We start from the raw sequence: 52,397 nt of genomic DNA on the forward strand, positions 1-52,397 counted from the left end.
AGATGCTTGCACCATCTACCGGAGCTGCGGCAACACACGCGAATTGGGCACAGCTTTAATTGTGATGAGCAAAATGCGGAAGCGCGCGATTGGATGGTGACCAATCGACAACAGTATGAGAGAGTTGAGGATCAGCGGCCGTATCTTCAACGTTAGCATCATTAACGTGCACAGCTCTCACCTACAAAGTAACGATGACGATAAGGACGCCTTTTACGCGCAGCTGGAGCGCGCATACGATAGCTGCTCAAAACATAGCATCAAAATCGTAATCGGAGATCTTGACGCTCAGGTTGCCCAGGAGGAGAAATTCAGATTATTGGAAAGTTCAGCGCACATCGGCTCACGAACAAAAACGGCCGTCGACACATTGACTGCGCAACCTCCAAGAACATGGCCATACGCAGTACCTACTTCCAGCAGAGCCTCCCATATCGATGCACCTGGAGATCAGCGCAATAGACTGAAACACAAATCGATCCGGACCTATCGGGGCGCAAACGTCGATTCTGACCACTATCTCCGGATGGTCAAAATGCACCGAAGACATTTGACCGCGATATGATCTGGAGCGACCTAAACTCTCCGAAGTCGCTACTAAGTACGCGCAAAGCCTTGAGGCAGCGTTGCTGGATAAGGGAGTACTTACCGAAGCCCCTCTGGAGGACTGCTGGAGCACTGCGAAAGCAGCCGACGTAACGGCTGGTTCGACGAAGAGTGTCAAGCGATTCTAGACGAGAAGAGTGCTGCGCGGATATTGATACTGTAGCGAATGATTTTTCATAACCTGAGCCGATACGAATAGAATTGAAAACAGCAGACTCACCTTCCGCGAACAAAAAGCTCCGCCTGGAAGCTACAGCTCTTGACGAAATAGAGCAGCTGTATTGTTCTCAAGAAATAAGGAGATTCCACAACCCAACAAACAAATTGGTTCATATAACTCGTGTTCAACTCTGTTAAGTTAATCCCTATTTGGTGAAAAATGTTCATATAAGATACATGAAGTGCGCCTATGTGTACAAATCTGGAGGCCATATACGTACATTGTGGAAAAAAATTGATTATAATTTTGTATAATTTCGCAGGCTATCTTAAATGGCCTCATTTAAAACTTTAAATCGCATTCTATACGACTTAGAGGAATGACGCTTTTCACAATTTTATTTGACACGTTAAATTGCTTCATATATAACCTAGTAATGCGTTCTATACGATCTATGTTTTATACGATATGAACAAATTTAATGCTGCATCTTTTGTAATCTGAAACTTGATACGAACATTTGAGCGACTTTGAATTAACATCCTTATACGACTTTTGGTTTGCTGGGAAGTAACTAAACGCATCCCGCGCAAGCTTTGTACCGCGAGTTAAAATGTGTCGGGATTAAGATAGAGGAATTTCGACGGATGAACGTGAGGTGATCGACAGGTGGAAGCAGTACTATAATGAACACCTGAATGACGCAGAGGCAGAGGATCAAGAGAGTATGAAGGACGACTTCGTCAGCATGGCGGATGATGGAGACATACCGCCTAGGGTTTGCAATATTCCCGAGAATAGATTTCCCGGGAAACGGGAATGAAAAATCTCATTTCCCGGGAATTTCCGGGAACCGGGAAAGGAAAAAATCCTTAGCAAAAATGAGATTTCAAGTAAAGTTTATTAATGAAAAGTTTCAAACAATCGTTTACAATTTAATTATCAATTGAAGAACAAAATTTATTCAAGTTCACTCCAGAAATTCGTGAACAATCGTCTATCAATCGCCTCAGTTCCGCTGACAATTTTTCGTTAGGCCCAAATAATGTAGTTTCCTTTTGCAAAACTTTGCTTAAGATCGCTGAATCACCGCTGGTGTCTGATTTCTAAAATACTTCTAAATCACCGATTCCAGCTCTTGCTACATTTCATTAGAAACTGAAGAGTCCAATACTTTTAGTTTGTTGAAGATAAAGCTGAGTGTTCCGCCACAAAAGACAATCAGCAAGAATGTCGCAGTGGCATTTCAGTACCCAGTGCCCTTCAGGCATACTTTAGTAAAAAAAGTTGAGTGTTTGGCAGCCAGACTTTAGAGCATTTGAATGCCTTCGTAATTAATGTGAAATCGCGGCCACAACCTAAGTTACAATGCCTGAGTTTTATTAATTTATTTATTTCTGGTCGCATTGATTTACGGGTTTCTATTTTTTTTTATCAATTTACAGGTTTCAAATTTTTTTGTCAATAAACAAAGAAAAAATCAAGCAACTATCCGCTTACTAGTTTACTAGAAGTAAACTCACTAGCAAAAAAAGACATGAGACGAAGAAAATATTTCTTAATTCTTAATTCATCGTTTACTGAATAAGACAGCATATATTTTTGACAAGTAAATTAAGCAAATAATTTGATATTACACGGCAAGTAAATATTGATCGTCGCTTCAAGCAAATATTTGCTTCGTATAATGCACACTATGAAGCTGCTCTACACTTCTACGACGTAAGTTTCGTATTTTGATACGATATTTAGTTTTATTGCAATATTGTATGAAGAATTTTCCGAGAAGCTCGGGAATCCCGGGAATCAATATTCCTATTCCCGGTATCCGGGAATTCCGGGAAGAGGCAATTCCCGGGAAATCGTTCCCGGGATTGCAAACCCTAATACCGCCCCACGATATGTGAAGTTAAGCATACTATCAGGCAGCTCAAGAACAACGAATCAGCTGGAAAAGATGGCATCGCAGCGAGCTTATCAAGCTGGGCCCGGGTAGGTTGGCTTCTGTCTGCATCAGCTGTTAGTCCAGATGTGGGATACAGAACAGCTACCCGAGGAGTGGAACGAGGGAGTAATATCCCCAATATACAAGAATTACGACAAGTACGACAAGGAATGTGACAACTACCGAGTGTTCACGATTCTCAACGTAGCCTACAATGTGCTACAAAGTGTTCCAGATAACCCTTCACCGTCTCTCGCCGCGAAGGTTTGTGGGAAGTTATCAAGCCGGTTTTGTGAATGGGCGATCGACTACGGACCAAATCTTCACGCTGCGCCAGATCCTCTAAAAGTGTCGCCTACCAAGTCCTCACTCATTACCTATTCATCGATCATCAATTAGGACTGCTTACGACACTATCGATCGTTTAGAGCTGAGGAAAGTTTGGGACGAAAATGGCTTTCTTGCAAAATGAATGGTGTACAATGCTGTGTGAAGATTTCGGGTGCGGTATCAACACGCAAGGGACTTCGACAAGACGACGGTCTTTCCTGCCTCCTGTTCAACATTGCGCTTGAAGATGTTATGAAACGTGTGGCCTTTAACATGCGGGGGGGGCACCATCTTCAATAAATCTAGTCAGTTCGTCTGCTTCGCTGACGACATGGACCTTGTCGGGAGGACTTCCAGGCGGTTGCTGAACAGTACACTAAGCTGAAACGTGCAACAGAAAATTGGTTTGATTGAAGGTGAATACGTCGAAGACCAAGTATCTGCTAGCATAGGCAGTAGCGTAGTGATCGACGGAGATACGTTCGAGGTGGTTGATGAATTTGTTCTCCTCGGATCATTGATAACGTCAGACAACAACTGCAGAGAAATCCGCAGACGTATTGTAGCTGGAATTTGTGCCTGCTACGGATTCTTTAAGACATTGAGGTCTGGCAAATTTCGCCCCCGTACCAAGTGCACCAAGTACAAGACGCTCAGAGAGCCGGTAATCCTCTACGGGCACGATACATGGACAATGCTCGAGGATGACTTGCAAGCACTAATGAAAGGCGTGTGCTTAGGACATGAAAATTTGTGATCGTCTTGTATCAGACCAGTACAAGAGGTAGAGGTGCGCAACGAGCTAAGTGGTTGGACTAAGTGGAGCAAGATCCTGGAAGTGTGAGTGTGAGAAACTTGAGACAAGCTGCCATGGATCGAGTTTGTTGGTGTTACATTGTGACACAGGTGAAATCCTGAGGGATGTTTCACCAGGATAAAAAGTATGTATACTGTATCAACACATGGGAATTTTGATAGATTTTGCTTGATTTTAACTGTTCTCTTCGATGTGATGTGATGACTAAATGCGTCACACACTTGGTACAATATTACGTAGAGCATTTGAAACAAATCACAAGATATTTTTTGATCTTGTTTTTGTTTAGTTTTTAGCTTCAACTTCATTTCAAACAATCAGTTTGAAATTTCAATCACAATTTGGGATTTCCATTTTAGTTACGGAAATCAACTCCACTAAGAACAAGTGTTGGTTAGTACTAGGAAACTTTTTACGTGAATAATTAGTATCGATCACGTACGAAAGACCGGTTGTTAAAAGAAGTGTAACTAAATTGCGTTACAACCGTGCCGAATCTGTCGATCTTCGAGAGATACTGTTTCACGCTTGTTGGGTGGGAGGTAAAGTTTAAACATCTATATCCTTTTTTCGCCAATGAGATTTGGAGAATTTTTTAAACTTTTCCATACGTTCCATAACTTGAATAATTTGAAGTTTTTACCAGCTTCTGACTTTTGATCTATAAACAATTCTTATACATCTTGTAATTTTCAATATTTATTTGCTTTTAGCATTTATATCATTCTGATGGTTCAGAATTTAAAAAAAGTTCATATTTTGCATTTTTGACTGCTTCGATATTTTTATATATCTGATATTATTGAAGTTTTGAAATTTTTGACATAATGTAGAAGAGTTATATCGAAATTTCGTTCCTCCTACCAATATCGTCAATTACAAATCGCCGAAGAGACCTTCACATACGTTTCTCTGGCCAGTTTTTTTATGAGAGGGACTTTTTTTTGTCAAGAGGAAAAGTCTTCTGACCTGTTTTGTTATAAGAAGCTCTTATTTTTTCAAGAAGAAGAGTAATATCGAAACCTCGTTCATCCAACCAATATCGCCAATCAAAAATTCCTGGAGAAACCTTCGCAAACGTTTCTCTGGCCGGTTTCATTATGAGAGGAACTTATTCTGTCAAGAGTAATATCATTTTTAAAATTAAGTTTAAAGTAATAGTCTGTAAAATTGTATGTAACTATTCATTTATAGCTAACGCACAATTGAAACTTAATATTGAGCTTATGCTCTTCTGAATCTAATGAACTAAGAGAAACAAAAATATCAAACTGATTTTTTCACAGTAGTAAATGAAAGACGCTATCAGAAAGAAAACACCTTACCCTTGAGTACTCCCTATTTACGGCCTAAGGTTTCATTAGAACCTCGCGAGCGTAAATTCCCCACCGGAACCAAAACATTGCCGCAGTTATTAGTAATGAGAAAGTGCTGCCGGGCTTAGCCCATCGCGTAATCAGCGGCGGTACAAAGCTCGAAATTGCGCTCAATGCGGCTACGGTTCTCGAATAGAAGTGGAAAACCGGTTCGGTTCTCGTTAGATTAAAAGAGGTACATCCATAGATGACGTCGATTTTTATAACAGGTAATAATTGAATGATCAATTTATAAATAATAACGCAACTTTTATGGACTTCCCTCTGCCTGCTGGAGTTGAGCACAAACCCAACGCGGCTTCGGCTGTTGATAAGTTCGCGTTACGAAGCTGATCGCGCTCAGTTCGGTTGAGCAGGTCGTACGCGGTAGATCACTTTGCGCGATCAGTTTCCTAGTACACCTCGTGGTGTTTAGACCGGCTTGCTTTGCGATCGTCTCGTAGTTTGTGTTAAAACGTAATCAACCGATTATACTAGCGGTGTGATCGAAGAAGGAGAAAAGATAAAAGTACGTGTTTCGAATATGGCGGTGGTATGGTTTAAGTTTTTTGGGTTATATGATTCTTTGTTACTACTTAGTTAAAGCGTTTCTCTGTGTGTGTGAGGTATAAATGGGATTTTCCCGAAATCAAATTAATAGAACAACATGGACTGTGAACTGATTAGCGTTGAGAAGAGACACAATGTGAACTAACCAGGCAAGGGCAAAGCCAGTAAAGCGAGATTGCGTGATTAGTAGATCGGTAATTGGCGATGATCATGGTCTTTCCTCTGCCGTCACGGGTCAATTTGCTATCACAATGAAATCAGATGCACCCCGTGTAACAGCTTCCTCAATATGTTGTAACAATAAAGCTATCATTCCGCGGAATAGAGGTTTTCAGCTGCTAGGGCAAAATAGAAAACGAAAGTGCCTCTGTTGGTCTCCGGTTGTCTTGCGGGGCACAGTCCGCGAAGAAATTGAGTAACTCGGAATTGAATCATGGCTCCCCTTTGGCGTCAGTTGTTTTACGTAATTCAAAATATACGGTCGAGTTCATGGGACTGGGGATGAAGCACATGAAGAAAAGCATTGTAGCGGGGTGAGGTGACGGAATCACCTCAACAGCAGTGTCGTGTCCGCCATCCTTTTTAGTATGACCAACAGCAACCATACTGCTGTCTCCATACCGGGCTCAACGCAAGTGGCGGCTGACCTTCAACGGGGATGAAAGATGGCGTTTTTTCTGTATTAGTAAACTGTTTATACAATTCGCGAATTTGAATCGTTGACTGCTATCAAGGAGATAGTTCTCCGCTGTGTTTGGGAAACAAGCACAACACTTACTGATCCGGTTTGTTTTTTCGACGTGCATCGTAAGTTCATCGTTATGCATTGCATACAGCCGGAGTCTATTACTGACTCACATGATAAGACATCGCCCGCATCGCTTGGGTAGAAGAACAGAAACCGCTGGCTGTCCGAATGCAATCGGTCTTTTTGGGGCTGAATAAGATTTAGTTGTGTTTTTGATATATTTTTCTATTGTTCTGGTTCTTTCGAAAACGTCTACGAAGAGTAGGGGTATTTTCTATTTCGATTTCGGTTGCATGTTTGATAATGTTGCCAGGTTAAGACCCCCCGGGCCCAAGGAAGGTGATCATAATTTTTCTTTTCCTATTCATTACTTTATTCTATGAAGGCGAACAAAAGGCCACACAACAGACCTAGCTAAGATTGGATGAAGTATTTCCTGTATCTATTTCAATTTATCGTTCATATGCTGGCTCCGGTTGCTCATTTCTCGTGTAAGTACCTTGTTTTAACACCGCAAAACCAGTAGCGCTTTTTTCCCATGTTCGACCGGATTTTAAAACAGCAAACATTGAAGAGTTTCCATGGTTTTGAACGGAATAGACAAAGAACAATCAACAATAGGTATGAGTTGTGTTATTTTTTTTCTACCGCGCATCCGCCTGCTGTTGCTTTTTCGTGGTCCAATGAGTAATTTCGCCCATATTCCCATATCAACCGCCTGCTGAATTTGCTACTCGGGCAGGTCACCAAATTAAATTGGCACATTTGCAGTGTCAATAACAAGCTAATTTTGTTTTGTGGTGTCACAATAGTTGAATGATTTAGTAAATCAACACAAATGAAATAGTTCAACAAAGCGATGGCTTCTAATAAGCTAACTTGAGAGCGATTAAGGCAGAATGTTGACTAAATGTAATTAACATATTATAGAAGCAATAAAAACTTTTATCTAACTACTCTAGATGTTTCTTATGTTGACATATACAATGTTTTATTGCCTTTTTTAATATATTCTCTGGCATACCTTCTACAATATGTATTCCATCCCATTTGTATAACGATGGCAGCTTTTGTTCAAAGATCTCATTAAACTTTTTTCATTATTAAAAGCCAATTTTGCTTCTCTTAGACAAAACCACGAGGCCACTTGAAACTTTTCCATTTGGCACTTGACCAGTTTAAGTTGCAAAAAAAAACTCAACTACAGCGTAATATTCGGATTTTTTCTGTGTACTGAGTACAGTACTTTGAAATTATGTTTTTGGCGTTAGCCTTTTATATAGCACTTTCAGCTGACAAAAAAAATGGGTTGGTTCAGTTCAGCAATCAAATGTATGTTATGTATCTCTGTGGAAGGAAAAATGATTGTATTGAAATGTAAGACTCCCTTAATTTCTAATAAGCGATATTAATATTTGATAGGCGTATTACCGATTTCGCTTACTTTTGAATTAGCGAAACTACTTTCGAGTCGCTGATCGCTAAATTAGCAGTGCAGGACCCTACGCTCAAAGAACCCGAGCGCTCAACCACTTCGAAAGTATTCCCATCCATCACCACCGCTACACTAACACCCGTAAAACTATCGTGCGCTCTGTTATCCACGATGAGCTTTGTTTTGGCATTGTTTATGCTGAGTTTAGTTTTCGCAGCTTACTTTCTAAAAGCCGTAAAGACCTACCCCAAAGCTCTACGATACTCTGTTTTGTTGGGGAATCATGTTCAATCAGATTCTGCCACAGCTTGTTACGTTTCACTGAATCGTACGCCGCCTTTAAGTTTATAAACAGATGAGCAAACAAGCAATTTTCTTCGTTTACCGCTTTTTTTTCTCGCTTATTTTCCGTCGGTCTAGTTCCGCCACTGTTGTGGCCAATCACCGACGCCCAGGGAGGCGACTCCACACCCAGGACCCTAACTCACGACCCGTTTATCAACGGACCGGCGCCAACGGCTTTACTTCCTCATGCGATGGAAGGCGTGATCCCAGAGATTTTGCGCCTCAGAAAATCTCCCGGTGTCGGCTAGGATTGAATCTAGACCAGTTGGGTTGGTTGTGAGTGGATCACGCCACCTCACAACCATCGACACCTATGTCGGCGGTGGGATTCGAACCCAGGCGTCGAGCGTGGTTAGCGGAGACGTTACCAACCACACTAGGCCCCCGCTCTATCGTTTACCGCTTATGAATCGGACTTCGACTGAACCAACGAAATTGTTTATTGGGCATATGTCTGCAGCTTGTGTTGAAACTTGTCGAGGATCTGTTTTAAGGTAAATAACTGGTCCGTTTTAGATCGCTCGTTCGAAATTACACCAACAAAGGCTTTCTCAGCGGCTTCAGCATATAGAACAGGATACGGGAAGATAATTTGATATGCAGTATTTAGGAGGGTTGTGTCTGAATAGTGGCTATAGCGGTGTCTATGACTCTCATAGATCACCCTATAGATAGAGCATATGAGTCCTTCTACTGGTTAGAACTGGGTAGGCAGTTCCTCCTCAGACCATACCCTCGCTTACGACAGTGAAAAGTTGGACCGGCGAGCCGTCCCTCTCAGCCGCTTTGTGGTTCTTGAACTGTCAGCAAGTTTTTGTCACTTTGTTCATAGTTGGCGGATAATAACAACTTGTCCATCTTCCTCAATTCCTCCTCGTGTCGCATCTGGTAAAGCAGTTCTCCGCCTCTGAGAGGACGCGATCGAAGTGTTCACGTGTCTCGAGCCGGTTAAACCATCAAATCACCCACCACGCGTAGTTCTAACTGTCATATCTATCACCCTCGCGTTGTTTCATCGACCCCGTCGTGGATGTGCTTCCACTGCTCGTTTAGGTCTACTCAAACTTCGATTCTTCTATCAACTTTCTGAGTATACTATGCACCAACTCCTTCTGCTGATAACCTCTGGATGTTCAGACGTATCTTCCTCGGCGATCTCGATTTAAAAACGGCCAAGCGCGAATCTTGTTTACCACGCGATATTAATCCGAAACGATGTTTGGCCCCAGAAAAGATCGCACAAGTGCCGGCCGTCGATCAGCATGTGGTCGATCTAGGAGCGGGCCACTCCACCGGAGTGTATCCAGATGTGCTTCCGAATGTTCAGACGTGCAAAATGGATATTACAGATGGCCTATCTCTTGGCCGCTGAGGAGGAAATTAGCTTCAAGCCATTGTCGTTGGTAATGGTAAAGTGGAGACTGTTCCTTCCAATAATAGCACGAAAGAATTCTTTCGAACTTTTCGAAGACTTTCTATTTATTTTCTCAGAAAGTTCGTAGAATCCATCCTTTACGTTGTCGGTTTTCTCCTTTAACGGTCATAGACGGTCCTTAAAGCGATTCCACCTAATGACATTTCGTTCCCTAGTAACACGGAACCGACGCGCCCTTCTGCTCTATCGCCGCCACTGTAGTATGTACTTCAAAGACCAGTGGATGAAACTGACGCTTCCTGACATGTTTATCCATGTTCACCAGATACTTTTTCACTGTTTGGCCGGTTGCACCGATTTTCCGGCCAAGCGCACGCAGCGATGTAGGCAGTTTTCCCTCGGTCTATCTCTTTAGCATTCTTTGGAGCTTCTTGTCTCTCAGGGTCGTCGGTTTTAATGCTCTGATTGTTGTCCAATAGTGCCAAGACGTTGTAGATACCGGAACAGGCGTACCTGGCGTCCACAAAGTGCCGCACGATGTAGGATTTCAACGTCGCAAGGTACCGTTCTTTGAACGCGCACACTTCTGACCGAAATAGCTTCACTGTTTTCGCCAACACGGTTAGAGTTCGACTGATAGAGCTGTCAAATTTTCTCTGCTGACTCAAGGGTTACTCTGATTGATGCTGCATGGGTAGTTTCGTCGGTGCGTGGGAAGGTAAACCCATGAATTGATAGTTCAGCCGTTCGCTCTGGATCAGTCGCTGTTTGAGCCGCCTTTGACATACAGATCGGATGCTCAGACAAGCTGCTATCACATAACAGATATGCAATAAAGAACCAAAAACGTGACCAAATTTCTTTATTTTAAGTAGCAACGTCTAGCGGTGGAGAGGACGTATTTTACACTCAAAATTTTATTACACTCATACTATTCATACCTGCTCGTGGTGAAGAATTATTTCGGTCTCTCTTGCAAACAAAACCAAAAATCAAAAAGATTCGCCACTCTTTCGTCGAGAGAATTCTTCATTTTCTCCGGTATTGGTATAGCGAGAATACTTTTTCATGATAATTGTACAGTATCACCCGCATACGTGCAATGTTTTAATAGACATACTTTTTTAAATGAATTTCGTTGTTGCCCGAGTTGAAAACCGAATATCTTGATTAGCGACAATCCTTTTTTCACATTGTACCTAATGTCGCAAGCAGTGTTGTGTATAACGCGTCTGATATGCATTGCTCGCAAATGTTAGGTAAAATAAACGGTACGAGAAAAAAATTATTGTCGTTAGTAGAAAAATTCGGTTTCCAACTCCAACGAAATTACTCAATTCAATTAACTGGTTAAGACAGTCGCGGGGTGTACGAAAACTTTATTTGATTTTCTATTCCTGTTGATTGTCAATTGTTACTGAATTATTTTTTTTTCAAATTTCCTGAATGAGGTGTCCTATCTTAACTTAAATTTGATAGATTTGAGATGACCTTTTTGTCTGGTCATTAAAGCAAAAACAGAATAGATTTTTGTTGTATGTTCAAACTATTGGAATGAACTGTTCGAACGACGCACTGTAAAATCAATGTAGGATAAAACAGCGAAAAACGAATGCTAAAGCGTTGGCTAGGATTTGCAGCAGAGTTTTGTTCAAAGTTCGCATATCTATTCTGTGACTGCTGCTCAAGAAGAAGAAGAAAGTTGCAGTTAAAACAAATATTTCTATTCAAACACCATGACCAGTTAACGATTTTTTTTAGATTCATGATGCCGTGTTATGATCGAAACTGTCCCGAAGACTGTTCCGAAAACTATCAATACCCTTTCATACTTGGATAAAACAAAATATATAGGAGTGTTTTGATCAATGTATTCTCAAGTATGCTCAATAATAATGTTTCATTTCCTATTTAATTCAATTTGTACCTATTTTTGCTAGGGTACCCAAGTTATCTAACTTTTCTCTTAACACCACTCTTAAGCTTCTGCACAGTACTTTCTCCGATCCTTTTCACCTCTTTCGGCCAATTTTTCTTGAAATTTCCAACATTTTTGGCAGTTTTTGTGCTTCGTTTGCTCCTGCTTCCGACAAATCTGTAGGCCCATTCTTTCCTTGGCATGCATAACGTTATTCGTTGAGGTACCTACCACCAAAGATAACTAGAACAAGATACTTAACTTCCATATTTTTCATACATTTTGAACACGACCGATTTCCGACAGTTAGTGCTGACATCTGATAACTTAAGTTCTCATAAAATTGTCACTATGAGCAAAACCGATTTATCGTGCATAGTCCGTCATCGATCGTTAAGCTGTTCAAGATTGTATATGAGAAAGGTGTAGCAGTTCGGTCAGCTCAACTATTAAGATAACATGCAGATTAATGATATTGTCATTTTTTGCACTTAATGCTATTGCCTTATTTTTTGCATATATACGTACGAAAGAAAAGTGTGAAGTTGATTGTCAGAGTGGGGGTTTATATTGAGGAATTATATTTATTTTCAGGTCCCATTCTACCAAAACTTAAAGTTTGGAGTCGAAAACCAGGTTTCAGAACCATTGTGCATATGATCAGGTTTACCGGGATACCCGATTTTTGCTTTATTAACCTCGGCAAGAGTGGAAAACTTGGCTGTAGAGCGTGCTCATAGCAGTTATTAGGAAGTTTTGATGGTACGCTTAATTTTAAATGATGCGCCGATAATACTTGATTCTTCCGGAAAGTTTCATGTTTGAGAACTAAACATTCGTACACGTTATATCAGTTTTCAGATGGCAGCACCGTAAAGTCGTCCACATGGATACTGAAAAAATTGTTTCACCTTTCAGCAGTCATGTCTTGGCCTTGTCGTCAGTTGATTTTGACGTTACGTATTTATCATATTAACAGTGTATAAATTAGTTCGACTTTTGCTCACGCGCAGCGACAATCATGTCCGATGATTTCTGCAAGAGTCAGGTATCTTGTTCTAGTCATCTTTGCTACCACATCTCTTACTGATGCTGAAGGAGGCCGCTTGTAGTATTCTCTTATCTTCCTGTTCCGCAGGGAAACCAGATGTGCAGATTCGTCTGCGACACGCAAATTTTTAGAGTCCTCAGATTTTCATTGATTCGCAGATATTTGCAGATTTTCAATAGATTTCCAGCAGATTTTTATGGTTTTCGAGCAGTTGCAGACATTTTTCAAAAACATCTGGCATTCATGCTGTCCAGTATGAGATCAGCAGGCCCAGATTTTTCTACCACGTCTCGGAAAATCCGCAAACGTATACTCTTAACCATACTTCAGTAATGCAGCTGGAACTGCTCCGACACTCACACATTCTTCTATGGCTAATTTTCTGATCAAAATACCACTCACGGTGCCTCGTTTGTGCACAATTCGCTTTCTTTGGTCGAAAGAAGAAAGGCCACGCATTTCCAAACTTGCGTTAATCCTAGAAAGATAATCTTATTTTGACGTTAAATTGATGCATGAATTTTAAATCATTTGAAATGCAATTTTTTGTTTAAAATTTAACAATGAGCGATCGATCATTACGGTGTCAACACATCAATACATAACAAATACCAGAAACTTGCGAATTTTTCGAAAAACGAGAACGGATCCGCACTATTTGAATAAGAAGAGGGCAATATCAGTAAAAGTGAGGTGTCAAATTGACGCAGACTATCTTTCTAGGGTTAAAAAGAAAGATGACATCTGTTTCCTTTTCATGTAAACAACAGGACGCAGCCAAAATTTGACTGAATACGTTATTTGAAATGGCTGCTGATCATTAGTGTATTTATAATTTTCGAAACAGTCTATACTGTAACTTATAGTTACTGTCGACAGTACCCTGAAATAACTAACAGTACATAAGCTTAAAAATAGTAATTGTAAAAGAAAAGTAACTTTACAGTTAGCTATTAGTGAATACTGTGCTAACCATGTTTCGCAATTCGAGTTTGTTTTTGGTTAGCGGATTAGCGATTAGCAGAACTAAATTTTGGGTTTGCGATGTCCGCTGCTACTCCTCAGATAAACAGTACAAACTACAGAATAAATTCTTTAGCTCCCATAGTGAAATTTCTTCAATTTAACATGAATGAGCCACAGAGAACAGATTGCCGAATGAAGAACGAACAGTGTGTAAAAAAGTGTGGGTGAGCGTGTGTGTGCAACGGAAAACCCCTAACAAAACACGACAGGTTTGTAAATAATGATGTCGCTACTATCGTAAAAAAATGCTTAGACGTGCTGTTTGAAGCTTGCTTAGCTATTCCTTTCGCTTATTTTGACAGTGACAATGAAAAGATAAACATTCCTCTCACCGCAAATCGTTCCATCGAGCCATTCTGAGAGCGTCGAAATGACGCAGTATCCAACTCTCGGTTAGGTTTAATCATCATCCTGCCGGCATAAACAAAGGTGTGGCAAGGGAATTTCCAAATGTTTAGTAACCTTAGCTAAATGGCGACGCTCAGCGATCTAGCCACGTAGTTTCCCGATCTCATACACACACATTCCAGAAGTACAGTTACTATTAAAATCGCCCGGCTTCATTAGTGCCTACAATCATTCACGACTGGCGGCAGGTAACCGTTGCAAATAAGTGCAATACTATTTTCTTCCTATAATGCGCTGCAGTTAGTCATTCCGGTGCAATTTCATCACTCAGCAGCAGCAGATTGGACCCTGAATGACTGCCATCTGCTAATTTCAACTGTAAATCGTTATTACAGCTCCAGTAGCGGTTGTTTTTGTTGTCATCATCGTTGAAAGGGGCGCCGTTATCATCTATTTGCGCGTCTTGGGATTTTCCAGTCATCTTGTTACCGGTCGCACTCCAGTTTCGCGTTGCCGCCGATATACCTACAGAGCAAGGTACGGTCCTTAGAACTGTTGTTTGTGCTTGTCCGATCTTGAATGGGTACATTGGGTGGTATAGTACAAATCCGTGCTAAGGTTGAATAGATTTTGATTAGTAATCGAGTTCTTTACAATAATTGATGCACATCAGGCGATTTTATATCTTTACGGTACCACCCTCAAAGCTCATTCATGATCATAACTCTCAATTTTATAACCCAACTGCATACGAAACAACAATCGATTGCATGTTCAATACTCTTTAACACAGACGTTCGCAGCGAGATGTAGAAGAGGCGGCAGAAAAAAAACACTTGATAAAAGCATTAGTTAAAGAAGTATGCTGAAGTTAACTGACGTAGTCTCAAACGTAATTTTCTAAAAAGTCTATGTATTTTAACGTAAACTTGGTTTAAAACATTGTAGTTCAGAAACGACGAAGATAAATGAATGAAGCCTAAACAACATGAAATTATGTTATCTTCCGTAAACCTCAAAACGAAAATCCTGCGCACGGCTGTGCCCTCAGATTACACACAATTGTATTCCGCAATTTGCGTGTGACAATGTGCTTTCCAAGATCACATAATTCAACGATCAATGACAAATATCAACCAGAGATAAGTGTTTTTTTTTTGTTATTGACTGGAGGAAGGAGGGGATGCCATTCAGCTTTCCTTCCTTTCCCTAAGCAATGTGGGGGCGAGTGGTTTTTGTGTTTTTTTTTCTCTCAACCACATGTGGGCTATAATGCAGCCAGCTGCATCGAAACAAAATGCAGATATCAGCGCAGTTACGTGCGCAGACAGATAGACAGACATGCATGCAACAGTCACAATAATGTAAATGTGGCCCAACCTAGGCTAGGCGTACAAACTTCATGCCGGCGCGGCGGTGCCTAGCGGAACTCGGAACAAGCCGGAATTGGAAGGGAAACCAAACAAACGCACGTAAAGTTGCACGGTGCGGTATGTTGGGAAGTTGTCGGAAGATGAGTCATAATTGAATGTAAATTAAGCTTTTACTGGTGGACGAGTCGCCGCCGCCAGTTCGGCTAAAGCGTGTTCGAGGTTGTAGCTTCGAGCTGGCTTCACTGCTGCACTGTTGGGGTTGTTAGTATGAGGTCTAGGTTTGGTAGATGCAATTGCCGTCTGAAGGCAGCTCTTATACTACATTACTACTATAATGCAGCAAGTAGATCGTTCCAGTGATTGATTGAGGTTTATTCGATACTGGTATATTGAATGAAACATTCACAGATGTTTCTGAGAAAAAACTTAAAAAACATTGAATTTTTTATGGTCTCGAGAAATGTCCATTTTGCCCATCACAATAGACCATAATAATAGACGCAGCGAGTCAAATCCCAACAAAAATATGCCCATTTTTCTTTTGACAGCTTTTTAATTTGTTTCTCGTCGCAGGTGATGTTCGGGCAAATTACGTGTAAACTAGTAAGCCATATTTCACTTTATTTAACCTTTAAAAATTTAATCTATGGACTGTTATAACATTATACATTGTTGTTCATTAAAGAAATATTTGAAATTGAAATAAAATCCCACACTGAACCATTTTGTTAAACTAAGTTTAAGTTATACTTAAAAAATAAGTTCCTTAAAATGAGATATTCGTTGCTTTCAAAAAAAAAATTAAGCATGTTTGAAAAAAAAAAAACAGTTTCTGTCTGTCCAATTTGAAAAGGCAAATTTCTCAGCAACGGGTGGATAAGCTTTTGCGTTAAACAGTTTCTGGAAGAAAAGTTACTTTTAAAGTTAATTAAAGAGGAGAATGTTATAAGCCAATAGCATTTGATTGCATTCGAAAATTGAGTTACACGGGGTAATTCAACTTTGAATGCTGAATAACGTTGTATCAAGGTGAAATTGTGTTGAACCACAAAGGGCCGATTTCGAGCCATCACTTCGAATTTTCAAAAGCACAAGACTCGGAAATAGTTAATGCATTATCTATGAAACGATACTGCTTCACCGCAGCAAGCATAAAATAGCGTTTTCATAGATGATGCGTTAGTTGTAACCGAGCCTTGTACCCTTAAAAATTCGAAATAATGGCTCGAAGGCGGCCATTTATGGCTTCAATACCATTTCACCTTAAAAATGGACTTTTTACAAATGGTGATATAAAAAAAAACAAGACAAATAATTGAGTTCATTAAGACAGACAGTGTATACAGCTGGGGAAGCGAAAAATAAGCGAAATGAAAAATATGAAACAGACTTGGAAAAACATACCGCATCCAGACGGGACTTGAACCCACAATATACCTGTCTCCGGCATGGTGTTAGAGAATAGATCGAGCTACAATACGCAACCCAGTTTGCGTCAATTGTACTTGTAGTTGCTGAGCAGTAGCGTAGCTAGGGGGGTGCGGTTGGTGCGGTCCGCACCAGGCCTACCAGTCAAGGGGTCCCAAAATCTTGCAAACACCGAACCGGTCAACCTGTCCATCTGAACTTAACCTCATGTATTTGTGCTCGTCACTTTGCTCTCGTGATCCACATGGACAAAGTATACGTGATACCGATGTTCATTTTACTATGATTCGTGATTCGACTGACGCCGAAGTTGACTGTTTTGCGATCGCAGAAAACATTCGATGCAACGTGGAAACACGCAACGAAGGAACGATTTTTTGCAATCCTGAAAACCAGACTTGGTAAAGCACGCACCGCACTAGAGGCGGAACAAAAATTGAGCTCTTGCTTTCTAGGTATCACGCACTTGAGCTGGGTGCTTCGGTCGATGATTCGGCACGCGAAGAATAAAGAATAGCACCAAAGCAAAGCAAAAGCAAAGCAAAGCCTTGGTGCTACATTCCGTATCGGAACTCGACCTTCTGTTTATTATACACTGACTTCGCAGCCAACTGTTAAGTGTACAGGACAATTGCGGGGCTAGCGCTACGATCCTACTGACACTAACAGTCTCTCCCGAGCCGAGACTCGAACCTACGACGACTGGCTTGTTAGGCCACCATCGTACCTCGAGACCAGCTGGGAGAGTTGAGATATAGCTGAAGAATACCACCACAGAGCGGATATCTCTTCATTGGTGTTTTCCTAAAGTTACATAGAGCGCACGGTGTAGTCCCGAATTATTTTGCTTGCTTTTTTGCTTCGTGGCATCTCCGTCTTCTTGTACTCTGCTTCTCGTTGCTATGTATATTACACGTTACAGTTAGTGCAGAGGGTGCCACATAAGATGATAATACGCTCGTGGTGCTTGGTTTTTTTTAATTTGGCGATGTCACCGAGCGGCTCGGAGCGGTGTTTTTACCAAGTCTGGAAAACGCTGTCTATCTGTGTTGCTGTGTGGCTAACAAAAACATGAAACAGAGCGAGGGAAATAATCTGCGTTCACCCGAGATTATATGCACCCGAAAACAGTTGGCACTAAGTTAAAGTTGATCAAGTTTCTCTAAGTTAAAGTTGATCAAGAACTATTTGAGGTCAACGATGAGTACCTTGAGATTAACAAACTATGCCATTTTATCAATCGAACGTGAAATCACTGATTCCATTTATTTTGAATCTGTAATTTCTGATTTTGCCAACCAAACGGCTCGGAAAGTGAGTATCTAAATACCTAATTAATGATTTTGCGGACAACGGAATAAATACACGGTGACAAAAAAGTCCGGTCACACTTTTTTGGGGTCGCCTGTACTGCCCCTGTTTACATAGTTGACGTAAGAGCCAAAATGACCAAAATGCACTTTTTCGTTGATTCAGCTTCCTTTACCTAAGATACACACACTACAAACAAAAAGGAAACCATTTTGTTCTGAAACTTTTGAGAAATATTGGAAAAACGTTTTGGCGTAACTGCCAATTGGTTTTAAAAACTGGCGTCACTCCATACAAGGTGCAATTGTTTATATTAAGTCGTTTTATTCGACTATCTAACTACTGTCTGTTTGTCTAAGTTAAGTCGTTTAATTCGACAAATATTCCATGGAAAGGGGTAAAGGGGAAAGTGGAATTGAATAATTGTATTGTATATGATTATTTTTACAAAACACTCAGCCTCAGGAAGGTGTAAAGTCACCGTGTCCTTTCCCCCAACTAGTTGGTATTTGAATCAGATGAAATAATTGAAACGTGTGTGTATTATACGGTGGGTAAACCTAATCGATTTGCCAGAACGTTTTAAGGGTTCTATTTGGGGCCCAAAACAATCCTGACACTACCGGAAGTGGATTAATCGATAGTGGATTAATCGATAGCGATAGCTAACGAGTAATCCATATCCGTTAGGTTTAGCATTGTCTGGGGGCCTAAATTGAACCAAAGAAAAACTTTGTCCTGGCTCTGTGCTGTCAAGTTTGCATTTTTCCATGTAACGATTACCCACCTTAGCGTAAAAGTAAGTCTTTATGCATGTGTTTGTGTGTTTGTATGTGTGTTTGTGCGTGTTTATCTAATTGAAACTGCCGATGGACAATAACTGACGTTTGACCGAAACACGATTGATAAAACTGAATCAATTGCGAGGCAGAGTAGGAAGTAGTCAAGTTTTTACGCCAAGCTATGCGAACAATCTGCGAGAAAAATACATGTTTATTCGCATAAACTGGCGTAGCGGTTTTTCTGGATCAATTACCACGGGCCGACTCGTATAATCCATGGGGCCTCTTTTCAAACATCAATCTTCATAAAATTGACAGACTATTTTGTTGAAATTGTATCTCAATATAATGATTTGGGTTAAAATAACAAAAACGCGTTTTTCTCGCAATGATGGTGTTGGTTGTTACGTCAACTATGTAAACAGGGGCAGTGTAGCCTACACGTTGTATCACTCTGATATCATCTATATGACAAATGAAAGGGTTAACTTTGCTGCCCAAAGTGGCAGAGTTTCGTTTCTGTGCAGTTTGTTTACATTGAGTTGTGAGCCATGGCAGAGTTAAGAGCAGCTGTTATCGCTGAATATGTGAAAGGGTACAAACTCGGACACATATTCAAACACCTAAAACCGCTCGGAATCAACCGGAAATTCGTGTACCGGACCATAAATCTGTACCTAGAGACCGGAGGCACCGAGGACAAGGCACGATCTGGACGACCAAGGTCTGTGAGAACTCCAAGGCTGAAAAAGATTATACGAGACCGGATTCATGAAGCTGGCCAGGAACCTTAAAATGAACCGAGAATCATTCCGCCTGCTTCTGCGCAAGGATTTAAAACTTACACCGTACAAAAAACAGATGGTTCATGGGGTTACCAAAGCTACAAAGGAGCAAACAGTCAATCGCCAAAATGATCGAGTTTGGAGTGTGAGCCTCGAGCAAGCTCCTGCGGACAAGCTGAACGTTTCCCGGTTTCAAAATAAGACGTGATGGTTTGGGGAGTCATTTGCAAGAGAGGTAAACTGCCTCTTATTTTTATCGATAAAGGGGTCAAAATCAACGCAGTGTACTACCTGGACACGGTTTTGAACAAAAATTTTCTGCCTCAAGCTGAACTATTGTTTGAAGACGATTACTACTGCTTCCAGTAAGATGGCGCCCCATCCCACACCGCAAAGGTTGTTCCGGCGTGGTGTGAGGAAAACTTGACCGATTTCATTTCGAAGAATGAATGACCTCCGTCACCTCCGGATCTGAATCCACTGGATTATTTCGTGTGGGGATACATGATGTCGAGGCTGAACGACTATAAAATAACAAATTTGGAGCAATTCAAGCGAGTTATCACGAAAATCTGGGACGCGATGCCGATGGAGCACGTGCGCGCCGCTTGCGACGACTTTCCGAGACGTCTGAAGCTGGTTCGATCAGAGAAAGGTGGTGTAATTCCGAGATATCGTCTGTGAAGTATCTTTATGAGTTACTGAATAAAGCTATGAAAGCCAGATTCAGATTTTCTTCTTATTCTTTGAAATATTGAGATTTTCCTGTGTGACTTTTTTGTCACCCTGTAAGTAGAAAAATCTAAGTTTTTGTTTGTCTCAATTTATTTAATGGAAGAAAAACTGCCCAGTCATTTTTGTTACCGCACCAGGCCCACCAAACCATAGCTAGGCCACTGTTGCTGAGTAATAGGAGTTTGAAGGTCATTTTTCGAAGTAAAATCTTATTTCTCCCCGCCGGGAATGGGTTAAACTACTGGGACGGTGGTACTGTTCCAGAATCTATAATCGTATCACATTCCACTGCCGCCTATTCTATTGCTAACTCCTATCAACTACACATACTGCTGTGCAGGCGTTATTTTGCGACTGAAAGGAATTTGATACGAATATAAATTCTGAAACAGTAGCACCGTCCCAGTAGTTTAATGGAATAAAACACCATTTTGGAGACAGGGAGACTGCGGGTTCAAGTCCCGTCTGGATGCGGTATTTTTTCCAAGTCTGTATCATATTTTTCAATGTTGACGGGTAAAAAATCGTCAAAAAAATCGAATATAGTTCGAAAAATGGAACAGATGATTGAGTTTAATAAATTTCCCATGGAAGGGATATTAGCTTACATACAAAAAAATCCAGCGATCTTTCGTCAGTTAATTATGCGTGTGGGCATACTGTTGAGTTTCTTTTTCGTTTTATTAAATAATCCCCCCTCAGTTTTCGTGACAAAATTTTTGGAATAGATCTTACGCCTCAGGTTTGCTCAGAAATTCTCGATGGGACGCAGCAGGGGGACTTTGGGCGGGCTCACCGATTTAGGTACCACATCGATATTCAGCCGCTTCATCTCCTCCAACGATCGCTTCGAGTAGTGGGCCGGCGCCAGATCCGGCCAGAACACCCGCGTCTTCGCCCTTATGGTATTTCTTGATGAACGACACTACTCCCGGCAGGCACTTCGTATCATAAGCACAGACTAACAGACGTAACACTGGAAACAATCTCCATCGTCACAAAAAACGATCATTTCAAATTTTCATTCAAATAACAGTCGTTGCGCGACAACGCCGTCTGTCTTGCTATCTCATACATTTTCGTAGTTTCCTATTTGAAGCATGCACGTACGCTAGCGCTGTTGTCGGGATACAGGACGTAGCGCGAACACAGCAGCAGGTGGTGCTACTGTTGCTTACGTAAACTACTATTATTATCCGAACGATGGATTGATTGATTATTTGTTTTAAGTGATATGTCTATTAGTCTGGGCAATAAGTATCCCCATTCACTACCAGTCCGGAGCAAAAGAAGAGCGGCATCCTCTTCTTGCGGATTGTCAGCCACAGCAACACACTCTTGGGTAAAATAAACTTCAGCTCGGAGCTCACTGCCTTCGTGAAGTAGGTAAAATACGAAACGCCCTGTCAGTCGTTACCATCCAGAGTGAGACAGGTCTCGTCGTCCATCACCACCGTCACGTAGTAATCCACCGAGGAAATCGACTTGAACTCCTTATTCTGCTGCGTTATTGCCTGCAGCTCCGAGACCAGTGAACAGGGCTACCGCTTCATGACATGTACGTCCATGTTACGCCGACGGGGTCATCGGCCGTCCGGAACCGAAATTTCTTTCGATGCTCTGCTTGTTGTCCAAGAGTGCCAAGATGTAGATGCCGGAACGAGCTTATCCGGCGCCCTCAAAGTACAGCTCGATGTCCGTTTTCGACGCGGTGGGACACCCTTCTTTGAATGCGCACACTTCTGAACGGAGTAGCTTCACTATTTTCGCCATCACTCTTACCCTAATGACTGATAGGGCTGTCATTTTTTTTCTGCTGACTCATGGGTTGCTATGATTGATGCTGCAAGGGTAGTTTCGTCAGTGCATGTAATGGTAAACCAATGAAAAATCGGCAACTTTGTTCCATTATTTTGACTTTTAAGTAACGTAAATGATGTTTTTGGCTCTTGGTCCGGTTTGGTTGCACCCTGACCATATTGTGACACGTATCTTCTACTCAGTTTTTAATCAGTTATAACTACAATTTTATAAAACAGGCTTATGCAGAACTGTTTAACCAACTTTATTAAAATATTATTTAGAGCAAACATAGTCTATAAACGAAACCGTTCAAATACGGCTAAGAGCTCCCACAACAGTTCAACTGATAATAAAAAAAGACATAAAATACTTCAATTATGGAATTGGTAGAACGCTCATCTGAACTCTGAGATAGGATGAATATAAAGTAGAACAAAAATGGTTGAAATGATTTCAAATGATGATATAACATCAACAGTGAGAAATGTGAAATAAAACCTTTCAGAAAAATGAAAAATATGTTAGATGCTCGACATTTTTTTATCTTTCTGAAAGGTTTTATTTTACATAAACCTTCCTGAAAAATTGAAAAACTTTCTAGATAGTTTTTGTTTTGAACCGCCCTAGTAAAACATAAATGAACCACCCTAATGAAATTCAAGTTTAAGATACCTAATGAACATCAAAATAATTTACATCTGGTTTGGAACGAGTAGTGAGTCATTTTAGGAGCCAGTTCTAAAATATTCCATGTTAAACCTTGCTTCGGTTGCCCAAAAAACGGTTCCAGAAGGTTCCAGAAGTTTTTTTTTCGAGATAACACCAGAACTCGTAGTTTTATGCATTTTGAAATCATTTGGCATCGAAACAAAAAGGTTCGATTTTCCCAAATTTATGTACTCCCTCCTTGGTAGATTTTCGAGGGTCGAAAAAACACAACTTTGAGCGCTTTGAAGCACCCCTAAATCATGTCCGATTGAGCTGAAATTTTGGACAGATGGTTTTTTTGAGCAAATTAACAAAATGTACATGGTTGCTTTTTGGAATTCGATGATGAAATTTTTTCCATACAGATATTGCCACTCTATTGGACATAAACAAATGTTTAAACATTTGGGTTCTCCGGGTGGTGGATAGTTTACGCACGCGCCGCTTGTAGAATTTTCACGGTGTTTGACATTAAGGATACTTTGTTCGCCTTCGTAAGAAGCTAACTTCGCGCGCAGCATCATTCGATTCTGTCACTTACCACGGTGATACAACCTTTCCTTTCTGTCGCAGTCGTGGTGTTGCAAAGGTAAGCTCGGTATCCGACAACAACGGCTGTTACACCTCCTTCCTTACAACATACTTTCTTACCCTAACGATCGTTAGGAAGGGGCCGGTGCCGTTGTCAATCCACACAAAGCGGTAGCTACTGAATTGTTGTACACTGAAGATGTAAAACTAATCCCAAGTAACCATATACGTGGTGCACTACGAAATTTGCGGTCGTCAAGCTCGAGATAATTTACTGCTTGTCAACTTTTGATAGAAAGCATTTAGCATCTTCAGCCAAATTGTTAGTAATTATTTTAGATTTCTATGTTTAGTGTTAAATAGGCGTGTGTTCACACAACATTTATTTGACACGGCACAATACTAAATGGGCGTGTGTTAATAAGTGGAAGAAGTACGAGAATTTCAGCACATTTCGGATAGCCGACTTCGATTTTAATTCTTTTATTATTATTTTATAAATTTTGGTTATTTTTTGTAGTTGTTTTCAAATGAATTTTAAAATATTTTTTTGTTGGCTGATGAAAGCATTCTTCCCGTTTCCTACTAAATTTGGTTAATTGCTGGTTATATTTTACCCAGCTTGAACTGAATTTAGAATTTCAATATTCTAGAATATTCTTTTCAGATGTTTTAAGCTAAGCGATTTTTTTTGGTTCTTCTGTCTTCTGACTACTATTTTTAAGTTAGTTTGGGACTAACTTTTAGTTTGTGTGTTCTAGATTTTGGAATTATTTATAGCTCAATTTAAGTTAACTTCAGTCTTATTCAATATTCCGCTGCTTTTTGAATTGTTTTCATACAATTAAAGCGTTATTTGAAATTATTATCTTTCCTATTTCTCCTGGCATTTGGGAGCATTTCACGCCTTTGGGATTAATTTTATGCAGTATTTTTTTATTTTGGTCTTCACTCTACTGTTCTACAGCTCTTAACTTTATTTAATCATTAAATTTTCATTTTTTTTCAATAAGATCTTTCAAGAACAAGAAAAGTTGATCTAGCATTCTTCTGTCGAAAATATCATTCTCTAGGCATTGATCTCTCTTCCAGATGAAACCCATTCCGTGCGCCGCTTTGGTGCTGCTACTGGCATCACTCGCACTACCTAACGTCCACGGACAGTGTCTGGCCGAGGACGATAACATCCAGCACAGCAAGGCAGATAGTGCACAATCACGGAATCGGCTGTACAAGGGCGAATCGATCTTCACATTGAAACTGCTAGAGGCCATCAATGCCGCCACACCGACCGAGAATGTATTTTTCTCGCCGTACAGTCTGTACCACGTGCTGCTGCTGATGTACTTCGGAGCAAAGTCGACCACAGAAAAGCTTCTTCGCACCGGACTGGAACTGCACTGGACTACCGATAAGCCAGTAGTATGGCAGGCGTACAATATTGGCAAAAAATCTCTGTCAACAAGATTGAGCAACGACAAAGACATCACGTTTACCTCCATCGACAAGCTGTTCTTTGGTAAGACGATTCCAGTGGAGGAATGCATGGAGGATAAGTTCTTCGACGAAATCGAGAAGCTAGACTACGAAAATGATCCGGAGTCCCAAAGAAACTATATCAACAATTGGGTGGAGAACTCTACGCGCGGAGAAATCAAGGACCTCCTGGTGCCGGGATCGATAACCCGAAATACAAAGCTGGCTATCGCAAATGCTGCGTACTTCAAGGTAAGTACTTGAGCGTAATAACACTGCTTGACAAACATTCACTTGAGCTGTCACATTCACAGGGTACTTGGCAAAGCAAATTCAAACCGGAAGAAACAAAGAAAGAAATCTTTTATATTTCCAACGAGCGACAGGAGTTTGTTGATATGATGCGTGTTCAGGGAACCTTCAACCACGGTAAGATGACTTAGTGCGTATTCGCTTAACAATATTAAAAAGTTCGTCGAACGTTTTAGCTGCCAATGAAAAACTTGCCTGTCACATTCTTGAATTACCATACTACGGCCAGGACGAGAACTCACGCGTGTCAATGTACGTATTCTTGCCACCAGCTGAGCCAAATGCGTTGGAAAAGCTATTGGCGCGATTGACCGCCTCACCGGACATTCTCAGCGAGGTAGTCGGCGAAGGAATATCCCGCCAGGTGGACGTCAAGCTGCCCAAATTTAGCATTGAGAAAACCGTCGAAATGAAGCCCGTCCTCGAGCGCATGGGAATGGGTAAACTGTTCGAAAACACCGCGGACTTCTCCGGCTTTTCCAAGCGGACCAAAATTGAGTTCGACGAGGTTCAGCAAAAGTCCAAGATCACCGTGGACGAGGAAGGATCGACGGCCGCGTCTAGCACGATAGCATTCAGCTTCCGGTCATCACGTCCGGCGGATCCGGCCATGTTCCACTGCAACCATCCGTTTGTGTTCATTATCTACGATTACGCGACGCAAGCGGTACTGTTCAACGGAGTCTATCGCCAACCGGAATGAGGGAGATGGTGCGCAGGTGGTGTTCCAAGCCCGCATGCGGTGCTTAGTTTTTAAGGTTTTATTTTATCTTACCGATTCGTGACACACGAGAATGGATGGCCAGCAGTGGTCACTATTTATTAACGAACAAAAATATCCGTAACCCTATGAAATGTTTAGTTTATGTTTGTTACCATTACTGTGGAGCATTTTGAAGTGTGAAGGAAAAAGACAATATGGAAATAAAAGCTTTAACTGAGATAACGACCATTATATACGCTTGAACAATGATTATTTTAATGATTGTATTTTTTTTCTTTTTTAATGGAAGTTTTGTGTGTAATTAAGTATTTCTTTTATGAAATGATTGTATCATCACAAATGAATGACTTTGTGCTTCTTAGAAGTAAACCAAGAAAACTTAAACATGTTGCACAGGACTGGACCGAAACTGAACCTTGAGGTACACCTGCTCTAGAAGAAAATTTATCGGATTTTTCAGATCGATGGCTGGAACTATATTCTTGCGCTCGATTTTTTAAGTTTCCATACGATTTATAATGGGAAAATCCCCTTTTTCAAAACTTATTCTTCAGGGATGTCCAGTTGGCTATAAAAATATATCGATACATGATATTTGTAGGAAATTTTTCTGGGAAAAACTTTTCTGAAGACCATAAGGCACTACGATGTTTGTAGAAAAAGTAATAACCCCAAACTGATTGAATGTCTGACGAACGGCTCAACATTGAATTTTTCTAGCAATACTGCTGCCGCATGCTGCTGTTGCAAATTCAACCACGCGATAAGAAATATTTAGTATCGCGCAGAATTAAGCTTGGAAGCTAAAGTGACTTCCGTAATGAGCACCTGTGTCTATCTTCATTCTAAAGATGGTTAGAAGGTCTGAAAAGTTTGACTTCACCTACAACAAGCATGACAATACTTTTTTATGAAGTAAAACTCACAACAACAGATTGCGAAGTAAAATTTGAACGCAGCAGACGAAAAATACCCGAACAATTTGAAGTCAGGAGAAACGCTTGCCTAACAAGAGGCGCAATCCACGTGGACTGTCTCATGCAACAAGTGAAGATATCTGTTTAGTTCACAAAATAAGATAAGTATGCAAGGAGAAAAGTTATATTATCCTCTTAGATGAAATATTGCCTTAGTTTATTGGCAATATTTGCAATTTGCAGTTTGTATACACCTCACACCTTCCGCATTTCGCAGTCACGAAAAAATGCTTCAGCCTTTCTGGCATCGCAGTTGCTGCGAATGGTTCTTCATCATAGCAATCGTTGACATTGTGATATTTTTTTCACAACTTTCAAGATGTGAGAAAAATCGCCCAGAATAATCTATCGTTCCGGAGGTTGGCGTTGGGATTTCATGGCCGTATCAAGATATAGTCAAGTCAAGTTCCTGCAATCCATCGAAATACAATGGATACGAAAACCATAAAACTTTTGAGGTTCATATCGAGGCCTTTCAAACGGCACAGAAGAAAACTCGGTGCTTCCAGGACCAGAAATAGAAAACTATGTCAAACGTGAATCCTAACTGCAGATGAGGGTGAAAAATCTACCGCTCTACGAGATTTGGCCATTTCGGACAAACCATTACTACGTGGTAGGTGGCAATAAGCGTCCACTTATTGAGGTGCAAAATGGAAATAGGTACAAACTTTTTTCGTTTCAAATCAAAAGAAGACGACGATCTCGTGAACATCGTCGTAACAGCTCCCGGATCCACTTTGTCTTTTGGGCTCAAGTTCTTCCAACACGGGTAACGCAGCGATCTAAGCTGAATGAAACAATCTACTTGTTGGATTATGTTCGTCCCGATTTCCACAATCCCAACTACTGGCATGAAAAGATAATTGGAGAATCAAGGCGTAGGTAGCCCCGTTTTTTTCTTCATCTAATAGCGCGACAATGAATGTATGACTAACTCGGTTACAGAAAAAAAATCTTCAAGATAGCGGCTGCATCGACAACAGCGAATGAATGTTGCAAACAAATTTCTTCTTTTGACGAAACGCAATAGAAATCAATCGATTTATGAGCAGGACATCAAACAATGATTTTGCAGACCTACTGTCTTAGGCCGTTAACATACTGGCGCGTTCTGCGTTGCGGAGACGGTTCGCCTTGCCGTGGATTAATGTACAGCGCTAAGTAGAGCTGTACATTAACCCGCGGCGAGGCGAACCGTCTCAGCAACGCAGATCGCGCCAGTATGTCAACGGCCTTACACATGAATCTAATCACAGAGTATAATCTGTTCTGATACATCCTGTCCCGCAACGTAATGTCGCATACAATCTAATTCGTTCAGCCAGGCCGCCATTCGGAGACCCACACCTACAGTGACTAGAAGAGCGTCAATGAGGGTGTCAGCTGATAGCTTTCGAGGATCAGGTCAGTAGTCGTAAAATTGCTAACAAGGCTTAATTTTGATGTTTCCCTTTACCCCGTTGTTCTTGCAGCTAGCGGATTTGTTTAATTCACCAGAAATTGTTGATCGATGCCACGCCATGCACTAAGAAATAGATCAAGGAAAAATTCACATCATGCTAAGGCAAGCGGCTCTACGAAATAAAAGATGACTGAAATTGGAGCTGGATCGCGTTAGTTGGGTAAAGTATTGCTTATGTCAAACAGTCTTGAGAGCTTTTTGGTAGTAGCTTCAGGATTTGTTCCTGAATCTCAGAATCTGCATTCGTTATCGAGCGGAAGCACAAACTGGTAAATTTTGAAAAATCAGATAACCTGCAAGTTAGTTAAGTCAGAACTGAAATTGAGCGTGGAAATTTTACATTTAATCTGAGTGAATTGATTCACTTGTTTTTAGGGTTTATTGTGACATTTTGTTAATATTTTATATTTCTTTGACTATTTTCGTCATTTGTATCATTTAGAATATTTTTTTTTGATATTGTGGACCGTTTTCGATTCGACTCCATATGATGCGATTTTTTGTTCATCTTTTTGCCCTGCAATAAAACAACCTTGACGTGGTGCAGGGCTTAAATCAGTAAATGAAAAAGCAGTCACATTCTGAATGTGGGTTTAAATTTGTATGCATAAATTTTCTAAAATTTAAGATGAGAAAACCAAGATCAATTCTACAGAATGGGATCCTTTCGTTGTTAAAAAAGTGTTTTACTTTATTCAAAAGTAAAGCCATAAAATAAAACAATTGCAAATTTCTTCAAGAGTGAACCAAATTATTGTTATTTTATTATATCTGGGTAGCGATGGGAGATGGAGGCGGGTTCTTAGGGGATGACTTTTGAAAGTGTCTAAACTTTTAAACATAAGTATTAACAGGGCTAAGTTTGGGATTTCTCACTAAGAGAAATTCATTTTGGGAATGAAATTTGACAACTTGTTTTCGACTTTATTTTTTTTTTTTTTTCAGAAATGTTAACCCTATCTTTGACCTCGTTGACTTCTGTAGTATTTTCCCTTTTTAGCCTTTTTCGAAATTGATGTAGAAAGCAAATAATATCCGATCTGTTTCAAATATGTTAAACGGTATTGTTTTTCCTTTATCTGAGTTTTTTTTTGCTATTTTCAACATGTTTGTCATTTATTGACATTGACATTTGTAATTTGTGCGGCACCTTATCCAATCCACAAATTATTCTATCTTTAAAATTGCTGCTTTCGGTTTTTTACAATCTAGCGTAGGATGGTCAAATATCATTGAATATGGGTATTTTACAAACCGGGGTGATGTTCAAAGGCCGGCAATTAATCCTAGACGACACTTTGTATTTTAAGATGGCGACTCGTGGTATCCTATAAAATGTGAAAAATATTTTTTTATCGTATTTTTTTTTTACATTTTTAGGTGACAGATAACCAAAGTGAAAAAGTAAAAAGTGATAATAAAAGTGATAACAATGGAAAAAAAGGTTGAATAAAACAGTCGGAAAGAGAAAGATTTTTTTCTCCATCGAAACACAAATCGCCAAAGGTAAGAAACAGTTCCAAAATTCGATAGCTAGCTAACTTCTAAGCTTTTGATAATTATTTAAAGTGTAAATTACTAAACCATTTAAAATAACACATACTTGTGGTTTTCAAAATTAAACTAAACTAGGTTTAACTTTTCGCTACGTTGATTGAGATCAACAATGAGATTAACAATAGAAGAATTTGATAAAAATCAAATTCTTCTATTGTATTGAAATTCTAACCACCTAACTGAAGGAGGGTGGAACATAACAACTGTTCAGACTACTGACAATTGATGAAATGCTCTAGCCAAAATTGCTATCGACATTACGTATGGGAAAAATATGAAGTTTGTAATACCTTCCTTCGCCAGGTTCGCAGCAAAGAACATAAGTTATGCCTTTCTAAACAAAATCAACCGTTATTTGAAAGTTTGAGGGAAATGACGCGTGGAATATATATTTATATTATATATTTACGTTGATTTCAAATTTAAAAGTATCGTGCTCGTAAAAAAAAGTTGGAAGAAAATGTTATCTTTGTTCTATTTTCCTATTATTTTATTGTTCTAATTTAATGTTGTATTATTTTTACAATTTTTTCACTTTTTGCTTCATTTGTTTTTGAAACTATGCATTATGTGTATAACAACATTTATTTAATTTCATACACATACATGCTTCAATAAAACCATACACATTCTTTTACAAAACCACAAAAATTCTTTCGCAAATACACGCACACTTCTTTTTACAAAACACATCACATACACATACTATTTCAATTTCTAATTTCCAACTTTTATCATTATTTTCCTTTTTTATTCATATTCAAAATCATTTATAATATAATATTATTCATTCAATTTCATATACACACACTACATACACATTCTTTCCACAGAAATTCACAAACACACGCACTTTTTTTATACAACTATGCATCATGTGTATAACAACATTTATTTAATTTCATACACATACATGCTTCAATAAAACCATACACATTCTTTTACAAAACCACAAAAATTCTTTCGCAAATACACGCACACTTCTTTTTACAAAACACATCACATACACATACTATTTCAATTTCTAATTTCCAACTTTTATCATTATTTTCCTTTTTTATTCATATTCAAGATCATTTTTAATATAATATTATTCATTCAATTTCATATACACACACTACATACACATTCTTTCCACAGAAATTCACAAACACACGCACTTTTTTTATACAACTATGCATTATGTGTATAACAACATTTATTTAATTTCATACACATACATGCTTCAATAAAACTATACACATTCTTTTACAAAACCACAAAAATTCTTTCGCAAATACACGCACACTTCTTTTTACAAAACACATCACATACACATACTATTTCAATATCTAATTTCCAACTTTTATCATTATTTTCCTTTTTTATTAATATTCAAGATCATTTATAATATAATATTATTCATTCAATTTCATATACACACACACTACATACACATTCTTTCCACAGAAATTCACAAACACATTATTTCTATTTCTCAATTTTCATTATTCTTAAATTTTTAATTTCCAATCCTAGTAAAAATAATCCATATATTTTTACTTAATTTAAAAAACATTATTGTTTTTGTTTTCTTATTTATTTATTTCTTATTTATTTATTATAACAACACTCATTTTATTCATATCGAATACTACCAGAGCCGGATTTGCGATTGTGGGGGCCCGGGGCCCAGCCTTCTGTGGGGCCCGAGAATAAATTTTATTTATCTTTGAAAACTTAACAAAAAATTTGTCAGTAATTTTCGAACATCTTTTAATAAGGTTTCTTCGCTCAAAAATTATCTACTACTAGCTGACCCAGCAAACTTCAGACGAAGCAAGGAAGAAAAGTCAATATCCTTGAGCTTACTGCCTCACCGTGTGTCTGTGTATTGGTTCGACGTATGTCCTGGCTTGCTACATTCACACTTGCCGGGGAAAGCATCGGACTGGTGACACGCAAAGTTGTTTATAAACAACTTTTTTTTTCAATCCCTCATTTCGGGCGACATATGGCAGCTATGGGAAACATTTTCGTGCTGGCATGGTGAAGCGTTCATTGACTTCCGCACCTACAGTTTTGACACTGAGCAGATGTGAATCGTAATTAGTCCGAGTGCGACGGATTAGTTGACATTTCGGTAGGTAATCGTCGCACATTAGAGGCGTCACTCCGCTTGGACAGTAATCTTAACTAAATAATCGATACATTTTCTACATTTTTTTCATTCTTTGAGGAATCGGATTAATGTTGTTTTAAACGACATGTTTTGGTAATATTTACTGTAATTCCGACTGGTCTGGCTTTGTGAATGGTTTCTGTTGCGCATAATCCTGCTTTGCAACGCAAACAGACACCGTCATGTTTAACGATAGAACCCATATGGCGCGTTGGAAGGAGGCGGCTGTCGTCGCAATTGAAGTACACTATGATTAACAGTAGTACGTTTTTTTGTGTTCTTCTGTATTGGTTTCTGTGTGTATACATCTAAACGCGGGTGGACACGTAATTTCGCAACAATAAACAACTTAATGACGTTTCAAGGCAGAACAGAGTACGCATTTCCGCGTGTGCGTGGCTGCCGGAATGACGACGTGAGGTTTTATGAATAGATATTTTAGTCCATAATAAGTAGTGGTAGGGAAGCTACACATGAAACGCCCGCTAGGATTCGTGAATGAGGCAAGCCTCTGTTTAATGCGATTGTGAATGCATGACTACTATCAAACTGATTGAATTCTGTTCGGGTGTGGTCTTTCACGTTTTATAAATCGTAGAATTTTCTCTAGTTGATGAGACGAAAAAATGAAATTAAAATATGTAATTCTGTTCTTTCGGTTTCCGTGTTAGATTCATTTTTATTAAAACAAAACGTTGCATCACGAATATATTTTAGATTGCGTATACTTCTAAACTAATTTATAATATATTCTGAATTTTTTTGTATCAATTTGCAAACCAGGCATTTATGATAGCAAACTTTAATTGTGCAGAATTAAATGGTCGAACGAAATTACATAAACATTAAATTCAACCGAAGTCTAATATAAACCGAATTCATCCGAATTAAAAGAAATCAAATTCAACTCAGAGGCAGCTCCAGTGTTCATCCAAATCAGAAAAGAGTCCAATCAAAATCCAATTAAAAATCACTCCCAATCCAATCAAATTTACTCCAAATCCAATCTAAATGGAATCCAAATCCAATCTTAATTCATTCCAAATTCGATACCAATCCAATCCAAATCCAATCCAAATCCAATTCAAATCCAATCCAAATCCAATCCAAATCCAATTCAAATCCAATCCAAAACCAATCCAAATCCAATCCAAATCTAATCCAAATGTAATTCAAATCCAATCCAAAACCAATCCGAATCCAATCTAAATCCAATCCAAATCCAATCCAAATCCAATCCAAATCCAATCCAAATCCAATCCAAATCCAATCTAAATCCAATCCAAATCCAATCCGAATCCAATCCAAATCCAATCCAAATCCAATCCAATCCATATACAATCCAAATCCAACCCAAATCCAACCCAAATCCAACCCAAATCCAATTAAAATCCAATCCAAATCCAATTCAAATACAACTCAAAACCAATCCAAATCTAATCCATTTCCAATCCAAATCCAATTCAAATCCAATCCAAATCCAATCCAAATCCAATCCAAATCCAATCCAAATCCAAACCAAATCCAATCCAAATCGAATCCAAATCGACTCCAAATCCAATCCAAATCCATTCCAAATCCAATCCAAATCCAATCCAAATCCAATCCAATCCAATCCAATCCAAATCCAATCCAAATCCAACCCAAATCCAACCCAAATCCAACCCAAATCCAATTAAAATCCAATCCAAATCCAATTCAAATACAACTCAAAACCAATCCAAATCTAATCCATTTCCAATCCAAATCCAATTCAAATCCAATCCAAATCCAATCCAAATCCAATCCAAATCCAATCCGAACCCAATCCAAATCCAATCCAAATCCAATCCAATCCAATCCAATCCAAATCCAATCCAAATCCAATCCAAATCCAATCAAAATCCAATCCAAATCCAATCCAAATCCAGTCCAAATCCAATTCAAATCCAATCCAAATCCAATCCAAATCCAATCCAAATCCAATCCAAATCCAATCCAAATCCAATCCAAATCCAATCCAATCCAATCCAATCCAAATCCAATCCAAATCCAATCCAAATCCAATCCAAATCCAATCCAAATCCAATCCAAATCCAATCCGAACCCAATCCAAATCCAATCCTTATCCAATCCAAATCCAATCCAAATCCAATCCAAATCCAATCCAAATCCAATCCAAATCCAATCCAAATCCAATCCAAATCCAATCCAAATCCAATCCAAATCCAATCCAAATCCCATCAAAATCCCATCAAAACCCCATCAAAATCCAATCCAAATCCAATCCAAATCCAATCCAAATCCAAATCCAATCCAAATCCAATCCAAATCTAATCCAAATCCAATCCAAATCCAATCCAAATCCAATTCAAATCCAATCCAAATCCAATCCAAATCCAATCCAAATCCAATCCAAATCCAGTACAAATCCAATCAAAATCCAATCCAAATCCAATCCAAAACCAATCCAAATCCAATCCAAATCCAATCCAAATCCAATCCAAATCCAATCCAAATCCAATCCAAATCCAATCCAATCCAATCCAAATCCAATCCAAATCCACTCCAAATCCAATCCAAATCCAATCCAAATCCAATCCAAACCCAATCCAAATCCAATCCTTATCCAATCCAAATCCAATCCAAATCCAATCCAAATCCAATCCAAATCCAATCCAAATCCAATCCAAATCCAATCCAAATCCAATCCAAATCCCATCAAAATCCCATCAAAACCCCATCAAAATCCAATCCAAATCCAATCCAAATCCAATCCAAATCCAATCCAAATCCAATCCAAATCTAATCCAAATCCAATCCAAATCCAATCCAAATCCAATTCAAAACCAATCCAAATCCAATCCAAACCCAATCCAAATCCAATCCAAATCCAATCCAAATCCAATCCAAATCCAATCCAAATACAATCCAAATCCAATCCAAATCCAAATCCAATCCAAATTCAATCCAAATCCAATCCAAATCCAATCCAAATCCAATCCAAATCCAATCCAAATCCAATCCAAATCCAATTCAAATCCAATCCAAATCCAATTCAGTTCCATTCAAAATCCAATCAAAATCCAATCCAAATCCAATTTAAATCCAATCCAAATCCAATCCAAATCCAATCCAAAACCAATCCAAATCCAATCCAAATCCAGTCCAAATCCAATCAAAATCCAATCCAAATCCAATCCAAATCCAATTCAAATCCAATCCAAATCCAATCCAATCCAATCCAATCCAATCCAAATCCAATCCAAATCCAATCCAAATCCAATCCAAATCCAATCCAAATCCAATCCAAATCCAATCCAAATCCAATCCAAATCCAATCCTAATCCAATCCAAATCCAATCCAAATCCAACCCAAATCCAATCATAATCCAATCCAAATCCCATCAAAATCCCATCAAAATCCAATCCAAATCCAATCCAAATCCAAATCCAAATCCAATCCAAATCCAATCCAAATCCAATCCAAATCCAATCCAAATCCAATCCAAATCCAATCCAAATCTTATCCAAATCCAATCCAATTCCAATCCAAATCCAATCCAAATCCAATCCAATTCCAATCCAATTCCAATTCCAATCCAAATCCAATCCAATTCCAATCCAAATCCAATCCAAATCCCATCAAAATCCAATCCAAATCCAATCCAAATCCAATCCAAATCCAATCCAAATCCAATCCAAATACAATCCAAATCCAATCCAAATCCAATCCAAATTCAATCCAAATCCAATCCAAATCCAATCCAAATCCAATCCAAATCCAATTCAAATCCAATCCAAATCCAATTCAATTCCATTCAAAATCCAATCAAAATCCAATCCAAATCCAATTTAAATCCAATCCAAATCCAATCCAAATCCAATCCAAAACCAATCCAAATCCAATCCAAATCCAGTCCAAATCCAATCCAAATCCAATCCAAATCCAATCCAAATCCAATCCAAATCCAATTCAAATCCAATCCAAATCCAATCCAATCCAATCCAATCCAAATCCAATCCAAATCCAATCCAAATCCAATCCAAATCCAATCCTAATCCAATCCAAATCCAATCCAAATCCAACCCAAATCCAATCATAATCCAATCCAAATCCCATCAAAATCCCATCAAAATCCAATCCAAATCCAATCCAAATCCAATCCAAATCCAATCCAAATCCAATCCAAATCCAAATCCAATCCAAATCCAATCTAAATCCAATCCAAATCTTATCCAAATCCAATTCCAATCCAAATCCAATCCAATTCCAATCCAAATCCAATCCAAATCCAATCCAATTCCAATCCAAATCCAATCCAAATCCCATCAAAATCCAATCCAAATCCAATCCAAATCCAATCCAAATCCAATACAAATCCAATCCAAATCCAATCCAAATCCAATCCAAATCTAATCCAAATACAATCCAAATCCAATCCAAATCCAATCCAAATTCAATCCAAATCCAATCCAAATCCAATCCAAATCCAATCCAAATCCAATCCAAATCCAATCCAAATCCAATCCAAATCCAATCCAAATCCAATCCAAATCCAATCCAAATCCAATCCAAATCCAATCCAAATCCAATCCAAATCCAATTCAATTCCATTCAAAATCCAATCAAAATCCAATCCAAATCTAATTTAAATCAAATCCAAATCCAACCCAAATCCAATCCAAATCCAATCCAAATCCAATCCAATTCCAATCCAAATCCAATCCAAATCCAATCCGAATCCAATCCAAATCCAATTCAAATCCAATCCAAATCCAATTCAAATCCAATCCAAATCCAATTCAAATCCAATCCAAATCCAGTCCAAATCCAATCCAACTCCTCAATTGCAACGATTAGCTCACTTTATAGTCAGTAAGATAGTTTTAAGTTTATTTTAAGCTTCGTTTTATTCCTTTTTTTTTCTTGACAAGTAGGTTTAATAATTTTCCTACAATTACATTATCTTAACTGCGAAAGCTAATAACATTCAATAATACTAAAAAGCGTACAAATATATATAATAGTGTTGAAATGTCACCATTTGTGGTAGAACACACAATACTAGTTCTGAATAGATATTTTAGTACATAAATAAATCATTACAAACTACCCCCTCTTATAAAAAAAATAATTATACAGTCAAACCTCCATGAGTCGATGTTCTATGAGTCGATATTTTTCTTACGTCGATGAAATTTTCAGTCCCTTCGGTTCCCCATACAAACTCACTTCCAGTAGTCGATATTTCTATTACTCGATGTCTCCTTTGCTCGATGGTCTCGCATGGTAACTATGCGAGTTGTTTGGTTTCCATGAGCCAAAATTGTTTTTAAAATTTACGTTCTTCTGACGTGAAAGAAAAAATGAAATCTTAATTCGCATTGACGATGAAGAAAATTAAGAAACTAAGTTATAATGTGCTGACTGTTGTCAAAATATGATAGGCTAGATCGGATTTCAATATTAGAAGCTTGATAGTTAGCAAAAAAAATCCAAATTCTGGTTTCAACGGTATGTTTATTTTATCATTAGCAAATTTTAATACATGGTATCAAAAGGTGCTAGAATTCGGTCGGGTTTCTACAGCAATCTTACGTAAACCACTGCCGAAGACGTTCAATACCCTATATTAAATGTTCTCATTTCTAACAATTATTTTTTACTCTTGCTATCAAAAAAGTTACTTTTACCGGGATATATCTTTCTCCAGAACTGCAATTTGACTATATATAGTCAAATCATTGCCGTCATTGCCGCATTCACTATTTCAAGAAAAATATCATTATTTAAAACGTTATCAAAATTGCCATTTTAGAATTATTGTTCTGGAATTACATCATAAAACTAAATCACATTCAATATCAAGCAAACTCGCAGTTGTATCGGAAACAATCGGTTCGGATCAATACGCGAAGCAACGTATATTGACGTCTCTAGATACCTTTTACTTAAAAAATTAATCAATATCCTGAGTTTAAAATAACAGAAAATACTGTAAACAACTTCATGCAATATATTGTGACTAATTGACCTCTTTAAAAATTTATCCTACGAGTCGATATTTCCTTGAGTCGATGGTCCCTTCGATATCGACTCCTGGAGGTTTCACTGTTATTTTAAACATTGCAAATTCATTAAGGAGTTATATACCTTTTTGGTCGAGAAAAATGAGGGAAGTTGGAATTGATTTTAAAGTGCATAGCACCATTTTTAATGCATCAAAGTGGTATTTTTCTGATAGTACAGTTTATCAATAACAAAAAAATGCGTTTGATTTTGAAATATACCAACTATTACTGGAATAATGGCCGTTTCCCCGAAACGCTCTTTTTTGCAGAGGCTAGCGGTGATCCTGATTGAGACTCAGCGGGTCAACTGGAATCGAAAAACTTATATTATTTCAATAGTTGAGAAGTGTGCCGTGTACTTAACGATCGCTTTTATGAGAATTTTGTTTTCAGTGCAAACGAGACCGTTTTTCCCAAAAAATGCACGGTTTGAGCGCTAAAAATTGCATTAAAAAATTTTTTGCGGCAAAATGTAACTGTATGTTTCAAAAAGCGATCGTTCAAGGACCGGCGAATTAAATAACGAAAATTAGAAAAAAAAGATGAAGGAAATCGGTTCAGTAGTTTTCCCGCAATCAGTATCACGGCAAAGTCATTTTTTTAAAAACTAACGCGTATAAAGTTTCAAGTTTATCTCATGCGGCCGTGGGGAGGTGCGCTGCAAATCGCTCTAACTTTCTCCTTATTGCTCAGATCTTTATAAAAATTTGTGAAAATGTTCTCAAGATGTCGTACTTCAAGACAATGCAATAAAAAAATTTCGATTTTCTGGAAACTAAAAAGGTATATAACTCCTCAATTCCTTGCGATTTGTTTATATCGTTTGAAATAATTGGTTTAATGACAATGACGTCGTTTGAAATTATTGGTTTTATGAATGACAGCATCCTCGACTTTCTGCTTTTGTACATCACCTCTATTCCGGTGGTATTCAGTTATTTTCGTTACTGAAAGTGGTCATCTTCAAATTCAAAATGGTGTCCAGGGTCCAATGCTTTGCTTCTATACATCATTTCGATTACGGAAATATCCATATGTAGTAGTATTCGGTTATTTTCGGCTGTTTCCTAGCAGGGGGGGTGTCTAGGGTCACCTTTAGCTCCCTGCACCATTCTGGTTCCGGTGATATTTATATCACTTAAGGCTTTTTTTCAGTAACCGAAAGTCGCCAGCTAGGAGCGTTATTCTGGTAGTGCCCAGTGCCGCCTCTAGGCGGTCTTCAGTCGAACCTCTAAAAAGCTTCAATAAGAACTTAAAAAATGTTTATGAGGCTTAATAGTGATTTTTTCGAAGTCCGTCTAAAAATGAATTTGGGTACTAGAGGGTTAAGAAACACCCATATTTGGTGTTATTTGGTCATTTTCGGCTGTTTTCCAGAAACCGGAAGTTGCCATCTTACAATTCAAAATGTTGTCCAATTTTTTTTTTGCTTTTTAAGATTTTTCGCGTTTTCGCCTCGAAAATAACTTCTGGTTACGCCACTGCATCTTACAAGTAAAATAAAGAAAATAAATATTTATTTTATGTTCGCTAATCGCAAAATTCAAGTATTTTTTGTCTGATTCGATTATCCGGAATGAAAAAAAAATTTTTTTTTTTCGTCTGGAGTCGAAAAATTTTCTTGCTCTCAAAAACCTCAACATATCAAATTTGGTTTCATTTACTTGATTATTTCTCGAGATGTGCAGAAATCTGTGTGGAACCCCTCCCTTCCAGAAGAAGGAGGGGTTGTCGAAACATTATGGACATGCTTGTTACCCCTAAAAATATTCACCTGCCTAATTTGGTTCTATTTATTTAGTTAATTCTCGAGATGAGCAGAAATTTGTGTTTCATTTGTTTGAAACCCCTCCCTTCCAAAATAGGGAAGGATGTCGAACCATTATGGACATATTTGTTACCTCTAAAAATATTTCCATGCCAAATTTGGTTGATTGGTTCTCGAGCTGTGTGAATTTTGTGTTTCATTTGTATGGGACCCCTCCCTTATACAAGAGAGAGGGGTGTTTAACCATTATGGATATATTTGTTACCCCTAAAAACATCCACCTGCCAAATTTGGTTCCATTTACTTGGTTAGTTCTTGAGTTGTGCAGAAATTTGTGTTTCACTTCCAGAAAAGGGAAGGGTGTCGAACCAATGTGGACATATTTGTTACTACAAAAAACATCCACATGCAAAAGTTGGCTCCATTTGCTTGGTTAGTTTTCGAGATGTGCATGAACCTTTCTCGGCCCCTAAAACCTCTATATACAAGATTTCACGCCGATCGGTTCAGCAGTTTCCAAGCCTATATGAATCAGACAGACAGACAGACAGAGCTGCATTTTTATATGCTTAGATATAATCCACACTCGATTCGCATATTCACTATTCCAAATTTCACAGCCTTGCTCTTTTAGTACGCAACCTATTTTTAATTAGTTTTATCTTCGAAAAAAGAGGGTTCCCCCAGTTGCGTTCGAAACCATTAGACTCAAATAAATACGCAATCGGGGTTTGCAATATTTCCGGGAATGGATTTCCGGGGAAGCGGGAATGAAAAATTTTATTTCCCGGGAATTCCCGGGAACCTAAGCAAAAATGAGATTGAAAATACGCTTTATTAACAAGTAACAAAAAATGCTTATATATAAATGCTCAATTCGCATGAAAAACGATTTTTAGAAAAGAAACAGACAGAACATATTCAAGTTAACATCAGAAATTTGCGTTCGATTTTTGTTTCAAATCTTTGCCGAAGAGGAGGTTTAAGGGTTCTCATGACGTCAAACAATCGCTTAAGATCCGCTGAAAATTATCCGTTAAGGCCAAATAATGTAATTTCCTTCTGAAAAAGTTCGCCTAATTCCGCTGAATCACCACTGGTGTTTGATTTCTAGAATACTTTCAAATCACCTATTGTAGCTCTTGCTACATTTCGTTAGTAACTGGAGTTTCCAACTCTTTCAGGTTGTTGAAGAGAAAATTGAGTGTTAGGGAGACATTGAACGAGACAAATATAAGCTATAGAGTAGTGAGGGGCAAAAGTACGCACGGGGTAAAAGTACGCATTGGCCTTTTCGAAGCATACGAGCAAAATAAACTGGCAACATTCTACGAATTTGCAGTATTATATCGTCAGTTAATCACACATGTAAACACATAAGATTCCGTTTAAATGAGGCGAGCCTATGAGGAAAGTTGACATTCAACCCATAAAAGGAAAGCTGTGTTTTGAGCTGTTTCGATCTAATTTTCTTAGTTTTAAGAACTATGATTGACCTATTCGGAAACTACAGAATCTCGAAAACAACAGAGCCCAAAAAAACTTGTATATGTGTGGTTTGTAGGGTGAATTTATTCTGCCGAAAATATATTGATGTTTGTCATAAAACTCAAACCAGTTGGTAAACTCATTGTGGGGCAAAAGTACGCATGAACCGCGGGACAAAAGTACGCGCTAAGTGCCATTAATCGTAATGAAAAAATGTGTTTAATGACGATGGTTTGTACAGAAATTACTCAAAAATAAGTAGTGATATGCGGATGTGCTCCGAAACTGAGGAATATTATGGTTTCATGATTTTTTAAATGGAATCTTACAACCATTATAATAGTTTTGTTAATATGCTTTCAAAATGGTCCTTCCGGAATAGATAGGGGCTTCTAGAAGCCAAAGAAACAATGAAAAATACAAGGCCAAATACCATCCAATATTTATTTTCGCAACCGGGATGATGCCCACAGATCGGAAAATGGCCCAGATGCCATTTTGAATTTCAAAATGGTGACTTCCGATTTCTAGAAAGCAACCTAAAATTGTCGAATACCCTCCAATATATGTATTTCCGTAATCGAGATTATGTCCAGAGACTGGATAACGACCCTAGACACCATTTTGGATTCCAAAAGGCGTCTTCCGGTTGCTGGAAAACAACAAAATGTGATCAAATACTAGGTAATATGAGTATTTTCGGAATCGGGATGATGCTCTGAGACCATTGAATGACCCCAGAAGCCATTTTGGATCCCAAGATGTCGACTTCCAGTTTCTATGAAACAACCCTGAATGGTCGAGTACCCTCCCAATATGTGTATATCTTAAAATCAAACGACGCCCTGAGACCGGAAATCGACTTCAGACGCCATTTTCAAATTCTAGACGGTGACTACCGGTTCGTCTGTTGTCGTATTCAGGTCTCTTGGCATCATACTTATATGAGATGGTATTTGGTCAATTTTGGATGTTTTTCCAGAAACCGGGAGTCACCATCTTGAATTTAAAAATCGCGTTTGGAGTTTATTTCTGGTGTCTGCGTATCTTCCCGATCCCTGAAATACACATATTGGTATTTGGCCATTTTAGGTTGTGTTCCGGGAACCGTAAGTCACCATCTTAGAATTCAAGATGGCGTCTGGAATCGTTTTCAGGTCTCTTGGCATCATTTCGATTTCGAAATAACTTATATGGGGTGGTATTTGGTCAATTTTTACTGTTACCGCAAACCGGAAGCCACCATCTTTAACTCAAAAATAACGTCTGAAGTTGATTTTTGATCTCAGAGCATCGATTCGATTCCGAAAATACCAGTATTGGGTGGTATTCAACGATTTCTGGTTGTTTTTCGGAAACCGGAAGTCGCTTTTTTGGAATCTAATATGGCATCTGGGCCTCAACCCGGTTCCGAAAATAAATTTTTTTAATTTGTTTCTATGGCCTCTAGAAGCCCCAGTGGAATCTCTTCTGGAAGGTCCATTTTTGGGTTATATCACCAAAACACTCGAACATATCCCCAGAAAACTGAATTTCCGGAAGTAAGAAAATTATTTCAGGCACCGCTCTAACGCAGCTTAAAAGAATAAGTGAAAACCCAGCGAAAAACAATTAACTTTTTTAAGGATAGTGTAATAAATACACTGTTCATACAGTGCGAACTTTTGCCACGCATGCTGGGTAAACATTCGCATCTGAGTATTTTTTTCTAAAAAGTGAAATTCTCATGCTACAAACAAAATTCGAAAAACTCTGGTAATACATTTTGAAGGCGAAAGGTTCATGTACCGCTTGAAAATAAAACCGAATTTTATGATAATTGTTTGCAATAGTTCTGTTGCAAAAACAATTAAGTGCGTACTTTTGCCCCTCACTACTCTATTTGGTACGAACTTTTTGGGCAATTTATTTCTTGGGGCTCATGTGTATGCTATACTATCACACAAAAGCAGATATTCGCTCCTAACTCTGTTTGAACGGCATTAAAGCCTCTCAGCTCTTTTTTTTTTTTTCATTTATATCTGCTACACGATTTTTTTGAAAAACACTGTGTAGCAAATCTAGTTTTCATTGACAGAAAAATATATCAAACCCGTTTGGAGCTGATAGAGAGTAGCATTTCGTGTAAAAAACGATAGAATACTAAATAATTAGTTCGATACGACTCAAAATAAGTCAGTTTTAAAGTATTTGAATGCCTTTTACATTACACGGCAAACAAATATTGACCGTCATTTCAAGCAAATATTTGCTACGTGTAACGCACTTTAGTGCTGCTATAAAGTTTGAAGTTCGCATAAGAAACTATGGTGAATCTTACGAAACTTTGCGAGGAACTCATGAATTCCGGGAATCTATAATGTATTTCCCGGGAAATCGTTCCCGGGTTTGCAAACCCTATACGCACTGCAATTTTAATTCAGCATGCATTTCGCATGTTTGCTATTCAAATTATTGGGGGTCAGTTTTTTATATAGTTTTTATTAATTGAGACAAGTTTATTTTTCTTGATTCGTGGGGCCTCAAAATGTGGGACCCGACCCCCCTTAAATCCAGTTCTGCATCTGCAGGTCTATAAAATCTGTACACGGATCCTGAAAATCTGCACTTTGCAAAGCACATCTCGTATCCCTGATTCGGAGTTCGGACAAGTAAGCAACAGCAATACAATAAAAAAACTTGTGGGTTATTTTCTTTCTCTGCTTCACCTCCCATGCGCGCTGGTTCGATTCAAATGGTGTTTCATTCCAAGAGAATCCAAGGTGAACTCTTATGAATGTAGTTGTGATATTGGCGCTCGCGAAAAAATAACACCGGAGGAAAGTTTCAGATTGAAATTGTCTGGTCAAATTTTCTTGCTGAAAGTCGAAATTGTGATTAAATCTTTTTTTCGATTTGTGAGGGCCCCAAAAATGTGAGGGCCCGGGGCCTGGTGACCCCCCCCCCCTCCCTTTAATTCGGCTCTGAATACTACACACACACATATATATTCTTTCACAAAAACACGAGCACACTTCCTTTTACACAACATTTATACACACGCTATATTACTTTAATTTCTAATTTTCAACTTTAATTATTCATTTTGAATTTGTAAGTACTAATCTTAACGAAAAAATATTTTTTTATTTGAATTTCAAATAATTTATAATATAATAACTGTCATATAATTTCATATATACACGCTTCCTTTAACACAATACACGTACTGGAAATGGTAGAGTACGGGAATTTGAATTTTAAATTTCTGATCTTAATTGATAACTAATTATAACAAAATAACAATAATAATGGGTCAGAATTCGTGAAACGGATCACTAAAAATCGCGATGTCTATTTTTTTCAAATAAGTATTAAAAACTTCAAGAGTTTCACTCGGGAAGTTCATTTTCCAATTTTTATTGAATTTGAGTAAATTTACAAGTTATTGTCATTTGAAATTTAGGTCAAAATTGTTTTTAAACAGACATAGCTTTAATAATATTGCATCGAATTTGATGAAATTTTCACAGCAGATGCATCCTGAGTTGTAGTTTACGAAAATCTTTTTTTTGAAGAAAAAAATATTTTTTCAATAGTAACTATTTAAAACAATATGTTGAAAATTTATGTTCTGGGGCACTGAAAAATCTGAAAAAAATCACAAGTATTTTTGACGAAATTTCGAAACTGCCCTGAAAATTTCGCGGTGGTGATATTTTTTGATCAAAAGATATGGGCCTTCAATTCAAAGTTGGTGCCGCAACGCATTTAAATTTTAAAAATTAGACATCGCGATTTTTAGTGATCCGTTTCACGAATTCTGACCCTAATTCAATTTCACATACATTATGAACACACACACGTTCCCCATACACTATAAACAAACACTTCAAACTCAAACAATGCAAACACTCACAAAAATCACATCACAAATATACACCAACACTCGTAAATTTTTTATCTTCTATTTCGTATATCCAATATGGATTTAACAACTGATTTTTAAACTATAGTTTCAAATAATGTTGCTATTCATTTCAAATTTCTACGTTCAAATTTTGAAGTTAAGGTGGTAGTGTGTAGAAGCCACCACGTGATCACCATGTGGTTGGCTACAAATTTTCAGTACCACTAGACTCGGGAATAGTTAATGCGTGATCTACGAAAACACTGATGTTTTCGTCGCCATAACAAACATGATGATATGTTTTCACAAGTGACGTATTAACTATTACTGAGTGATAAGCATTTGAAAATTCGAAGTCGACCACGTGGGGGCTTGAAGTCGGCCATTTATGGGTTCAACACACTTTCACCTTAAATGTCTCACTTTTAACTTCTACAAATTTAATATTTCTTCATACTAATCTCTTATTGTCTATCTCTTATCTTTAATTTACTGAATCTGTTTTCGAATACTACTACATATTACTACTACTACTTTCTACATACTTATCTACACTAACCAATCTGATTTAGAATCTCTAATCAATAGTTTTTAATGTATAACTCGTAATTTTTAACATCTAATTCGTTATGTCTCTTATCTTTTATTCTTTATAATCGATTTTCTATACCTGATTTCCGATGCCTAGTTAATAATTTCTAATCTCCAATTAAAAATAATTTTTTTTTTATTTCGAATAAACGAAATCTTAAATTTGAGTCCATTTAGCGTTACCCAGGTTGCACCACAAGGAGGCGGACTCATTTGCAACCCATAACCCCCCATTTCTAATAGTTAAATTTCAAAAATATTTCAATTTCTAATTTTGAATTTCCCTAATTTCTAATTTCTAATTTTCAATTTCTTATTTTCTGTTATATATGATTTTTAATATTCAATTCAATATATCTAATTTCTAATATCTGTTTTATAATTTCTAATATCCAATTTCGTATCGTTTTTTTTGTATTTAGTTTTTAATTTCTAATGACTTCTATTATTGTCAATCTCTAATTTCGTAACTTCTAATTTCTAATTCCAATTCTCAATTTCAATATCTTACTCTTAATCTTACTCTGATATCTAATTTCTAAATTTAAATTTCTTATCTCTAACTTAAATTTTTAATGTCTTAGTTATTTTTTTTTTTGAATTGTATAATTTCATATCATCAATTTTAGTATTTTTAACTTCTGATTTGGAATAACTTATTTTCAACTACTATTACTAATATCATTTTATTGATTTAAACTAACAAACACATATACACACGCATACGCACAAACACTTTCTTCCATTCTTTTTTTTTTCATACACACACTGCACAAAAAAGTATGTGTATAAAAAAAATTCCCTATAAACTTACAACATAATCACACAACCTTTCTTTCTACAAATACACATCTTTTTTTTCCTATCCTTTTTTCATAAACACACTGTACAAAGGGAGTGTGTATATGAAAAAAAAATTACACAAATACTTTCTTCTATTCTATTTTTTTGTACACATACTGCACAAGAAAGTATGTATATAAAAAAAAATTCTCTATAAATGTACCACATAACACACACAACCTCTTACTAAATTTTCATACATTTTCTTTTATTCCTTTTTTTCATAAACACACTGTACAAAAGGAGTGTGTATATGAAAAAAACTTACAAGCACACTTTCTTCCATTCTATTTCTTATACACATACTGCACTAAAAAGTATGTATATAAAAAAACATTTTCTACAAACATACAACATAAAAACACACAAGCTCTTACTACAAATACATTTCCTTTCATTCCTTTTTTCGTAAACACACTATAAAAAGGAGTGTGTATATGAAAAAATCTCACAAACACACTATCTTTCATTCTATCTTTTTTATACACACACTGTGCAAAGGAATTGTGTGTATAAAAAAGAACATTCGCCGCTACAAACATACAACATAAACATACAACATAAACATACTCACAAACACAGAGGATAAGAGGATAAGGATAGGTTTTTTCAGTCCGCCTTTCATCATCAACTATTCATCCACCCATCCATCAATCATTCTATTATACATCATCCATTATCCGTTATCCATCATTCACACATTGCTTACATTCTACATATTATAAATACACACATATACACTATAAACACACCGACACATACGCACAAAAAAAATGTACTACACAACACAGAAATTAATTCGAATAAAATAAACAAACACAAATAAAATTGAGAAAAGTCACTAAAACACAAAATACATACACTTCATTCTCGCCGCTGAGGTGTTTCATGCGACGAGAACGTCGTAGCAACCCTGGCTTTTCAAAGTCCGCCGGTTTTGCTTTTGACACTTCAGTAAAACCCGGCCAGGTGTTGCAACGACGAATATCGGTCATTGCCATCCCGGTAATAACCGATTCTTCGCGTAAGGATAGGTTGTCATAGGATCTTGCGAAAGTTGTTGGCATCGGCGTAGCGTTCAGCGATTCGAAAGATCCAGCAAGCGCGACTGTGGACCAACTCATTGTCAACATCGCCTCACGAAGTGCATTTTGCATTACTGCCGGGTACATCGTTAGTTGGTCCGGATTCCAAAAAAATCCATCAAATTCTGGACTCTGGACCTGGCAGCAACAGCAACATGCCGTGAATGTCCGCTTAAGCCTCTTCCAACAATTTTTAAAGAGTCCCATGGCGGAGCGAAAATATCACGCGTCCGTTCCCAACCTATCCTTATCCTCTTATGATGATTATAAGGTTGTGCATGTTATAAGGTAAACTTTTTCGCGACTGAAAATCGTCGTTTTGTTTGTTGGTCGCTATGGATATTTTCCATAGTGATACTTTCGATTGTTGTATATATTCAATGTGTTTGACATGTTGTATATGTTCTATTTTTTCCAGCGCTGCAGACGGAATGTGACACTTGCTGCAAGTCGGTCTTGGATCTGGCCTAGTTGGATGTTTCCAGAAGAGAGAGAGAGAAAGCAGTTGGTGGAGGAGAGAGAGAGAACGGTTGGAGGAACTCGGACCGGTAGCAGAACCAGTTGGAAGACCTGCAGAGGGAACTCAGACCGGTCGCAGAACCAGTTGAAGGGTCAGAACCATCAATCTAATGAAATAGAATATATGCGAATAAAATTTCTATTTATTTTGACAATAATTATAATTTTATCCGAATGTCTTGGATGGTCCTCCGCCAACGATTCCGATGGATTATGTCATCCTGCAGACCTTTCTGCGACAGGTTTGAGTTCCCTCTGCAGGTCTTCCAACTGGTTTTGCGACTGGTCCCAGTTCCTCCGGCAGGCCTTCCAACTGGTTCTGCGACCGGTCCGAGTTGCTCCGGCAGGCCTTTCAACTGGTTCTGCTACCGGTCCGAGTTCCTCCAACCGTTCTCTCTCTTCTCCACCAACTGCTCTCTCTCTCTCTTTCTCTTCCGGAAACATCCAACCAGGCCAGATCTAAGACCGACTTGCAGCAGCTGTCACATTCCGTCTGCAGCGCTGGGAAAAATAGAACATATACAACATGTCAAACACATTGAATATATACAACAATCGAAAGTATCACTAAGGAAAATATCCATAGCGACCAACAAACAAAACGATTTTCAATCGCGAAAAAGTTTACCTTATAACATGCACAACCTTATAATCATCATAAGAGGATAAGGATAGGTTGGGAACGGACGCGTGATATTTTCGCTCCGCCATGGGACTCTTTAAAAATTGTTGGAAGAGGCTTAAGCGGACATTCACGGCATGTTGCTGTTGCTGCCAGGTCCAGAGTCCAGAATTTGATGGATTTTTTTGGAATCCGGACCAACTGACGATGTACCCGGCAGTAATGCAAAATGCACTTCGTGAGGCGATGTTAACAATGAGTTGGTCCACAGTCGCGCTTGCTGGATCTTTCGAATCGCTGAACGCTACGCCGATGCCAACAACTTTCGCAAGATCCTATGACAACCTATCCTTACGCGAAGAATCGGTTATTACCGGGATGGCAATGACCGACATTCGTCGTTGCAACACCTGGCCGGGTTTTACTGAAGTGTCAAAGGCAAAACCAGCGGACTTTGAAAAGCCAGGGTTGCTACGACGTTCTCGTCGCATGAAACACCTCAGCGGCGAGAATGAAGTGTATGTATTTTGTGTTTTAGTGACTTTCCTCAATTTTATTTGTGTTTGTTTATTTTATTCGAATTAATTTCTGTGTTGTGTAGTACATTTTTTTTGTGCGTATGTGTCGGTGTGTTAGTGTATATGTGTGTATTTATATGTAGAATGTAAGCAATGTGTGAATGATGGATAACGGATAATGGATGATGTATAATGAAGGGATAATTGATTGATGGATGGAAGGATGAATAGTTGATGATGAAAGACAGACTGAAAAAACCTATCCTTATCCTCTTATCCCCTGTGTGTTTGTGAGTATGTTTATGTTGTATGTTTGTGAGTATGTTTATGTTGTAAGTTTGTAGCGGCGAATGTTCTTTTTTATACACACAATTCCTTTGCACAGTGTGTGTATAAAAAAGATAGAATGAAAAATAGTGTGTTTGTGAGATTTTTTCATATACACACTCCTTTTTATAGTGTGTTTACGAAAAAAGGAATGAAAGGAAATGTATTTGTAGTAAGAGCTTGTGTGTTTTTATGTTGTATGTTTGTAGAAAATGTTTTTTTATATACATACTTTTAGTGCAGTATGTGTATAAAAAAATAGAATGGAAGAAAGTGTGCTTGTAAGTTTTTTTCATATACACACTCCTTTTGTACAGTGTGTTTATGAAAAAAAAGGAATAAAAGAAAATGTATGAAAATTTAGTATGAGGTTGTGTGTGTTATGTGGTACGTTTATAGAGAATTTTTTTTATATACATACTTTCTTGTGCAGTATGTGTACAAAAAAAATAGAATAGAAGAAAGTATTTGTGTAATTTTTTTTCATATACACACTCCCTTTGTACAGTGTGTTTATGTAAAAAGGATAGGAAAAAAAGATGTGTATTTGTAGAAAGAAAGGTTGTGTGATTATGTTGTAAGTTTATAGGGAATTTTTTTTATACACATACTTTTTTGTGCAGTGTATAAAAAAAAGAATGGAAGAAAGTGTTTGTGCGTATGCGTGTGTATATGTGTTTGTTAGTTTAAATCAATAAAATAGTATTAGTAATAGTAGTTGAAAATAAGTTATTTCAAAATAGAAGTTAAAAATACTCAAATAGATGATATGAAATTATAAAATTCAAAAAAAAAACTAAGACATTGAAAATGGAATTAGAGATTGGCAATTTAAATTTAGAAATTAGATATCAGAGATAAGCAATTGGATATTGAAAATTACTTTAGATTAGAAATAAGAATCTATAAATTGGGTAAAACTTAGATATAAAATCTAAAATTTTCAAATTCTAAAAAAAATGCAATTAGAAATTTGAAATAAAATATAAGAGTAAGATATTGAAATTGAGAATTGGAAATAGAAATCAGAAGTAACGAAATTAAAGATTGACAATAGAATAGTTACTATTAAAAACAATGAAAAATTAGAAAAAAAATTGATATGAAATTGATTATTAGAAATTATAAAAGATATTACAAATTGAATTTAATGAATTGAATACTAGGAATCATATATAAGTAATAGAGAATTAGAAATAAAAAATTGGAAATGGAAAATTCAAAATAAGAAATTAAAAAATTTTTAGAATTTGAAAATTAAAATTTGAAATGGGGGGGTTATGGGTTGCAAATGAGTCCGCCTCCTTGTGGTGCAACCTGGGTAACGCTAAAAGGACTCAAATTTAAGATTTCGTTTATTCGAAATAAAAAAAATATTTATTGAAAATTTAATATTAGAAACTATAAACTAGGCATTGGGAAACTATAAGAAAATTGAATATAAGGAATAAAAGATGAGAGAAGTAACAAACTAGAAGTTGAAAATTCCATATAAGTTATTGAAAATTGAAAGTTAGAGATTTGAAATCAGAGATTGGTTAGTGTAGATAAGTACCATGGAACGGGGTGAAATTGATCAATTTTTATAACAATTTTCAATTAACTAGCTTCATGTACATTTTTCCCGAAATTGTATAATTTTAAAACAAGTACTGGTATGTGCTCCAGTAAACCTTTATGGCTATTGGTGAAATTTCTATCGTCTACTTCATGAAATAAATTCGATAATTCCATAAGGTACTATGAGGTAAATTGGGGTGAAATAGATAACCATCGAAATCCATACATCTTTTGGCAATGTGCATTTTCTTGATATGCTAAAGATAAATGATGATAAATGATGATTTCTGTATTGAAAAATATCATTTACAGCTAGTTTGGAAACGAAAATAACGATATTTCAGGTTAAAATTTGTTTATTTTGGTTCAGGAGCTGCTTGTTGCTTAATTTGCTCTTATTTGATCGTCGTTAGACCGATTTCAAATCGGTTTGTTGCAAAAGCTCAAAAACTAGCTCTAAAATGAAAATCTTTGTGGTTTCCTGAGAATTCATCAGTATTTCTTCAGCGGTATGGAATGATCATTGTTGAAAATTACATTTTTTGAGTTTTTATCAAACTTTACTCACTTCTCCAAAATTAACGTAATTAACTTTCAACTAAGATTACTTTGAGTAAATTCAATAATTTTTGTATTTGGAAACTTGTTTGATCAAATTTGATTGAGTTTTGACTGAGTTAGAATTTTTCGAAAATGAAAAATTGCACTGGCATGCAAGGTTTAACTTTGACAGGTATGTGAATCATGCAAAAGTTGCGTTTAAGGACACGTTAACATTGCCTAGTGTTGTAAGAGCAATATTATTTAATTAGTATTTTTTATCACGAATTTTCAGGTGATCAATTGCACCTCACGGATCAATTTCACCCCATTCCACAGTATGTAGAAAGGAGTATCTATTCGAAATCAGATTTAGTAAATTGAAGATGAGAGATAGACAATAAGAGGCTAGTTTGGGGAGATATGAGATTTGTAG

At 37.7% G+C, this 52,397-nt stretch overlaps 1 protein-coding gene and 2 long non-coding RNA genes across 5 annotated transcripts; all 3 read left to right on the forward strand.

Moving 5' to 3' along the window:
* Window positions 1-5,562: 5,562 nt before the first annotated feature.
* On the forward strand, window positions 5,563-26,228 carry LOC129730564 (serine protease inhibitor 88Ea-like). Of its 3 annotated transcripts, none has more exons than XM_055689981.1 (4): window positions 5,563-5,766; window positions 24,578-25,213; window positions 25,276-25,390; window positions 25,450-26,228. In XM_055689981.1, the coding sequence occupies exons 1-4, from the start codon at window positions 5,758-5,760 to the stop codon at window positions 25,974-25,976; spliced, it is 1,287 nt and encodes a 428-aa protein (XP_055545956.1). In that variant the 5' UTR covers window positions 5,563-5,757; the 3' UTR covers window positions 25,977-26,228. The 3 variants fall into 3 exon arrangements, with proteins under 3 accessions (XP_055545956.1, XP_055545958.1, XP_055545957.1); XM_055689983.1 differs by having other exon boundaries at window positions 5,563-5,742; window positions 24,559-25,213; XM_055689982.1 differs by having other exon boundaries at window positions 5,563-5,742.
* Window positions 26,229-27,293: 1,065 nt separating this feature from the next.
* On the forward strand, window positions 27,294-28,061 carry LOC129727375 (uncharacterized). Its single transcript, XR_008728523.1, has 3 exons — window positions 27,294-27,590; window positions 27,668-27,855; window positions 27,923-28,061. It is a non-coding gene; the product is annotated as an uncharacterized LOC129727375 (long non-coding RNA).
* Window positions 28,062-28,231: 170 nt separating this feature from the next.
* LOC129727374 (uncharacterized) lies at window positions 28,232-48,515 on the forward strand. The gene is made up of 4 exons (XR_008728522.1): window positions 28,232-28,381; window positions 28,450-28,599; window positions 29,820-29,945; window positions 48,294-48,515. It is a non-coding gene; the product is annotated as an uncharacterized LOC129727374 (long non-coding RNA).
* The last annotated feature ends 3,882 nt before the right edge of the window (window positions 48,516-52,397 follow it).

The sequence above is a fragment of the Wyeomyia smithii genome, chromosome 3 (genome assembly GCF_029784165.1).
Source record: "Wyeomyia smithii strain HCP4-BCI-WySm-NY-G18 chromosome 3, ASM2978416v1, whole genome shotgun sequence".
Taxonomy (NCBI): domain Eukaryota; kingdom Metazoa; phylum Arthropoda; class Insecta; order Diptera; family Culicidae; genus Wyeomyia; species Wyeomyia smithii.

Excerpts from the sequence above, each read along its gene's own strand:
- LOC129730564 (XM_055689981.1), top strand. Across the intron at positions 25,214-25,275 it reads CAAATGCTGCGTACTTCAAG|GGTACTTGGCAAAGCAAATT; the intron begins GTAAGTACTTGA and ends TCACATTCACAG. Across the intron at positions 25,391-25,449 it reads TCAGGGAACCTTCAACCACG|CTGCCAATGAAAAACTTGCC; the intron begins GTAAGATGACTT and ends CGAACGTTTTAG.